A 70,380-nucleotide genomic window follows, 5' to 3' on the forward strand; every position below is an offset into this window, starting at 1 on the left:
TTTATATACGAGTTCAGAAATATTTTGTATATTCATTCTCATAATACATATCCATAATCCTGTAGGGCTTGTTAATTTATGTAGTATCTCTATATTATTTGCTAAGAAGCTTTTAGTTAACACAATTAGAACACTGACAATAGTATTATTATTCCCTGATCTATAATACTAAAATTAATTAATGTAAAGATATATTATTATAAGTTAAATAACTCTATACATTATACTAGATGTGAACCACCCACTTCGCTGGGTAACATCAATTTTAGATACAAAGATTATTGTGTGATAACCTTCACTTCATATGCCGTCACTTATCTCCTTTTGTTCACAATTTCATCAATTTTATTATTTTGTTGCGGAATCCTAATTTTTTTTTAAAACAGCTCATGTTACTCGCTGATAATGAAGAATCGGTTAAGTGCTTAGTTTTTGAGTGAATCTATCTATTATAATGTACCCACAAACTTTCATTTTTCCCCCTTTTCACCACATTAATAGTTAGTTAAATAACAAACAAACAACCTTACTTTCATATTTATAATAATATACAGGGATAGGAGTAGGGGTAGGAAAAAAGCGAGAGTGAATGTGTTTGTTTGTTATGCTTTCACGCAAAAACTACTGAATGGATTTGAATAAAACTTTACAATAATATAGCTCATACATCAGAGTAACACATAGACTATAATTTATGTAGATATTTAGCAGTTACTCGTCTGCCTCGCTGGACGATTTCGAAAACTACTGAATGGATTCTAATGATGCTTTACAATAATATAACCCATTCATCATAATTAAACATAGGCTATAATTTTTAAAGATACTGGCAGTTACCGCTCGATTCGCCGGAAAATTTCTATTTTAAAAGCAAAGGGAATATAGTTTGGATTCATAGTAAAAAGTATTTCGATAGTACCTAATGAAAGGGAGATAAGTTAGGGCAAAGTGAAGTCTATAACGCAGTGGTCTTTACTTTTAAAATGATAATTCTCCAGCGAAGATGACGGGTATCATGCTAGTAATATGATAAATTAAAGAGGATAAATAAATTTGCATAATGCTTAAATCCAATCACTTTATAATATAGCACTATTCGCGTTTATCTCCACTAATTTCTAACTAAAAATACATTTCTATTAAATTTTTATCTGCTCTCTATTATGGATTATGATCAAGCCAATATGTGAACACTGTTTTTAGATTCGCTTCCTGAATATGTAAGTATGTATGTATGTAAGTTCGTGCGTGCATACCTTTCCTGACATTTACCATGGGCAATATCTTACGAATAATAAATTAAATATATTTGATAGAGGTAATAAAAGTGTTGAAAATATATAAATATATAATCATATTATAAGAACATTGAAATCGAAAAGGTAATTCAAACCAAATTCTTAGGAGTATTATAGGTATATTCAAATATTAAATGAAACGCCCAGATCGATTGTGTCTATAAAAAATTTAACTGCCACTACTATTACATTAGGGAGTTTGTCTCCGTACAATATTGTAAAAATTTTTTGAAACGCTAATGCGGTCGCCCTTTGTGCTCAGTTGGTTAAGGCGTAACCAATTCTGTCCGCGGTATGCTTAGGGTAGCGGGTTCGATTCCCGCCGTCGCAACAAAATTATTTTTATTAATAGTTGTGATGTGCTGGTGTAGTACATGGTATGCATGAAGGAGGTGCACTCAGGCACTGAAATAGAGGTGCTGATAAATGAAATTATCAGCGGAAAGGTGGTAAAACACATATATGGTATCACAATGGGCTCTATAGCCTAAGTGTGTCCTTCGTGGACAGCCAATATAACCTAACCTAACGATAATGCGACTATAATATGCTTGTCATCAGTTTCTGCAACTATGTTTATTATTAAAAAAATTTTAGTTTCTTAATATTAATAGAATATTTCAAGGTTTACACCCCCCCTCCCCTCCCCCAATGTACCAATTTCTATGCACTGCTTTTACCACAAATCCGACATTGCCACAAATCCGAAATTTTCTCCAAGATGAAAACTTTTTTGAATCTCAATCACCGATTAATTTTTTATTCTTTCATTAGGAAGGTACTGTGTTAAAAATCACAATTTTAAAAGAAGTTCTAAAATAAAACTTTGTTTATTGTGATCAAAGGACTTTGACCGATCATTTACCGTAAAAACTAGTGAACATTCACCGTACTTCGGCGTAAACAGCCCAACTACTTTAATTGATTCCTAAATATTCAATTCATTCTTTTAATGACCTTTCCTACATATTAGATAATTATTGTTTTAGGTATTATAGGAGGTTTAGGTATATTAAAAATAATCTTTATCTCATATGTCCGATAATTCAGAAATATTTAAATGTTAATTGTTTTTCTCTCCCTTACGCATGACACGGTTTTTATTAAAATTATCATTTGCCACGCATATTGTGTTACATAAGTTCTTACTTCCACGTACAAACTACTCTGTAGAATGTGGAATATATAAATATTGTCTTGAAAATAGTACATATGACTATTTTAACTATTTTATTATTAGTCCAGTAACTTTATACTTTACAGTCTGCGTAATCAGGTAGTTCTGTAATTTTGCAGACCTGAATTTTTTATAGCATACTCATGACATAAAAAGTGAGGTCGAGTTCGTGAATGAGCAACATAGGTCAATTGGGTCTTGGGTCCGTGGGACCCATTTTGTAAACCGTAAGAGATAGAACAAAAGTTTAAATGTCAAATACGTTCCTTATAAAAAAATAAACAACTTTTGTTTGAAAATTTTTTTCGAAAACATCATTGTTTACTCGTGAGAGCGCAAATTAGGTGCAAATTATATAGTTTGAATTATATGGGAATATCAGTTAAGTGTGGTGTAACAGGTTGGCTGATAAGTCCCCGGTCTGACACATAGATGGCGTCGCTAGTATTAAATGCATATTATTTTTATATAGTACCAACCTTCAAATGATTCGTGTCAAAATTTGACGTCTGTAAGTCAATTAGTTTGTGAGATAGAGCGTCTTTTGTGAAGCAACTTTTGTTATTGTGAAAAAAATGGAAAAAATGGAATTTCGTGTTTTGATAAAATACTGTTTTCTGAAGGGAAAAAATACAGAGTCCGGAAACTCATTATCAAGCCAAGTTTTTGCTTCCACTGTATTTTTTCCCTTCAGAAAACAGTATTTTATCAAAACACGAAATTCCATTTTTTCCATTTTTTTCACAATAACAAAAGTTGCTTCACAAACTTACAGACGTCAAATTTTGACACGAATCATTTGAAGGTTGGTACTATATAAAAATAATATGCATTTAATACTAGCGACGCCATCTATGTGTCAGACCGGGGACTTATCAGCCAACCTATTATGTATGTACATTTGGCTATCTTTCCTTATATGACGTAAAAAAACAAACGATTGCATGATCAACACTGTCTTTACATGGTATTTCAACAATTAACTCAGTCAATTGTTTGTTTTCACTTGTTAAATATTTATTATGTAAATGATTGAACGCTTCTACTCATATAAAAGGTCCTAAACTCAGTACGAAAAATCTGTTGATTTAAATTAAACAACCTTAAAATAAGAAATTCATTGAAATTGATATCTTCATACTTTTATATTTTCAATTCGCAGAAACTTAAAAACGGAGAAAACTGTTATGTTTTCTTACAAAATCATGACCTTATTAAAATAAGATGAAAACCTATAAAATCTCAGCTGTTTCGTAGAATTGAAAACAAATGCATTTTGATTCATTCACAAATTTTCTTTCACTTTAGACATATGAGATAAGATAATAAAATTTTATTTCAAACTCGTTGGGGAGATAAATAAACAGTGTGGTCCATTTTAATCTATACACCTAAATATCTCGTTTTGCAGCTAACCAATCAGAAAATAACTTAGACAAAAGTTGCAGAGTTTGATGGAGGACGTCATGTTCTGTCATCAGATTGGACCTACTTCTTCGGGTTTCTTTAATAGCCAATTTAGATCCTTAACGGTAAGAGAGGTCCTTAATGCAATAACACTTTAAATTAGAAAGTTGATCCTCATAAAAAACAAACAATTTTTGTTCAAATAATATTTTCGAAAAACATAAGCTTTCGGAGTAAATTCCACTTAAAAATATGGCATTATTTAATCGAAAGAAACTACGCTTGAAGTTTATCTATAATTGTAGGTCAAAATAATGATGCTAGGAAAAAAATTTTGCCATAGGTGTTCATAAAATCACCTAATTAGTCCATTTCCGGTTGTCCGTCCGTACGTCCGTCCGTCTGTGGACACGATAACTCAAAAACGAAAAAATATATCGAGCTGAAATTTTTACAGCGTACTCAGGACGTAAAAAGTGAAGTTAAGTTCGTAAATGAGCATAATAGGTCAATTGGGTCTTGAGTCCGTAGGACCCATCTTGTAAACCGTTAGAGATAGAACAAAAGTTTAAATGTAAAAAATTTCCTTTTCAAAAATTAAACAACTTTTGTTTGAAACATTTTTTCGTAAACATCACTGTTTACCCGTGAGGGCGCCAATTAGGCGGAAATAGTATAATATGTACTATACTTGATTATCACTTATGTATGTATCACATGTTTGTATGTGTAATGTGATAAAGAAATCAACACTGACTATGCATGGTATTTCAACAATTAACTCAGTCAATTGTTTGTTTTCACTTGTTTTAAATTCCATTTCGTCAAAAAATGTTTTAAGCAAAAATTAGGATCTAAATTGTCTATTAAAGAAATCCGAAGAACTAGGTCAAATCTGGTATCAGAACATAATGTCCTCCATCAATCTCTGCAACTTTTGTTGAAGTAATTTTTTGTTTGGCTAACTACAAAACGAGATATTTAGGCGTATTGATTAAAATGGAACATCCTATATATACACTACACAGGTTACAAAAATTTAGTCCTAAACTCCCACTTGTTTAAAATCGACACTGATTTTGTTTTATTGAGTTTTGCACGTTTTTTCTTGACATGTCTACAAGCTATCACATTTTAAATTTCCTTCTGTAGGTATGATATGGATATCAGATAACACACAATACCGACATATCATGATACCAAAATATTGATATGACACGCCGACACGTCACAAACATTGACATGTTACCACTTAGTTACACAGCATATTCTTTATTTTTCAATTTTTTTTTTTCAAAATTCAATTAAAAATTTTATAAATATTTAGTTAAAATTTTATTTTATTTCTAACAAGCTGTTCTCGCAGTTTCGTTAGTGTGGTTTTACGAACCATTAAATTGATTCAGGGTTGCCAGATCACAAATTTTAATGGTAGATCTCATGCTCTTTTACCCACACGCCTTGTCGCTTTTTTTTTCATATAATCTACCGCTCTTTATGGATTTTCGCTAAGGTTGGCCACTTTTTTTGACTAAGATGATCGACTTGAGCGTCATTGTCATTAATTCGAATTCGGATTATTATAAAACAATAATAGGAAAGTTTTAATCATCAAGATTAATAGTTATCTACTACGGCTTGTAATAGGGTATTATCGTTAATCAAAAATAAATTATGAAATTTGAAAAAAGTTAAAATTTATGTAAAAATATACTTAAATATTCTGATTTCGAGTCATAAAATCACATTTTTCTTTTAAAATATTAAAATTAAAAATCGTAATTTTTAAACTTATTTCACGTGACCTAAAACTCGGGTAATCCCTGCTGTGAGGTCATATCGGTATGAGCCATAGACCTTAGTTGGTTCAGTATAGACAGCTGGGTATAATATATCCATAGATAATAAGTACTTATATTTATTATAATCAGATGTCTATGAATATATATCTGTCAAGCTTATTTGTATTATTTCGTATAATGATACCGATATTACGTCATCAAATTTTATGCCCGCGTTTTTGACAGTTTAAAAAAGGTTTAAAATTTAATTTAAGTTTTTGGCAAGAAAGCGTGTGTACTTTTCCGAAATAAATTTTTGGTGGCTTTTTATTAGCAAAATCAACATTTTGAGGTACTTTTTCAAAAATAATGAAATACCGTATTGTAGTCAATACCGTAGTTATATGTAAATTATGTATGAGTTAATTTGTAAGTAAATTTATATGTTATTAATATGTAAATATCGAAACTAATTAATAATAATTTTATAGTTAATTTAATAAATAGTTAACGATTATTAACTGGTAATTATAATTGGAAATCTGATAATATATATATACAATATTATATATACAGGATGTTACAAAAATTGCACGACTCTACATTTTCGAGTTATATACAATAAAACAATCATTGATTTTATCATTTATCATGGGTTTGTATTCCCAATACTCAACAATTAAAAGAATGGGATTCATATAACCATCAAAAAAGTATAAAAAAAATTATGGTGTGATTCACCAAAAATTATTACTTGATTACAAAACGCTAAAAATGCATATACGAAACACTAAAAAAAGTCAAAGTTCGAAAAATTTGAACATCAAAACGGATTTGAATGCGGTTTTCAAAATTTGATTCGTTAGAGCATCATGAAATTGATTTATAAGAAATTAAAATTATGCAATCATTTTATAATTGCATTTTAAATTAATCGTAAAAATACTAAATTCACAATTCGATTAATAGTGATGAAAATGGTTCCAAACTTGTTACTCAGGGGTTTTTTTGGTCGCTAAACACGAATATCGCGACAGAATCGGGCACCAAGTACCTAGTGCCTTGAGTACTCAGGGTTTCCCCCGCGTAACAAGTTTGGAATCATTTTCATTACTATTAATCGAATTGTGAATTTAGTACATTGACGCTTAATTTAAAATGCAATTATAAAATGCATATTTTTTTGCAATTTTCATATTTTATTTTCTTATAAATCAATTTAGATCACAAAATTTCATGACACTCTAACAAATTGAATGCAGAAAACCGCATTCAAATCCACCTTTCTGTGATTCGTTTGCGCGGCTAATACATTCTAGGTCCCAAGTAAATCTTCCAACACTCATGCTATTATACTATAAATCATGAACAAGCATTTAATATATTACGAAAAAAATTATATTTGAGTAAAATAATTTTAGCATAACTTTTTTCTTAAAATTCTTTAGAATTACTTGTAATTTTCAGAGGAAGGCTGCTCGTTGCTGGGCAACTTGGCAAATATTTTATAAACTTCCTTCAAGAGGCGCCCGTAGTACTCTCATAAATCAGAATGGCAACTGTCTAGGTATGTTAAATATGTGCAGAACTATCATCTGGAGGAAACTTAATCGAAAAAGTCTAAAAATAGCCTTAAAATTTGAGGCATATGCTAGGTATCTGCCAAACTTAAAAAAAGCTAAAATGTATGAAAATGTATTAATTTGATTAATACTTGTATCGTATGTGTTGATATCTCGAAAGCAATTAATTTTTTTGTCTGTAATTACAATAACAATAAGTTTTTTAACACTAATTACAAAAGAAAACGATTTTGATGATTTTGATGCATGACAAAATAATTTGGGTAATTTTTTGTTTTTTTGGATTTTAGATTTTTTGTTCTTTTTCTAGGTTTGTATAAGAATGTGATAATTGAAAAATCTACGATTTAGAAACCAAGTAAGAAAAATATAACAGAAAAACTGATATAGTTAAACATTCAAATAATCTCTTTCTTTAACAAATAAAAATATATTATAAATTAAAACTGCAAATCATTTGCATATGAGCAAAGGAAATTTGAATAATACCTACTTCAAAATAAAAACATCAAATTTATTTTTAATATTTCAACAAGTGTAGCAATTTTTATTCTATTACACCATAATAAAAGAAGCTACAAAAATAAATCACGCAATAATAATAAAAACTATACAGAAAACACACACCACATGAAAACTAGAGCACAAAATATTAAAAAATTACAATTACAATAAGGAATATACATTTTATTTAAAAAAATAATTATAGCAATAAATAACTTTTTATATATTTAAAAACAAAGTAAATACCATTTTTAAAATAATTAATTTTAATAATTAAACAACCACACACAAAAAAATTCAATAATATTTTTCTGCCATAAAAAAAATTTATTAAATATTTAAAAGCGGTACAAATTGTTGCAAGACATGCATTTATCAAAAAAAAAAAAACTTGAACCGAGCTTTAACTAAACATGATAACTTACTGTGTTGGAATTCGAATCATTTTTTTATTTTAGTTTAATTTTTCACAAAAATTTTCAAAAAAGCAACATTTAAAAGTATTAGTATCACAGCGTGTATTTAAAAAATCACTTGAATCGCTTTCAAAAACTTTCAAAAAATCACATTCACTTTTTTCCACCAATCACCTAAACCAAAATTTGTTTTAAACATAAGTTTAAATTTAAAAAATACTAATTTCAATTAAAATTAAATTTTTCTCCATGTTTGAAAGTGTTTCTAAAAAAAACATTTTTATTTAAAAAGTTTATGATCTACTTTAATTTTTTTAGGACAAACTCATCTAAGGTACAAGGATACTAATTAAAGGAAAATTAATTTGCAGTAAAAAATAATACAATTCAAGTGCTTGAAGGGTATAAATTTTATAGTCATATACCTTGGAGGTAAAGGGGTAGTGAGAAGTTCCTTTTCAATATCGCGCATCGCGCCAAGAATTGACATATCACAAACGTCAGAAGTTTCAGACAGTGGTATACCACAAGGAGATGACGTATGAAGATGACGGCCATCGGCAATTCGCCGAGGTCGTGGCGAACCTTTTACTGTGTACAGGATCACGAGACACGTATACAATTTTCTTTTTTTTAAATAAATAACAACAATAAATTTATTTGTTGGATGTAATGAAAAACTTTGTAAGACGTGTTCGTATACAGTAGGTACGACGCGACGCTTTCACACTGACTGTCGAATTATAAAGTTATCCTCATGGCTATGTTGTCAGTATTTGCGCACAACTTACACGTTGCTAGGAAACATGCTGTTTTTACCTGTGATATAATAATGTTTGTAGTTTTTCACTTAATCATACTGTAAATGAACCCTTTATTTTAGGAAATGTCATTCGGTAGTTTACTTACTTATCAATTGTTCACATGCGATCGCGTTCCACATGCTTTATTACTTCTTTCAATTTATTTTAGATATTCGAGAAAATTTCTATTTTAAGAAATCTACAACTTTTTTACGACAAGTACAAGAAATAGAGAACAATAGAGATTTAGCTCAAAAATTTTAGGGACCCGCTGAAAATAATTATAGATAGTTAAAAGGTTATTAAAAAATAAATAAAAATTGCTGTCACTTGGAGCTTTTGAAAAATCAGGAAATTGAAAATTAAAATTAAAAAAACAGTTTTCCTGAAACTATTTGAAAACTATACTTTGGGAAAAAAATTTTAAATGGCATAATTCTGCATATTTTTATTTTATTCAACTTTTTAGCAACAAAATTGGCTGAGTTATGCTACTTTTTACGAGACTACTTTTATGTTATTACAATTAAAAGCTGATATGAGCAAAACACCAAATATTGTCTTTTCGTTCATGTAAAAGTATTACTAAGGCACCACACTTTTTCGATAATATGCTCATATCAGCTTATAATTATAATAACGTCCAAAAACGTACTTATCATCGAAAGTAACATAGCTCAGCCAATTTTGATTATAGAATGTCGTAAAACGATTAAAAATGTGCAGACTTACATCAGTTGCAGCATTAACATTTAACTTTTTAAGTTTTTTTAGAAACTTTTCTTTTCATTTTCCATTTCCCAATTTTCCAAAATATCGACATGAAAAAATACTTAACCTATTATTTTACACCCTTTCAACAATCAAATTTTCAATGCGAATTGTAAAATTTTTAAGCTCAGAAGTTAATCAGTTCTCCATTGCTTGTGCTATAAAGTTATAAAACCAGTTTGACATTTTGTATATGAAGAAAATTAGGAAATGCATTTTTTGATTTCCTCGCAAGTAATGTGAGGTTTTAAAGGGCTCTTGTCAAAAATTTGAACGTCTTAATTTTTTTAATTTTTATAAAACAAAACCATAAAGATATTTTCGGAATTTCTTAAACAGATTCTTCTAGACTTCTTATGAAATCTGTTCTCTTAAACAATTATGTATATTAATAAGACTCATAAAGATGAAGTTTTAAGGTTGACATAATACGCATCCAATATAACCAAATATTGTTAGCTTGTGCTGAAAGCAGAAAAAGCATTGCAACATTGCTTAATAGTCTCGTAATATTCGTCAAAAACTCACAAATTTTTCGAATTCTTAAGTAGTCCCTAAGATACCCAGAATCGAAAGTTACATTTACACTCGAGAAAGGCTGCTAGATGCATACCTTTAGCCTTTTTAATATGTTTGATCTTAATATTCAATACACACGTAAATAATGCTCAAAAATCTTTCGGATTATAATGTATTATAGTTAAACCATGAGCTTAAACTATTATAAGCTCTGGTTACAGCCTTTTATAACCTCTTAAACTAGATATTACAATTTAATCTAGAATGGCTACGGTACTAATAAGTACCGTTTTTTAATCTTTTCAGGATCACGTTAATAATTGATTTTGATATAGGTGTTAAATAAGCTCATATTATTATAGCCTTTTTTAGCCTCTAAAAATCTTTATTACAATTACATTAGTCTTTGTAGAATCACGTTAATAATTGATTTGTATATAGGTTAAATTCAGAAAAAATATCAAAAATATTCAGCCATCTTATATACTACAGTGCAACCTTAATATAACGAACCTCAATATAACGATTTCCTCGATTTAACGAATTTTTCGTAATCCCCTTGAATTGTCCATAAGAGTCAATATAAAATATACCTCTACATTACGAATATTCTTTGCGTACAACCTCTATATAACGAATTTTCAACTATCAAGAAATAGTATAAATACATAGCAAATACATATACATATGTAGTAATTTGATAAAAATGTGTTATCATTTATTAGTATAAGTACGTAATACATATTGAGGTGAATAAAACTATTCTTTTACCTCTTTATAACGAATTTTAGACCAATCTAACCTCAACATAACGAACCTCAGTTCAACGAATTACTTGATATAACGAATATTTACTGGTTTCCTTCAGATTCGTTATATCGAGGTTGCACTGTATTTCTGTATCTAGTTTATCTGTTACTCCGCGAGATCTTCTTTATTCCTTTATCAATTTCCATGATTTATCCCTCATTTTAAAACTTGTCGTGCTGGCTAATAACAAAAACTAGATCCTCGGTCTAAAAATGTACCGCACCGATTTGATTTTTAAGATAAAATTTTGTTCATTATGTAATTTGTATATCATATCTGTAATAAAATTGCCTATACATAATAAAATACTGTGGATATTTTGTGTTACTTATTATTTCTGTAGTCTGTTGTTAGCCACGGGAACCGCACTGCAAAATTCAGCACATTTCGAATAGTTTTACATATTTATTATAAAGACATATTATACAGATAAAAATAAAATAAGTATCTAGCACCCTTTCGAAAAAAATTCGATAGACATGCATTTGTCGGCTCTTTTCGGGCGAATATTACTGGACTATAAATTTCTTATTATACATAAGCATTATTATATATATTATATATTATACAGAAAAAAACTAAAGTTACTAATTCTACAGTCTATTTGATCTACAAAGATTAAAAGCATTAATTTATTTATCAATTAAATTTACTGAATTTACTACGGTTTAGCATCCGGCCATTTTTTTACATTTACAAGAAAAAATTCGTTTACCGGTACAATGTTGTGGAAATGTTAGTTTAACCTGTGTTCATCGGTGGAGCTGTTTTTCAAAAAATTCACTATTTATCGAGTAAGTAAGTTAATTGCTGTTATCTCCATGTATCGAAAAAAATAACATTACCATTTACAAATCGCTACTAAACCTACAGATTGGATGTTCAGGATATAAACAAAAATATGTGAAAATAAACAATTGACTGAGCTAATTGTTAAAATATCCTGTATAGACAATGTTGAATTTATCTTTAATGAATTAGAAAAGTTCAAGAAATCTACAAATTGCGGCCTCACGGCCGCTATTTGTTCTATAGTTTTCGAAAATTTGCAGTATTTTCTAGAAAATATTTTTTGTTTCATCAATATATTTCTAAGCGTTACAACGTTGAAATATATTTATATATACAGGACATAAAAACAAAAACTATTAAAGAGAGAACTGTTTTACAGAAAATGTTTAAAAGGAACATGTTTAAAGTAAACCTGTAGGAATATAAAATAAACCCTTGAGGAATCTGTTTAAAGTATATCATTCGATTATATATACGATTTAATCATTTTTGAAAAAGTTACGAAAACAATTAGAAGACTAAAATGTAAAAAATTAAATAACCATAAAAATCTCAAAATTTCATGAAAAGTCGTACGAGCGCCTCCAAAAATATTTCTTGATTTTCGCTTAATATTGAAACATTTTATATTAAATCATGAATACATTAGTTAACACTTTTAATTTTGTTAATTAGCATTTATTACATAAGTTACATATAATATAAAAAAAATTAATCTACAACGTCTACAACGAATCATAATATTACGAAAATTTACCTTGGAAATTGAAACTTAATTTTCCATACCATCACTAACTAGTAACTACACAAATATTTCCAAAATTATTTTAAATAAATTGTTTTCGTTTCAAAAGAATTTGATTCGAATTATTTGAAAAACTCAACAATTGGATCAAAGGACAATAAATGTTTGAACCATTCTGTAATTGTTTACTCCATCTGTAATTGAATGTTGGAACTAGTTGCGCATAACATTCGCTCAATGGGTTAGTTAGTTTCTTATTTTCTATATTTTGTAAACAATAATTTGACATTTAAATGCCGTATAACCTATGAAAATTGTTTAAAACAGTAATCTTAAATTTAGAAAATATTAAGTTAAAAATTCTTAAGGCACATTAAATTGAGTGGAAATAAGATGAGCTTGCCGACAGATTTTGGTCCAGATTCCGGAGGTCGTATGAAAGTAAGTCAACCCTTTAGGTAGAAAAAATGTTGAAGAAGTGACGAACGAAGCATCAGTAAATAGTAACGATCCGATACGATCCACACTGAAGTAATAAGCCAAACATGTTTATAGTGTGCCAAAAATCGCGTGTATAACTATAAGCTCGGACAGAATTATTGGCCAGATTTCGACCATAAATTATATAACATATATGCGACATTTGTCACTTATAAACATGTTTTGGCCTTTATTGATAAATCCTGTATACTTAATTTCAAAGCTTTTGTCGCTTCGCTACCGAAAGTGCTTTAGTAACATATATAATTTTTAATAGGGAGTGTGTATTGTGAAACCAATTGTTTATGGAAATATAGCTCGATATTTCGGTAAAAAACGGGAGGAAGATGGCCATACCCACAAATGGACAGTTTATGTTAAGCCGTATAACAATGAAGACATGTCAACTTACGTGAAAAAAGTTCATTTTAAATTGCATGAAAGTTACGCTAATCCTAATAGAATCTCTACAAAACCACCATATGAAGTATCGGAAACTGGTTGGGGTGAATTTGAAATTGTCATTAAAATTTATTTTCATGATCCCAATGAAAGACCCGTAAGTGTATAATTCCAATAATTATTTTAAAATTACCAAAATTTATATACTTTCCTTATACTTTCACTGTTGTTTTAGACAACGATGTATCATATTTTGAAACTATTCCATACATCTAACAGAGAAGCTGGTAGCAATGTTCCAATAAACTTGATAGCGGACGCAACGAAAGGTTTAGTGTCTGAATCGTATGATGAAATTGTTTTTCAAGATCCAACACAATTAATGCAACATTTACTGACGAATACAAAGCCTATATCACTAAATCAATGGAAACATGAAAGTAATTGTAAGTAATACATTTTGTAATTATATCCAAGTTCGCTGTTTTGGATACGTTTTCTATGATTTTTACTTTATCGCATTGGGAACTAATTTCGTGAATACAACGGAAACGTGTAACAAGTAAAGATATGATGCTATTTCTTTTTAGTTCAATTTTTGTGTAACAATAAATATTCATCCTTAAAAAATGGCTGCGAAGGAAAATATTTTAATTATTCCAAAAATTTTTAGAACAGATGCGCGTTTGTTAAACTTACGCTACTTAGTTATAGTCACTTATAACATTATCGGGTAACCTAGCAGATAGTAAGCCTTACCAAGATAATATTTGAAATGAGTATAATTTTGAAACTACCTGGCTAAATACTTATTCCCAAAAAAAAAAACTTTTAACAAAAAGAAAACCGACTTCAAAAGATAAATTTTATTGTTATTTTTGGATCAGTGTCAGCCAAGTTAATGTAGCAAACTGTTCTGTCAGAGTTGTTTCCTTGGCTGACACCGACTCCAAAAATAACAATAATTTTAACTACATTATATTATCGTTATTTTTTACTTTTTAGTGCATATTAATTTATTTTGGAAAAATTCATCTTTTGAAGTCGGTTATCTTTTTGTTAAAAGTTTTTTTTATTTTGTGATTTTTAGTGAATCTGAAGTGCACTAATTTATCACTAAAAAAGAATCATCGAAATCGGTTAGCGTGATATTGAGTTATTCGTCCTCTTGTCGCGCATACTTAATGCAAATTTAAGACTTTTATGATTTTCTCATGGACGCCGTTATCAGAACTCGATTAAAATGAAATGGGACCACACGGGAAGCACTACCTTTCAAATAGATAAAGAATCATCAAAATCGGTTCACTCAGTCGAAAGTTCTGAGGTAACAAACAAACAAACAAAAATACAGTCGAATTGATAACCTCCTCCTTTTTTGTTTGAAGTCTATTAAAAATTATATTGACTTTTTTCCCTTATTTCATTGAATATTAAATTTTAAATTATTAAACTATTTATATAATTTGAAATTTTTATCTTTACAGTTGAAGAAAAAAAAGAAACAACTCTGAAGAATATTTTAGAGGCGAAAGGAAAAATAAGGGCTTCGAATGCTCAACTAAAAGAGCGTTTAAAAATATTTAAAGAAACTATATCCAAATTCAAAAGTGAAATTGAAAAAACACAAAATAATCAAGTTGGAGTGCTAACTATTAGTTAAAATATTTTTTAAATAACAAAAACAAAATTTGTTAATTTGATGGATTGAATTGACATTAATAAATTTTTTTATAAATATTTTTATATGGTCTCGTTTTAATCTTGTTTTATATTGATTGTAATTATGAAGAGAAACACAAATAGAATTTCAAAATTTCAGACTTCAAAATTCCATATGCGTGTTGCTACACCAGTAAGAATTATGCCTTTTTTTAATTAAAAGAAATACATTGTCAAGAAGACTGAAACTTGAGACTTGCTTGCCGCGTCTACGATCAAGAAAATTATATAATTTATTGTTAATTTTTTTCTAAATTTACGTTAGGCGTCATAGTTTGTCTCGCCATCAAAAAATGTAACGGTTTGATATCAACCATCTTAGAACGACAATTAACGGCAGAAGTATATCAATTCGATATATTTTCTGTTAGCATATGAAGCACTAATAAATCGTACCCAAACTAACTTCTAACTTGATCAGTGGCAACAATTTGGGAGCAATAGGTAAATTGCACCTATTACAAGGAATAACAAATTTAGGCTCATGTGATATATCGGTAACTATTCACCGAATCGTTAGACGAACACGACTTTTGTATTTTTTAGAAAAATATAAGAAAACATATACACCGCATGCCCACGCCTAAAAAACATTGTGATTACCTCACTGTTGAGACATTGCATATGCGTTGTTTCTGAACTGTTGGAAACTTCTTACATAAGAAAACTCTAGGTAGTAAAACAATAAGAAAATTTCAATTTCCTATTTTTCAACACCGTTTTATTGATATCGGAGAAAATGACTTTTCTATTTGTTATTGGATTACCATCAATTTCAAGCTTGTGAGCGAAATCATAAATTTTTCGAGTACCGTGAAAAAGAACGCCCCGTTACCGAGAATTTCCTTATGAAAAGAACACATATAACACTCAATGAAGAGGTAATTTTCAAACATTTTTAATAATCGACCTCTACTCTTATATCAAAATCTGAAACAAAAAAATTCGGAAGTTCTATTTTTTATTCATTTCCAATGAATATTATTTATATTTTAACTGGTCAAAATAAAATTTCTAGCAAGTTCACTGTTATTCAAAAGGTGTGAAAATTGGAAATTGGTTTGAAGATGAATGCAAATATGAAAAACATCAACATAAACATCGATCAATATATAATGCACATTTTTCTAGGCCAAATATGCAACCGATAGATTACACTGAAATGTATAAACCGAAATTCAAAGCACAGGTTAGTACACCTTGATTAAATTATAATCATATTAAAATTGTATCAACAGGGAGTCAAAATTCAAATTTTTCGTAAGTTTTTAAAAAAATCGCTCCTAAAAAGATTGGCCAGTACGGCTGCAGAATGAAAAGTTACTCATTTTAATGAGAATCAAAGTATCTTCAAAACTTATTAAAATATAATATGGCGAAGAGCCCTACCGATTGCGTGGTGAAAGGAAAGCGCAAACTACTATTTGTACATATTTCCAGCGAAAATAATAAATGAAAATATTATCGGAGTCCATAGTTCTTAGTCTAAAAAATTAATGAGTTCACCGATTATAGTTTTTAATTTATGTAATAAATTATAATCTGTCTCACGACCCTAGCAAAGAGTTAACTTTTTTTCGAAAAGGATGAGTCAAAACGTTTGACGTGTCAATTACAAAAAAAAAACTTTCAAGTACAGTCAAATTGTTACAAAAATCTCCTATTTCAATAATATAGGTCATGAAATGTATTTAACACATGCATGTATTTCCTACATTTCATGGCCTTAGTTTTTCTTTAAGAAATGTTGACATTATAATAACACTGTTTAAGTTCAGATTAGGCGAAATTTCCACAAAAGGTTCTCACAAAAATTCATTATCGTTTTGATAAATGTAACACTGCCACCATATTAAAATTTTTACTGTAATAGTCCGTATTCCCCAAAAAGAAATGTAACGAATTACATTTAAAAAATATTTATAGGGTCTAGGATCACATACTTTAATGTGGAATGGTGAAGAATTTTTACAAAACTTTGCAACCACATATGACCTTACCTACAGACATTTTAAAAAAGGATTAAGCGGACCCATTCCAAAAAGGAAGCGAATTGAACTCACAGAAAATTTTGGAAATATAACTAAATACGATGATGAAATAAGTTCTTCATTTAAACATTGGGAATACAATCAAGATAATCGACATTTCAGTGAATATGGAAATGAGTATCTTCCTCCAAAACCTACCGATTACGTAAAATCACCATTTCGTAGATCGAATAAACTTTTAGGAAATAAATTTTCATTAACTAAAATACAAATGAAACCAATAAAAACACCGATAATTGAATTACCAAAAACTTGTGTTGGTAAATAAAATTTGACCACAACTAACAATCGAATGTAGGTTTGATTTTAAATGAAAACAATGGGAAAGATTTTGAAAACGTAGTTTGTTCAAAATTTAAAAAAATAAGCTGCTAATTTGCTACTAGCAGTTTCGTACATCAAATTATAATAGACGATAAATTTATCGTTTTTCCCTGCAAGTTTGCTAATAAAATATCTTCATGGTATTCTCCTATGAATGGTTAAGTTCAAAAAAACTCGTTGGGAATATTTTGGAAATATTTTGGTTGTAGACAAACTGCGTTTTGAAAGTCTGTCCCTTAGTTAATTGTGTATTGAAACTATCAATATATATTTAAAAAGATTTTTTTTTTGAACACTTGTAGGTTTAATTACAATATTTTTATAAATTTTAAGCAACAATATAAAAAAAATACTTTTTTTTATTACAAAAGTGATTTTAAACTAAATATGAATGTAGAATTTGTTCGAGGTATTTTATACAATAATTTAAAATATAAATGAAATGATTTAAATTCTTTAACTTTATTTAAAAATGATGTAAATTTAATTATTTTGAACAAATGCCAATATTAATTTAAAATACTAAACTTGAGTTAGTTGAGCTCCCTCAATAGATTTATGTATCAATATCAACAAACAATCGAGGTATACTAAAAAAACCATTCTCCTAATTGGCTTGCCCGAGTAAGATATATATATTGCACTTTTTTTTAATTTATGATCATAAAAATTCTACTTCATATGAGAAAAATCGACTTTATTCAATAATTTTGAATTTTCAAATTTTAGGTGGCGATTTAAAACTCGAAAATATTCCTTGATCATTCTTGAAATCTAATACGGCTTGTTCAGCAGAAATAGACACAACTGTTGATCGAATAAAAGCACGCGCAATAAAACCATGCTGAATAAGCAAAACTATTTATGCTGAATAAGTCCATAGTTATGACAAATGACAAAAATACTCTTGGCGGTAATTTTTTATATTGTTTATTCAAAAATTTTTGTTTTTAACTATACCCGTGTTAAAAAAAACATATTAGATTAGATTTAATCCTAATCTAAAAAATCTAATTTAACGTCGTTCCGAAAAAACTAATTCGTATTTAAATCCACTCAAAGCTTTAAATCGAAATGAATGAATTTAAATCGGATTCAATCGGAAATCGAGATTTTGTCATAATGATATTTCTAGTATGCTCGCCACCTTAAATGTTTTTTAGTCCTTATACTTTTAATAATATCAGACCGAGCGCACATCGGTCACATTTTGGTACAAAAACAAACCTAATATAAAATTGTATGATTCTACTATAAGATGCATAATAATACACTAAATTACTACGGAAACCTTCATTTTATAAAAAAAATTAGACAATGAGTTATGTGATATAATAATTAAAATTGAATAAAAACCCAAACAGATATCAAGAAATTTTCGTCCTTTGAATTCTATCACTACTCCAGTAAATATGAAAATTTGCATGTGTAAGGAATTTTCAGATTCCACAGGCTCAATTAAAGTTAGATACAAAAATAGAAAATGTTTTAATATTCTACATAATATAATGCCCCCTTTATTAAAAATAAATATTTTTTAAATTAGGTAATTTAATCTTTTTATTAATTCGAAGAATTGTGAATGACAAACGACAAATGTGCCATTTATCAACCAATTTTTTATAAATAATTGTTTGTAGTCTTTAAAAAGCTCCGCCTCTTAAAAGTAAGCAATTTTTGTTTTATTTTCTTCACAAACTCTAGTCATTTCCTTAATTCTTGTAATTCAAATAAATAGTTATTGCAACACATTGAAACTTTGTCTAAGTCTCTTATGTAAAATACATGCGTTAAAAAGTCTAAATTGAATGTGCGCTGCAGTCTTGTATTATTATTAGCAGTTAACATTTACCCAAAACACGGCGCCACATATTCGCTTATTGACGAATACCAAACACATTTTCACTTATTTATTATTCGCTATTTGCTTTATCCCAAATGTAATTCGCTATATTGACGCGGAATGCCGATTAAAACAAGGCAGGGCTGAGTATATAAATTTTATATAATTTAAAAAATAAATCTAAATTCATTAAGTAAAATTTCAATTCTCAGCACAAGCTTACTATAGGCGGCTAAAACAACGGACTCGTGTATTTGCCTTTTGAAATATTTTTAAGAAAAGTATTTGGCATCTACAATTATATGAGTAGCTTAGTGTTTGTCACCACGCGAATGTATAGCACGGTCTTAGCTGCCAGTTATTTGAATTTTAAAACAAATCAAAAATTATTAAATATAATATTAACAATTATCAAATAACATAAATTTTAATTTAACGTACTAAAATAAAAATAAGCAAAATAAATATTTACAATTCACACAATCTACCATAAACAACGACTCTGTGGAGTGTCCTTTCTTTAGGAACAATATAATTATCACTTGATTTGTTCATAATTATTACTGTGAGTAAATAAATAAAATCGAAAAAAAATCACAGTTTGATTAATTTTTCTGGCAATATTCTGTAGTTTTGGAAGTGATTACTTTTCGTCTTAGTTTCTATATATATACATCACAAGATAACTATTTTTAAAAGGAATTCACAAAGTTTTAAAATGGCAGTGTTTTTAACAGACTTATTACATGGCATAAACAGTGTGGCACAAAAATGAACGATATGATTTTATTTTTTAGAAACTGTTTTTTGAGCCGTCCGCAATTAAAAACAATATTTGCAATGAAATAGACAACAAATCTTTGGGTTCAATTAGTGATTAAAAAATTATCTAGCACCCAGCTGTAACTTCGAATATGACAAAGCTAAAATATTTTTATTTGGGGAAATTCTAAAAAATGCGGCATTTTTTATGGTGGCCACAAGATGACTATTCATGTTTATCTGTTATTTTGTTTAGAAAAATCATTTTATTAATCAAAATAACGATTCTATGTGCCACTCCAAATTTGCAATTTTCGTGGTGGTGGATGCGAATACAGAACAAATGTTCAAAATTTTTTTTCGGTTTAATAATCCTTGCATTTGTTATTCAATTACATTTGTATTAGATCAAAAATAAATATAATTATCGTTTTAATAAAAAGATAAAGTTATTGAAATCGTTCATTTTTATGCCAGCCTGTGCAAAAATATACAATTTTTAAATATTACTATGATACGCTGGTTCTGATCGTACCGATAATCGATCATCATACTGTGGTAAAAAAAATTTCGAATTAACTACAGACGTTCTAAAAGAATTTGTTGATTCTATAAGACTGTTTTGATCAGATTGTGAACTAAACCCACTACTTTGACTTGATGATCGGCTTAATGGTGTTAAGTTTTTAAATAATATTTGATCAGTTCTAAGTTTCGATGTTACAAATTCACACTGATCATGTTTCCAATAACCACCAGCAACCCACGATTCCTGAGAAACTTTTTGAAAACGAGTCGGTGATATCAGTACCGATTTTTTTACAAATATATCAGGAACTTGTTGAACACCATACTCCTTCTGTCGAAAATGTGGATTAACTTTATTATTTAAAATAAAATTTGCATTTGTACTTAATTTTAAATTTTTCAATGAATCACAATAAGTGTCAAGAGTATTTATTTCAACAGTATTTTTTGGTGATATTTTAATTAAATTATCAAATTTTAATGGTTCATTAAATAAGCTCTTAGATTCATTACTTAAAAATAAATTTTCGTTTGGTCGATGTAATAAATTATTCTGATTAAGATTATTAAAAAAGTTTATATTATTTTTATCAATACCATTATTAAATTCGAATGTCTTATTTGTATCTTTTGAAAATAAATTGCGTTTATTAATACGAATTTTTGAACTCTTTGGTGATGTATCTGTAATGTTTAAATTGTAGACTTTCACTTCTTGTTCAGACGTTAGAAGTATTTGAACAGCTAAAAATAATATCAATGTTGAACAAAGAACCTAAAAAACAAATATTTTAGAAATTAAAAACAAATTATAAGCCTTAATTCTTTTTACAAAAGTTGTAAGTTTTTTGAGCTTTTATCAGATTTGCTGACGATTAGTGAATGAACAAAATCACAAGGTTAACCAAAAAGCCAAAAAAATCCGCAGACCCCCTGTTATCTCAACCCCCGTTATAGGTATGGCCAACCCGCGAATCAATGAATGAGCGTAATCATGTTAAATAACCGTTAGATACACGATATTGTCCGAATATCCTTACCGAACATCAAAGGTAATTAATGAGAAGTATTTGAAATAAAATTTCAAAATTTCCTATTACCTAAATCAATTTTTTTTTTTATTATAACTAGTCATCATCAATATGAATTAGCTAATCGTAATTATTCTAAGAGATATGTTATTTGTCTCTAATTGTCACTCTCTAATGCTGCGATGCTGCATGAAAGCAAGTCTCAGTAGTATTTCTATTACTTGTGTCCATTTGAAAGGCTTGAGATACTATTTTTCTTGGTAGGAGAGTGAATTGTTGCTTCCAGGCACGTACATACTCTCAAGTGCCAATGAATCATTAAAATGAGCGAGACTCTTAATTGCTATTTTCATTCAGTCTATTATACATCGAAATTTACATTCAAAAATATTAATACACTTACCCGGCTTAGAATATTATCTTCAACCAAAGCTCTCTGTTCTTGTAGATATAAAGTACATCCCCAAAGTAAACATCCCAATAAATTCCGGAATCTGGCTACTCTTCCGTGAACAGACAAAATCATTTGTGTACAAATACCAAAAATAGGTACTAAATACATTGGTTTTGTAGATACAAACACACAAATAGATGCAAACATTTTTGATATTTGAGAAAATATTCCATCAAAATAGCTAGCCTGTGGAAATATTTCATCAAAATAGCTAGTTAACTTTAAAATATATTTCCAACTTTCCATTCCAGATAAATGATTAGAGATTCGAAGAACATCTTTTGTAATTATAGCAGTAGTTGTATTCATTTGTTGCAATAATGTACTATTCACTGCAATATTTTGTGTATTTAATATTGTTAATGTGAAATTAACGATTGAGATTCCAAATAACATTAATAAAAGTAATTGTTTTAATTGATACATGTTTACTGAACAATCGTTTATTGTTAAACTTATATTTGAAATATTTTCTAAATTATGGCTAATATTAATAGTACCATCCGATTGTAATGAATTTATTGGCACTGCGTCCCTGCAAAAATCAAGTCGTATTTTACTCAAAATATGAACATAAATTGATAACATGTTATCCAGTCAAATTAGTCCATAAAATATAAGTAAAGTTACAAAAATTCCCATAGAGCTAAAAATTGATATGAATGTTCAGAATACTATTGATTATCAATGAATTGTGAAAAGTCCCCATCAATCCCCCTTGTGCAAAAAATTTTATTGAGGGGGGAAGTTTGCAAAAATAGGGTTTTCGCATTTTACAGCAAAACGGTGAGTTTAACAGCAAAAATAGTTCAGACAAAAATTATAGATAATCTGATTCTGTACCAAATTTAATTTTTTCAATTCTTTGACCCGCTATATCATGAAAACGGCAGTACTTATGAAAAAAGGTGCAGAGACACATTTTGTAGCAAATTGAATGATCTAAAATTTTTGTCTAAAATATTTTTGCTGTTAAACTCACCGTTTTGCTGAAAAACGCGAAAAACCTATTTTTGCAAACTTCCCCCCTCAATAAAATTTTTTGCACAAGGGGGATTGATGGGGACTTTTCACAATTCATTTATAATAGTATTCTGAACATTCATACCAATTTTTAGCTCAATGGGAATTTTTGTAACCTTCAAAGTGTAATTTGACTGGATAAGTTATAATTAACATAGAGATACACGAAGTTAGTTAGTTTGAATTAGTTTGGTTTTCCGGATTTTTCTTAAGAAAATAAGACTAACAACCCTTAAATAATTACTAGTTGATTCGGGGTTATGTATTTCATATCAACTTTTTTTGGCGGGGTAATGTTTACTATTAGTATACCAAACATACCTTTTAATACTTTTCTTTACGAACGGTTTCTTGAAAAACATTTCCCAATAAGTTTCGAACAATCTAACATAAAACGGCAATGATTTTTTTCATTTTACGCTAAAAATGAATAATTAAATCGTTTTAAGTTGCACTTGATATTCATAGTATTTTATTATCAAACCTGCAGAAAACATTTGATAAACTCTCTTATAATAATAACTTACATATTAGTGATTAATTTTTCTACAAAACTGTGTTTTTATTTCAAAAATAATGCTTAAAATTTATTTTATTTCTTTCAAAGCATGTTCACTTCGTGGGGTAAGTGTAAGTAGTTGTTATTCTCTTTGAATTTTCAGCAAGATTGACTCACCGGTAAAGCTGTGTTTACATTTCTAAACTTGAAGTATTGAAGTTACTGTTATATTTACCTGTTTGAGTTACATACATTTCTACGAATATGAAACAGAATTTTATGTTGGTACAACTTGTTGTCGGAAGAAAGCATAAAGTATTGTACACAAGAACATAAGGACGTGAAACTCGAGTGAAGAGAGTAACAAGAAAAAAGGCTCCTATCTTGGAGAGGTCTAGTCCTCGGTCGTGGCGTACTTTGTACCGTGCGTCAGGCTGTCTTTTGTTTTCAATCAATTGAAAGTGTTTGAAAACAATTTCAATTTCAATATAGTTTATAGCACCCGTGGCTGAATTTACGGCGTCTATCTGGGTGGAGTCTAAGTGATTGAAATTGTTTTCAAATGTAGTCATATATATATGTACATATACAAAAAAGGATGTAAAGAAACTTCGTTCCCACGGGGGTCCCACGGTTAAAGGGGGTCCCACGATTATAATCGTTTTTTTATTCTTCGGTTTTTATGATGAATAATAACCCGGAATATTATTTTAGAATATTTTATTCTCGTTTTATCAGAAAAACCTCAGCGCTCAGCTGCTTAGTTCCACTGCGACGTAAAACGCTGACATAACATAATTTTTGTTTTTTGCATACACTATATAAACTCGGTAGAGCCTAAATGGGCGAGCGGTCTAAGGCGTTAGACTTTGACCGTTTGATTACTTAGACTTAGGTTGCAGATTCGAATCCAGGCAGCGGCTGTGTGAACAATTATAATTAATGGGAGCAGTGGAATTTATCACATTGTCGTCGTTTGGATAAGAAAGAAGTAACCGATTCCACCCACATCATAAATATAATTGTAAAAATATGGGTATAGTTAAATAAATAAAGATGAACAATGGGTGGTCTCTGTTAAAGGCGTATGTCAGAAAAAAAGAGTTTAAATCCCATTATTATTATTATTTAAACTTGTTGTAAGTGAAAATGATAGTGCTATTAAGTGTTACAAGAATTTTTGCTACTTCTAGTTTTTTAACGTCATTAAATGTCAGTGTTTTACACCGCTTTGCGGAATTCAGTCATAGAATAGTATTTAAACACAACCCTTGATTTACGTAATTGAAAAATGTAAACTAACTAGGTGTATTTGAATTTGAAATCAGAATGTCTAAAATTATTACTTGGCAAATAATCGAAATGATGATCACGTAAACTATTATACTTAAAAATGAATTAACGAAGGGTTTAAGAAGTTAAAATATCTATTTGTATTTACTCCGTAATTATTTTTTACTGATCATGTACCTGCTGTTCCAAATACATTAAATTTTACATATAATTATGATAATTTGTTATGTAAGCTAGTCTGTAGTACACTGTAGTGGTAAAATGTATTTCTGGGTGCTGCTTCACTTTCTACAACTAAACTACTAAACAAGATACTAAAAGATATCTAGGTAAAAATTTAAAAATACTGTCATTTGTTTTGAATCATTATCGTAGCTTAGAAAAAAAATTAACGTACTTTATTCATAATTTAAATTATGATTATAATCACATACTTAAAACGAAATTATGAATTCTAAATTAAAGTATAATATCGAAAATCTATAAATAAAATTATAAAGTTGTCACTTTCTCTTTTTCATAGTTGATTTAATAAGGTCCATATAATTATCAAATTCTTCTACTTCTCTATTCAAATTAATTACAGCTTCAGTGCATGCTTTATACTTCTTTCCAAAAATCTTCCATTTTTCTATTACCATTTGTGTTTTCTGTGAAATGTAATTACATTTTTATTCATAGATATGGCTTATAAAGTTCATAAGTTTACCTGCCCGATTTCTATCATCATAGAAGCTAGTTCTTCATCCATGTTATTGATTTAATATTGAAGTTAAAAGAACAATGATAAAAATTCCAATCAGTTTTGTAATTCTTTAGAATGTGTAGACTGTGAGCTAAGCTAGGCTTATTAGAGTAATGAATAACCAACAAAATCGAAACTTTTCTCATTCCCGCCTTTTGGCATGTTTTGACACTTTATATTATGTTTATATTTATATGACAGTTTAAATGTCAAATTCTGGTATATTTCTTGGGGAAACTTTAACGTACCTATAAATCGAACTTTTGAATGTTAAAATATTTGGATGTGTTTTGTTCTTAATGGAAATTAAAAAAGTATGTTTTTCAATGAATATATTGCACATAATGGTTTTTATAAACTTAAGGTTTATTACTTATAGTATCTAAAGTACAAAATTAGATGTTACACATTAATTTTATAATAATAGTACGTGAAAACAATATTTGACATTATTTATATTTCTTAAGCCACTCGGATTTCGAAATTTGTAAAATAGTTGCTCGTCTTGTTATATCAGGCTCTAATAAGTGCCTAAAACAGTATCTAATGTTAGTTCTTTTTGGAAACATTACCTCTCGATTCTAATATAAAGTTTCTTTGGAACAGGTGAAAAACAATTGACTGAATTAATTGTTGAAATACCCTGTACAGAAAGTATTGAATATCAGTGCTTGCATTATTTTTCCTGCAAATTTTCAATTCTCTATTTGTTATAGTTTTGGAGAAAATGGACACCAAAATTTGTCCTAATTTGCTCCCTCACGGGTAAACAGTGACGTTTACGAAAAGATGTTTCAAACAAAAGTTGTTCATTTTATAAAGAACATTTCTTACATTTAAACTTTTTTTCTATCTCTTACGGTTTATGCCAGTTTGCATGCAATCTCTCTCGAAATAGATAGAGATTGATCAACAACAATTGGCCACGAATGACGATTTTACAGAAATAATAAATAAGAATTAATATTGGGTTTGTTTGGAAGAAATTTAGAGAATCAATGAGTATAAGAAACACTGCTTCGGATAAGTGACAGCCAATGAGTTATGGTTGTATCGGCTAAACAAGCCGTGCAAATAGTATTGCACGGTTTTGCTTGAAGAATAGCGTGTGAGAGTTAGAAATCAACGGAAAAGATTTAGTTGACAAACTTCAATAATAATTTTTTATCTTCAGACCGTTACTGAGATATTTTCAATTAAATAGCCATTAACCATACGATAAGGATCTTATGGCTTTAATGATTAATATCTTGTAGGATAAGTTAGATGAAGAAAAATGTATATTAAGTAAAAGTTGTTATTCAATGGGAGCATCTTACATTGAATCGAAAGCCAAATCTGTTTTGTAATTAATTACTGAAAGAAAATTTCTTTAAGTAAGAAAGTTATTCCGAATAACAAACTAACTTATTTTGTTTGAACCATTTTTTCGTAAAACAAATAGATTTGGCAGAATTTTAAGGCAAAAATAGACCGTATCGTAAAAAATTAAAAGATAATCAAAGGTAAGAAAATGTTTCCAACAAAATTTATCGTTAAACGAATTACATCTACTTATTCTAGTTAAATTAATACAAAAAATCATACATGATCAAATTACGACATGAAGTACTCAATACTTGATCAATTCGATTTGGAAACTCAATCAGATGATGTTTTTGAATGTGAAGCATAGTTGGAATATCTGTATCATCAAAGGGCATCGAAGCACATAACATAATATATAAGACACAACCTAATGACCAAATATCATACATTTTTGGATTATACGGTACACCTTGTAAAACTTCCGGTGCTGCATAAGCTGCGGAACCACAAAATGTATTTGATAACACCCGTGTTCCAGTTTGTGCATCACGACATAGGCGGGCAAACCCAAAATCACCAATTTTTATATTATTCTTACTTGTTAATAATATATTTTCGCATTTTAAATCGCGGTGGGCAATATCTTTCGAATGTAAATATTCCACAGCTGAGACCAATTGCCTTTTAATTTATAAACGGCTAGTTAATTATTTTAAACTATTTAATCATACACCAACAGCCGGATCTGCCAAATTTTATTCGGTAGCTGGGCTTCTTGCTTTAGTCTAAATCCGTGTGATTCAAGACTATTGTATTTTCATTTACCACATTATTTTAAATACAGCTCATGATTTCTTAACATTTCAGGGGCTATAATTTTATGGAGCAAAAACGATTCGACAAAAAATTGATCAAAATCGATTACACACATTATTTTGCACATTATTTCGATATTATCTTAGTAAATTTATATAACTGGGTATCGTGTTTGTGAATTTATTTGTTTTTTCTGTTTTAAAAAATGTGACAACTGTATTTTGAAGACACAAGATGAAACAATCAAACTTGATCTGTAATTTCGTGTAGACCCGGATTATTTTATAGTATACCCGAATATATTTAAAAACGTACTTTTTTCAAGATTGGCCTTTCTAAAAAAGCCCAGGTATAGAGTTTGGCATGTCTGGTTGCCTTTGGAGTGTTTGGAATTAGTATATTGTTACCTAAAATAACGTTTCGTCAGTGATTCTGGTAATGATCCATTTACTTTAACATATTCCAAAAGATCGCCTTTTTCACATAAATCCATAAAAATATAAACTCGATCACTTAATTCAAGAGCATACAATACGCTTACAATATGTGGATGTTTAATTGAACATATAATACTAAATTATATATAAAAAAATTAATGGTATTCTAAAGTAGATGTTCCAAATATTTTGTTTAAAATTTTATATGTCAAGCGTGTACAATATGAACTTTCCTTAAGGCTTTTTTGAGTAATAAGTAATTTTATAGTTTTCATGCTCTTGAAAATTTGTTTCGGGGCCCACTGACAGTGAACCTTTCGTTTATTTGAAAAAAACACGAAAATCAGATTCATTCTGCGAATGAACGACAAGTTTTTGGGATATCAACTGAAATGATAACCCTTCGTATATGATTTTAGGCGACTTCTTAAAAGCAAATCGCCAATTATCCCATTTTTTGCAAGACTCCCCCTTGCCGAAATAGATAATTTCTCAAAATTAATTTTAAGGTATTTCTTTCTAGTTATGAGTTATTCAACTGTGTTATGTATTATTACTTACAATAGTTGATTGCCTTCCTTTTTGGAGGAGGCAATTATTCGATTACCTCTATCTGGATCTTGCCTTGCACGTTGAAGATGAAATTATCATCAACAAGAGAATCATCAAAAATTTAAAAAAATGAAGGAGTATGAAAGAATAAAATATTCACAAATATGTGCAGTAGACTTCCTTTTTCATGGAAACAAGAGTTATTGTGTGGGAGAGAAAGGTTGTAACTGTATAAGATAGGTAGCATAAGTATTTAAAAAATTTTTGTTTTTGCATCCTCCCAACTCCAAACAGTTTATTTCAAACAAGATATTATGGCTAATTATTAAATTAAAAAAATGGCTCACTTTAATTCTCTTGGTAAAAATTTGTCGATGAAATCAGTACTAGCTCGATTTTTATCAATTACTTTACATGCAACTTTTTGCGATAATGATTTATCTTTTCGATCATAACACAACGCAATTTTTACTTTACAATAGGATCCTTCACCAATAGTTTTACCGAGTTTGATACCAAGTTGTCGAAGATAAAAGCCTGGAAGAATCTATAGGAAAAAAATAACTTAAATTGTATTGGTCATGTAAATGGAGTAAGTAAAGAAAAGCTCTTTTACTGCAGTATTAACTTTAATGAGCTGAACGATTGTACGAGATTTAATATAGCAATATCAAATACTAAAGTTAATGGCTGATAAAAAGGGGAAAGACAAAGCGCCCAATTCCTATCTCTCAATCTTTAATTTCAATCACAACACTTACACAGAGGATAAATATTGACCACAAAATAAGATGATCCTTATTCGGAATGGATATATTTTTACTATTGGCGCAGTTCATTTTCATCTAAACAAACGCACGTTTAGTACTAAAATATAAAGCATTGTAGGAGTGATAAATCACAATTGGTTCTACAGCGTGTTTAATGAGGCAAGGTTGTCGAAGGGGAATAATGAAAATTAAGAATATTGAATTTTAATGAATATGAATAAATATGTCAAATATTATGAGTTTTATCACATGGAAGTAGTACATAAATATGAAACCTGTAAATCCTTTTTCGAATGTTTTCCAGATTCTTTTCTTCCAATTTTGCGTGAATTTAAACAAGCCATTGTACAGGCTAAATATTTAACACAAGGGAAACATTCACATTTCATAAAAATAATAAAAATAAAAATATAATTCCCAAAAAATTTCACTGGATTCAATAAATTTGTAAATTAACTGGGTTTATTTGTATATAAATACGGTATATTTCACATTATCCATTAAATAAATCGATCAAAGGTTTCATTTTCTAAAATATATTAATATTTGATATATGACATAATATGGTAATTACTTTTAGTTAATACATTTCTTTTAAAGAAAGGAATTATTTTTAAATTTTAAAATTAATATTATTAAAATTTTTGACAGATTTGTTTCTTAAAATAATAGTAGGCAAGTCTGTATTTTTCTATCCCAGCAACACAACGTTTCACGAAAAATAACAATTTACAATTTAAAAAAAATTTAAAAAGCGCATAAAATATACCGGAAGTACCAGAATAAATGGTCCATAAGCGGTGAGGAGGTACAATGTGTCCGGAAATGCTCCTCCTCAGAGCTCCCGAACAAAGTTGTTGGTTTACTCTATTCTAATGGTTTGTTACATTTAAAGCTATTTTTGCTCTATCTCTAATGGTGTTACATTTAGAGTTTTGCTCTTTCTTCAGTAGTTAATCTTTAACAGTTTTGGTAAATCTCTCACAATTCGTTAGAGATAAAGCGAAAACTTTAAATGGCAAAAATGTTTTTCGTTAAAATTTGTTAAAAACAATTTTTAGCAGCTATGCTAAGATCCCCATATTTATCTCAACTTTCGAAGATTATATCTTCCCCCCAGAGGCAGCCATTTTGCACAAATCTTTCCCGTACATCTTTCGGTAAACGGTTTTTACAAGAGATTTATAATTGTGGTACTCTGGTGATTTTGTTGTTATAACTGGAGATTTATTTATTTATACCATTACTTGAATAGCAAATAATTTATGTGAATCACTACAACCCTGCTTTAAGTGAACATAACACTAGTGTGTAAATTAATGGAGAATAAATAATCTAAAATATGCAGACGATACAGTACTGCTAGCTAGTACTAGCACATCAAGTAAAAGTGATTTACAAACTATCGTGTACAAAATAACCAAAGTAAGTGGAGAATATGGATTAAAATAAATATAAAACAAATGAAAACAAACAACAATTGACTGAGTTAACTGTTGAAATACCATTTATAGATAGTGTTGATTACGCAATCGTTTGACAACCCTGGAATGACGATGACAACCCTGCAGTTGCAAGCCTGTACAAAGATGATAAACTTACATTGTAGGAACATTCAATGGTACACTTGCAATTTTAAACCTTAAACCCGCAGGAGATATGGAAGTGGAGAATAATAGAAATGATTTTTTTTCTAAACAAAACCGTTCGAATTAGCGGTCGATAAAATCTCAAAAATCCGAAAGGTCACATTCATTTCAGATTCATTTTGATAAACGAGAATATATCTATCAAGACAAGTATAGCGTTTCGTTGCACAGCGAATCTTAGATGGACGGCATTTAGCATTTTGGACTCAACGTTAGATATGAAAAAAGGAACTTACCTAGACCAGGAGTCAAACCAAGTTATTTAGTGATTGTGTACAAGTCTTTCATATTTGAATTTCATTCATCTTTACTTTGATTTGTACAAACTTATTATTCATTCCGGCATAAGATTTTGCTCGATTAAATTTATTTATCGAGTTTCAAGCATATGAAAGTAGTTTGCGTATATACATAAAGAAAAAGTTATATGAATCAGAGTGAGGTTTTAATCGAACCTGAAAACTTAGATCGAAAGATGTATGCCTTTGAATCTACGTTTTCGTTTGAAACATTTTCCTCGATTATGTCATTTTAAAAAATTTAAAAATATTATGTATATATTATTATATATTCTTTAAGCCCTAAAGAATTGAAATGATGGAATAAGTTCGAGGAACGGCATTTTAAAGCGAGCTTTACGCACGAAACGGGAGATGATAGTAACTTTATATTAGTTTGTGCTAATTTATATTATTGTTTTCCAGGATGGATTTTGTGATAGGTGCTGTCGCAGCTATGGGAGCTGCTCTGTTTACTAATCCATTGGAAGTTGCAAAAACTCGGATGCAGTTACAAGGAGAATTATTAGCTAAAGGGAATTATACAATACACTATAAAAATGCTGCTCATGCCTTATACATAATAGCCAAAAACGAAGGATTATCAGCTACACAGAAGGGTTTAGCTCCTAGTTTATGGGTACAGTTCTTTCTTAATGGCATAAGGTGAGATAATAAATTTTAAATTTATTCTCTTATATCTAATCGTTTCATTTTAAGATTAGGAACATTTCAATTTGCACATTCACATGGATTTATGAGTGACGAAGAAGGAAAACAAGTATTATGGAAAACAATGAGTATATCTTGTATTGGTTCTGTATTAGGAGGTGCTAGTGCTAGCCCATTTTTTTTAGTCAAAGCTCGATTACAAGCGCAATCAACAAGTGATGTATCTGTTGGCTATCAACATAACGAAACCGGAATGATGAGTTCATTACAAAACATTTACAAAGACCATGGAGTCAAAGGTATGTTTATAATATTTGTCTACCTAAAGTATTTAATTGCATTATAATGATTTAACTGCAGGTTTATTTCGAGGACTTGACGCTAGTATATCCCGCTTAGCTGCTGCAGGCACTGCGCAATTAACCACCTTTACAGTAGTGAGAGATTGGATGGTTTCCGAACAACTTTTAACTAAACATCCAATAGCCCAATCTTTTTGTGCGTCAATGGTTAGTGGGGTTGCTGTATCTGTTGTGATGACACCATTTGATGTTATATCCACAAGAATATATAATCAAGGTGTTGATTCATCGGGTAGAGGGATGTCATACAACGGTTATTTTGACTGCGTTGTGAAAACATGGCGCAAAGAACGCTTATATGGTTTTTTTAAAGGATTAGGAGCAAATTACTTAAGATTAGGACCACATACTGTATTATGTTTAGTATTTTGGGATGAATTAAATAAATTTTATATTAAATTCAATGAAATTAAAAAGTTTGTAGCAATAATTAGTTGATGTTTATTTCTCGTAGGCTCATTGTAATTTTGTATAGTTTATCTTTAGTATTGTTGTTATAAGTAATTTTAAAAAAATTGTATGGAAATTTACACCTTAAGTATTTAAAAAAGTATTTTAATTTAATAAATTTTGTTATTGAAATGAAAATATTTTTCTAGAAAATCGAGTTCTCATTTCAATCTTTTGCCTTTTGCAATTCTTATACCTATCACTCATTAGACAATAATTTTTGGTAAGTTGTTCAGGCGGATACCTCGATAATTTTTGAAAATTCTAATCAAAACTGATAAACTTTTGAAGCAGATAAACCCCCTTTGAAGCAGATGCAAGAAAATGGGGTACCTTGACCTGACATCATCTTAAGGTCTATTAATATAAAATTAAAAAAATGATGTAAATGATGATTTGCATATTAGTATATCTGTTTGTGTTTGCTTTACAGATTATAAATTATAATAATACGTAATATAATAGTTTGTTAGTGGTATGTGTGATATCGTTAATTGTTCTAATGATAGAAAGTAACAATTACGTATTTTTGGAAATAGTAATTACAGATATTAAAAAGGTATCTATTAATTATGATTGTAATTTATTTTAATATTACATCCGAAGAGGTGTACATACACAGTCCGAAGTCATATACAATAATTTTCTATGGTCTTGCAATAATTAAGCCTAAGCTTATATCATAAGTATCTTTAAGGCCTACTAATCGATTTTAAAGTGGTGTTAATCTAACCAGATCATCACTGCAACTATTTGAGATGCAAAAATGATTAACAGCTGTGTATATACAAATCTTCCATATCTTGATCTCATTTATCTTTACTTTGGCTTGTTATCTGCAGTTTAATACGTTACTTGTTATCAGTTTGTTTATGTTAAAAATTTTTTTTGTTAATTATCCATTTTTAATAAATATATAAATTTATTATAAATTTTAATAATTACTTTTAGGATGGATTTTGTAATAGGTGGTGTGGCAGCTGTGGGAGCTGGCCTGTTCACTAATCCTTTAGAAGTTGCAAAAACACGGATGCAACTACAAGGAGAGTTATTAGCTCGTGGAAAATATGCAATACATTATAAAAATGCTCCTCATGCTTTATACATAATAGCAAAAAACGAAGGGATATTAGCTGTACAAAAGGGTTTAGTCCCTGGCTTATGGGTACAGTTGTTTCTTAATGGTTTCAGGTAAGATAATTAATTGTTATTATTTCAGGCTTTTAATGATTGCATTTTAAGATTAGGAACATTTCAATTTGCACATTCACACGGACTTATAAGTGACAAAGATGGGAAACAAGTGTTATGGAAAACAATGAGTGTAGCTTGTGTTGGTGCTGTATTGGGCGCAGCTAGTTCTAGTCCATTTTTTTTAGTAAAAACTCGCTTTCAATCGCAATCTACAAGTGAAGTAGCGGTTGGTTTTCAACATAAGCATACAGGAATGATAAGTGCATTCCAACACATTTACAAAGAATATGGAGTCAAAGGTAAAAGCTATAATATTTTCTGTCTGTGTGGTTTTAATTGTAATACACTGCTTTAATGGCAGGTTTATTTCGAGGGCTCGACGCTAGTATATCCCGTTTAGCTGCTGCAGGCACTGCACAGTTAACTACCTTTACAGTAGTGAAAGATTGGATGGTTTCCGAGCAAATCTTTACCAAACATCCAATAGCTCAATCTTTTTGTGCTTCAATGGTTGGCGGAGTGGCTGTATCTGTTGTGATGACACCGTTTGATGTTATATCTACAAGATTATATAACCAAGGTGTTGATTCATCGGGAAGAGGATTGTCATATGACGGTTATTTTGATTGTGTTATGAAAACATGGCGCAAAGAACATTTATACGGTTTTTTTAAAGGAATAGGAGCAAATTACTTAAGATTAGGACCACATACTGTATTATGTCTAGTATTCTGGGATGAATTAAATAAATTTTATATTACATTCAATGAAATAAAAAAGTCAAAGCAAGTAATTAGTTGATATTAATTTCTCATGCTTTAAGAGTTAGTACCCGGCTGATTGACGATATTTTTACTAAATCCATGCTTTCGTCAATTACTCTCTTATAACTATGTTTTATATGAAATGGGTTCTTTTTCTAGTTGGTGATACCTGTCGAATTACGCTGAAAGGCCTAAATCTTCGACCGAGCTCAATGTTTTAATAATATAGATAACTTTTTATTTCCTACTATTGTAAATGAACAATAACAGTAGCAAGCAGAGTGGCTCTATTTTAGATATTTAATACGATTTCTATTAAATTTTTGCTGTTGTAACATTGTAATGTAACAAATTCCGATAGATGCCACCAGTTAGAAAAATGAAACCTGATTTCATGCACAGAGGTCTTTAAAACAGGGTAGTTCACGAAAGTATAAAATTTGTTAAAATATCGTAAATCTGTCGACCATTGGCTCTTAGACCAACAGGCTCATTGTAATTTTGTATCATAAAAGTTTATCATGAGTATTGTTATACGTAAATAAAAAACATTGTGCAGAACTTAATTAAAATATTAAGTATTTTAATTTATCAACTTTTGTTATCAATATTTGCATCAGACAACTTTTTAACTAAAAGTTCACATTTCATACCATATTTAAAAAAAATGCGTTAAGCTTGGCGGTTCTCTATATAGTGGTATTAGGGAATAGTATCTCTCAAATTGCATAAACCTGTCCTATTTTTTTAATATTGAAAACAGCTATTTGACCTGTATTCTCTTTCAAATTAAAATAAGGAATAGTAGTTCACAGAGACAATAAAATATTCTCTGGTATCTCAGAATCCAATAAAACAACTTTTAATTCAGTCTCATTATTATCAAAGGTTTGTATTATTGTTATTTCTTTATCTATTGTAATAAGGTCAATATTATTGGGACCTCCAACTAAATACGACAACATAAATTATTTTATATGGATTTGGAGTACTGAAACAGTATACGAATATTTTATGTGAGCAGTTTTACAACAAGTGATTAATTTTACAACTATTGTAAAGTGATTTAAAAGTCCATATTCGAAGGATAAAAAGACACATGTACCATACATGTATACTATATTTATTAACTTCTAGACAGTAGATACAGCATGTACCAAAACTAATGCATTAGAAGAGCAGAGTGATAAATTACAATTATAAAAAGAAAGTTCCTTGTACACTTTTTGAATCCGATGTACTATTAACAAGTTCGCTAATTGTCGTTTGTAACTTTGAGAAGTTCTCAATTAAGCAAATTGAAATTTTATTTAATAAGACCTGTTTTAGAAAAAAAAATTTACTATAATTTATCTTCTTGGCATCACTTTTTCTCTTTTACTAAAACTGATTTCTTTTTTTCTCTTAAAGTTCAAAAGTACAAAAAGTAATGTTCTGAAGTACAAAATTCGAAATTTTTAACAATAAATCAAATATTGTATTTTAGAATTTTTAACATATTGCCAAGAATATAAATTGTAATGTGTATTGTTTTCTACAACTTTGGTAATTATAAAAAGTTCAATTGAAACAACATTAATCGATAAACTGTAAGAACTTTCTCCTGAGAATTTAATCTCTATTCTGTATTTTTGGGACACTCCATATATATTACAAAACCTGAAGTTCCTACATATACGTAGTTCATTGTAAACTATATACTAAGCATTACGTTTTTATCATTAAAGTTAAAATGATGTAATTTTGTTCATTTATTAATATCTATTTGAATTTGATAGTTCGTCATATGTGCAATTGTTAATTGTTCTAATGATTAAATAAATAATTACATATTTTAAATATTTAACAGGTATTTATTATTATTGAAATTAATTTTTATATTACCCGCTAAAAAATGACAATGCAGTCGGTCATGCAGTCAGTAATTATACCTAACCTGTCTTTATGCCTGTAATATTATTGATAATTTTAATTATATTCTATAGGCCGACTATCCTTTCGATGGATGCATATTCATTTATGGTATTTAAATACAAGATTTCTTTTCCTTAGCATATAGGAACTGAAATTTCAATTCCTGCATATTTTCAAAAAAATTAAATAATAGATTCCAATTTCGAAAGCCGAATTTCAATTTTATAATATTAGATTCTATAGCTACTATATAATTCTGAAGGAACGTGAAATTAAACTTCATTAGTAAATATTTCACATGGTATGATACACCGACCATGTTTATTTTTCTTTCTGGGTACTTATTTATAAAAAAAATTTGAATGCAACTCAAAATTTTATATGGGTACAAAGAGAAAAATCCAAGAACGCCTCATAATGTAGTGCATTTAAATAACCATTGTTGTTACACGCATTTTCGGCAAATCCAGAAATTAAATAAAGTATTGTAAGATGAGGCCAAGTAGTATAATTATATCATTTCCAAGATAAATGTTTCCTTTTCTTGAATGACTTCATAGACTAATAGACTAATACAAATATTATCCAAGATAGACTCCGAGAAACTATACCAGCGTATAGTTTTTATGTATATATTGTATAGTTGTTTGGAGATTACATTAACATTATTAAATTCGAAGTATTGAAAATGTAAAAATTTGATTTATTTTACTACAATTACTAAATCTGTGTCAAATAATTATTTTCTAGGATGGATTTTATAATAGGTGGGGTGGCAGCTATGGGGGCTGGTTTATTTACTAACCCACTAGAAGTTGCAAAAACTCGAATGCAATTACAAGGAGAGTTATTAGCGCGTGGAAAATATGCAGTGCACTATAAAAATGCTCCTCATGCTTTATATACAATAGCCAAAAACGAAGGAATATTAGCTATACAAAAGGGTTTAGTTCCTGGTTTATGGGTACAATTGTTTCTTAATGGTTTTAGGTAAGATCATTAACATTAAATTTATTTTATACTTTCAATCGTTGCTTTTGAAGATTAGGAACATTCCAATTTGGATATTCTCATGGATTTATGAGTGACAAAGATGGTAAACAAGTATTATGGAAAACAATGAGTGTGTCTTGTGTTGGTGCTGTATTAGGGGCAGTCAGTGCTAGTCCATTATTTTTAGTAAAAACCCGTTTGCAATCGCAGTCGGCAAGTGAAGTAGCTGTTGGTTTTCAACATAAGCATACAGGAATGATAAGCGCATTTCAACACATCTACAAAGAACATGGAGTTAAAGGTATGTGCTGTAAACTTTTGTTGCCTACTTTAAATATATGAATAATTAGCAATATTTTGATTCCAGGTTTATTCCGAGGAGTTGAGGCTACTATTCCTCGTGCAGCTGCTGGAGGCACTGCACAACTAACTACTTTTTCAGTAGTGAAAGATTGGCTGGTTTCAGAACAAATTTTTACAGAGCATCCAATAGCCCAATCTTTTTGTGCTTCAATGGTTGGTGGGGTAGTAGTAGCTATCGTAATGACGCCATTCGATGTTATATCCACAAGATTGTACAATCAAGGTGTTGATTCATCGGGTAGAGGGTTGTTATATGATGGTTATTTTGATTGTGTTATGAAAATATGGCGCAAAGAACGTTTTTATGGATTTTTTAAGGGAATAGGGCCAAGCTACTTAAGATTAGGACCGCATACTGTATTATGTCTAGTATTTTGGGATGAATTAAATAAATTTTATATTAAATTTAATGAAATAAAAAGTTCAGAAACAGTAATTAGTTGATGTTTACTTCTTTTAGGATGATTAATTTTAATTATATACCTATTATAAAAGTTTATCATAATTATGCTTAATGTAAATAATAAATTTTGTTAAGAAATTAATTAAAAGTTTGAATATTTTAATTTAATAAATTTCCTTAGAGTAAATTGGATTCGTTTTTCAAAATTCCGTATCTATGTACGACGCTGATGGTTGGTCTGTAATCAAGAGTCGTCAATCGAAATGTGCAATTACTATTTTAATCGACGCTTTATACATAGAGAAATTAAAATGTAACTCAATATTCTTACATATAGCAACATCATTAAACACTGGCAAAATCATAAATAGCTATCAAGATTCCTATTTTTTGCACAGTACATTCGTTTTACGCGTTTTAAAAAGAATAGAGTGGTCCTAATAATTATATAGAAATTTGGGCTTATTTATACTGATATTTTTTTAAATAAATTTATTCTTTAAACAATTACCATAAAATTATTAACATATTGTACAATAGAAAAATCTAATAAACAGGGCCAGCATCACCATCATCATTTTCTTCGTACATTTCACCATTATCAAAATAATCATGCGCATAATCAGTACCTTCATCCATTTCTTCATCAATATCTTCAATTTCTGCTACTATCAAATCTTCTGCATCTTTATCCTTATTCGCTTTCTTTTCTAATCGTTCTAAACGATCTAATTCAGCATCAGCATTTGTTATGTTCGGTTTCACAACAACAATTTTGGTCTTCGCTTTTGGTTGTAATTCAGTCGGCATATGTGAGTATAAGAAATTTAATTCTTGAACTTTATCATTATTTTCAAAAAGATCGGATGTTAAATCGTTAAAATAATCCAAAACTACACGATCCATTAACAATAAATATTCCATATCAACATCAATCTAAACAAGTGAAAACAAACAATTGACTGAGTTAATTGTTGAAATACCATGCATAGACAGTGTTCATTACTCTATCACATTACACATACATACATGTCACAAATACGTAACTGATATCCCCATCATATACTACATACTATAAAATTTACGCCTAATTTGCGCCCTTACTAGTCAACAGTGACGTTTACGAAAAAATGTTTCAAACAAAAGTTGTTTATTTTTTGATAAGGAAGATTTTTTACATTTAAACTTTTGTTCTATCTCTAACGGTTTACAAGATGGGTCCTGCGGACCCATAGGTCAAGACCCAATTGACCTATGTCATTCATGCTCATTAACGAACTTGACCTAACTTTTTACGTCTTGAGTACGCTGTAAAAATTTCAGCTTGATATCTTTTTTTTTCGTTTTTGAGTTATCGTGTTGGGAGACAGACGAACAGACAACCGAAAATGGACTAATTAGGTGATTTTATAAACAACTATACCAAAATTTTGTTCATAGCATTAATATTTTTAAGCGTTACAAACTTGGGGCTAAACTTAGTATACCTTGAATTTTACATATATGCATGGTATAAAAAAGACATGATGATTGTAGTACAGACTAACAATGGAAGCTCAAATCTAAAATCTAATGATTTTCGTCAAGTAATGCTTATACTTTTATCGGCAAAAGTGTTTTAAACTAAATTTTTGTTTTAAAGACGCGACTCCACAAATGTAATCTGTCTGATTCGACAAAAATAAAAATTGTATAACGCGAGTTCTTAGTCTGTTTCAAAAGAAGATCATACCTCAGTTTCTACAGGCTTTTTATCAGTGGGAGGGTATAGCGGTGGAGGTTGCAATAAAGGACCTATTGACTGATCACCCAAAGCTGAAAATGATGGTCCGATATTTTGACGATTACCATAACCACCTCGTCCTCCACGATTTGCCATTTTAATTTTTTAAAGCTTCAACTTTTACTTTAACTTCTGATTTTTCTTCTTCTTCTTCTTCTTCTAAAGATTCTAAGAAGCTTTCCTAGATAAATAAAATAGTATATTAGTGTTAATTAAATGGGGTATCAAATAAAAATTGCATCATTTTTATGTGGCTTAAAAGTAAAAATTAAGATATCTATCTAAAACTGTAAAACTAATATTCGATTAGATCAAAGTTTTTAAATAATCCTGTAATTTTTAATTATTTAAAAAAAATTAATATTATCGCTCCAAAAATTCGAATACAGTATACTTATTTCAATTGGCAAAGGAATGTACTACAGTGGCTATTAAAAATAAAAGTTAAAGATAATTACATCACAAATAATTTTTATAATCAAAGAACAGCTTGGGCACGTGGCAACTTCTTCCCCAGCTACTAGTTCTTCCTAGAAACAAAAAAATAATTACGATAAAACTTATTAGATTTTTATAAGAATATTCAAATATTTACTTTAGTAATTTGAAAACGATCTCCACATGGACATGGGTAGTAGTAAGTTTTGGTTTCAGGATCATATTCAAAATCTTGAATTTCTACTTCGTCGTGATATACTGACATACCCTTTTACTTTGGAAGCACGTTAATAAAAGAACATGATAAATTGCACGAGGAAAATGTTACTAATAGTTGCAACAATTGTTGATGTTAATTATAACCTACAAGTGTTACAAGGTACACGTGAAACGTGTTCTGTCATAAATTGCCACAGACTTATACCAAATGCAGACTATCAAAATATATCTCATTTAAGCTTGGAAATTAACATCTTTTTTGGCAAAATAGCATAATTTAAGCACCTGACACACATTCAACTTGGTTCATTAGTTGACAACAATGGTGGCAAGCGGTTATTTAACCAATTAAATTTTGTATACCCAAACACAAAACGCTTTCTGATTTAATAATAAAAAAACTACGTTCAATCCGAGGGGTAATCATAGTAAATGTTACGGTAGCCTACGAGAAGGAAGGAGGGGGCTTCAAAATGATTTAAATTGAATCACTTAGTTTATGGACACTTGTTTAACGAAGTCACTTACAAAATTCAAAGGAGATTGCTATTTCTAGAGAATATATTGGTCTATTTCTATGTGTTATCTATTTCAAGCATAAGTCTGTGCTATTATTTTCTCTGATCAACAACTAGCGCCTCTATCAATTGTAAGTGTAGTTTTGAACATGTGAAAATTTCGAATAATAAATTTCGATTCGAGAAAATTCAAATTAAAATAAACATGATAACGTATAATATTTAATTAGTTTTAAAAAGTATGATATACCATATAAAGGGTTTATAATAAAATAATAATGATAAGAGAAAACTTCAGCTGACACAACATTTTACGTAATTTTTTTAAATTTCCGTTTTACAAGTAAATAACTTATTTACGTCACTTTAGACTTTGACTCTAATTATTCTCAAACACCTTTTAATTATTTTACTCATCTGACAAAATGTAATACACATAAACAAGGTTACTGCATAAACAAATGGAAAGTTTTTGTCAGTTTTCAACAATGCAGCTTAATCAATTACGTTATTTGATAAAATAAGAGGCCCCTAAATAAAATTTGTTTAAACAATTGAAGTTTCTGGTGGCATGTTTATAAAAAATCTATTTTTAAATATATATAACTAAACAGTAGTCTTTATGAATCCAATAACCTACTTAGAGATAATTAGCAAATTTTAACAATATATACAAGTTCTTACGCTTCTATCCTTGAGATTAGTTATAGTTTTAAACTTTATCATTTCATAAAAATAATTATCTCTTACGTCACTTATTAATGAAAACGAATAATGCCTTGATAATGATATTTGCTTAATTCAATTAAATCTTTTAATTTGAAAAAAAAGATTTTTTGTTGCGCGTGAAATTTTATTTGCATGTATAACAATTAATTACGTTTAAGCCTGTAAGGCACGTTTAGAATTGTTTCGAGTTTTAAGAGCTAATCGTATTTTATTTTTTTGTGAATAGATAATTGGAAGAAAGCTTTTCGACTTCCAAATTTAATGATTTCACAGCAACTAGGACGTACCTTGGGACCATGAAAAACCAGATATGCAAAATTTCAATGACTGAATATTTTGAACATACCATAGTTTTGTAGTATTGATTAATAATACGTTTGAAACAATCTAAAATTAAGATGGAATTTCTTATTGGTGGTGCCGCAACAATGGCAGCTTCTGTTTTTACAAATCCCCTTGAAGTAGCCAAAACTCGTATGCAACTACAAGGAGAATTGAAAGCAAAAGGGCAATACACTGTTCATTATAAAAATCCTCTTCATGCGGTGTATACCATAGCCAGAGTAGACGGAATTGCAGCTTTACAAAATGGTCTGGTTCCCGCTTTATGGCAACAATTATTTCGAAATGGTATACGGTAAGAATTTAGTTTGTTAACTTTATTATCTTAGTTTCACCCCGTGTAGGTATACTGCATTCTATAGACGAACGTAGTAAACGTGCCTGATAACACTTAAGTTTACTTTTTATTTTATTCATTAAAATGTTTATATTTGAAAACATTTTCTTCTAGATTATAGTTTCAAATAGTGAAAATGATTTTTATATTTAAATATTACAGGGCGGATCATAAAAATATTTTGATTGAAAAAGGCCTCTTTTCAAAATTGGAGTTCAGTAACATGGCTGGTTTTAGTTAATCGGATCTTGAACCGATGCTTGATTTAGCTAATAACCTATTTAAAAGTAGAAGCTAAGGTTACCTTAAGCGGTAGGGTCAGATTATAAAATCAATCTTAACACCAAGCCCTTCAATTTTTTATGTAAATTACAACCCTTAAATTCCAATAATAGTTGCCGAAGAAATAATATATTTTTCCGGAATATATATTGTTTGTCATACGCTGTATATAATTTTTAGATTGGGAATTTATCAAACTCTATATACGCATGGTCTAACAACCGATGAAAATGGTAAAAAAATATTTTGGAAAACAATGGCAGCTTCATGTTTTGGGGCTGTTTGTGGTGCATCTATTTCTAGTCCGTTTTTTATGATTAAAACTCGCATCCAAGCTCAATCTTCCCATATAGCTGTAGGCTATCAACATAAGCATGCAGGAATGATGAGTGCACTCTATGAAGTTTTTAAACAAAATGGAATCAAAGGTACTTTGATCTCGTTTTTATGTTTTAATAAAAATACAATAAAGCTTTGAAGTTACAAGTTCAAAGGAAACGCCTTAGAGTTTTTAATAGACAAACGAATTAGGTTAGTGATATTTAACATTTGTTTATCTGTATGTAGGCTTATACCAAGGTGTGGGAGCTGCTATTCCCCGTGCAGCATTTGGTGGTACAGCGCAAGTAACAACTTTTGCAATGACTAAGGATTGGATGAATGAGAAAAATTTGTATGCAAAGCATCCTTTATTTCAAAGTTTCCTTGCTTCCATGTTAAGTGGAATTATTGTTTGTTTGGTAATGCAACCGTTCGATGTTGTATCAACAAGATTGTACAATCAAGGTAATACAGAAAAAATGGTACCCATAGTATCTCGAATAATCTGAAAGCATATTATTTTGAAGCGTTAAGTATTATAAGTAAATTTGTATATACGCTATGTATATTCCATTAATGTGGTTTAAATCGAGTGTAATTTAAACCTCGTGACAACATCGCGCAAATATCATACTATATTATTAAATTATATTATCGTCGTTTACCATTCCCCTACACCGTTGAAATATTGTCCATTGATTGGGAGAATTCTCAGTGTTTATTTCGCGTGACCATAGTGTTTCGGATTCCTTCAGAGGTAATAAAAACCCGTATAATTTTGATAAGTTTATTAGTAGAATTCATAAAAATTTTATCAATTTTAACTAAAAAATTATTTTAAAACTTCAATGATAAGAATATTTTTTATCAAAATTCATCAAAGCAATTTTCAGTTAAATCTGTTCAATCACACATAAAATGAATTTGATATTATATTCAGATAGAGTTTTTTTTATGGATAATCGAATTAGAGATACTTTGCGACGATATTTCGCAACAATTTTCTAAAATTTTTTAAAAATTTGATTATTCAGGTGTGGACGCTCATGGCAGAGGTTTGTTGTATATAAATTTTTTTGATTGCTGTAAGAAAATTTGGAAAAGCGAAGGACTAAATGGTTTTTATAAAGGTACAGGATTAAGTTATTTCAGATTAGCGCCTCACACAGTATTATGTTTAGTATTTTGGGATGAACTCAATAAGTTGCATGAAAAATATAAAACGAAAAATTTAAACATTATTTAGTAGGTACTAATTTATTGTATGAGTTGTTGTAAAATGATGTATATAAACCAGAACTGGAAAAAAGTTATTTAATAATATCTATACAAAATATGTATCTAGATAAAAATACAGATATATTATCTGTAGTATAAGTAAATATTTGTAAAATATAAAATTATATTTATGCGACTAAGCGTATGTTTTTATAGTACTAAATTTTTGTATTATTATAATATAAGTGAGGTAGAAAAATTAGCCGCAGACGTTGAAAGTTGCAATAAAGACAAGACGTATAATCGTATCATCATATTTTGTTCAGAAATTCGAAAAAAATTCATCCCTATTCCCCATTGTATCTAAATATTTTAAGTAATAATATAGTATAAATGTATAAATTATTTTTGTTATCTAATATATTAATTTTATTTTCAACAAGTGTTAATTTAATTGTAGAATGTTTTAAAACTAACTCATTGCTAGCTAGTTGTCGAGCTATATGTAAAATTGAACTTTATTTAAAGTGATCCAAAAAGTGCAATTTCTTGTATGTATCCGGTGACACAAAACATTTGAAGAAAGAATATGTCTAAATAAATCTTTGAAACTGTAAAAGAATTTCTCAAAGTTTTTGAACTCTCTGAATTAGACAGTCCGCGTTGAGAAATTCAGAGTTATTCATAGATCTTCAGACATTTTTTAGAGTTTTTAAGATTTATTAATTAAGAATTATTCTTCATTAAATGTCAGTATCAAATGTCGCAAAAGTAGTCCAATGTTTATGCTAAGGTACTGGAGCTTTAAATATTTGGGTACGACCGTTTGCCATCTTTATGCTAATGTCAAATCTCTCAAAAAAATATCATTTATTGTCAAAAAAAATGTTTCAATTTTTGTATATCGTTGGTTTAACAAATAAATTATTAATAAAAAAAACTTACGTTAATTTAAAAATAGTTTTTGAGAACATTTTGTCTATTTAACATTAGCATAAAATTGGCAAACAATCTTACACACATATATATAGAGCCCTATAAAAAACCATTCCTGAATCATCCCTGCCTTGAAAATATAACCTCAACGTGATATTGCTGAAATTGACCTAACTATATTTTTCCAATATTTCGATGAAAGGCAAAAATATTAATAAACAGCGTATTTATGTTTCAATAAAAATTTATATTCTTAAAAATTTGATACATTAATTCAAATATAATTTTGATAATATATTCGTAGAGAACTAGCATATTTCTTACATTTTTTAAGTGTGATAGATGAAATATTTTAAATAAACAACCATTTATCCGCAAACACTTCTTGAACAACCTCAACACTCTACAGGCACAAATTTTTTTTAGTTTCATCTATGTTTAATATTTGCAAGTTCTCCATAGACCTGTAGGACACTTTTATTTGGGTAATTTTCCAACTTCATGGAAATATGTTGCCATCACCTTTGTCTGAAAATAAAATATATTTCAAAATTAATTGCTAAAAATATATATGTATTGACTATTGGAATGGTAAGACCATTAACAGACCATTAGCGCCAACTGAATCAATTTATTAAATAACTTACTCCTTCAATATAATTCCGTATATTAAGTTTTTCATTTTGAGAATGGGCTCCATCATCTCCAGCTCCCATAGGAAGTAGCACAACAGTTTTTCCAGTCACTTCACTTAAAGTTAATGTAACAGGAATTGAACCTCCTTCCCGGATAAGATCGGGTTCGACATTAAAAACATGTTTCATTGCGTTACGAGCTGCTACATAAAATTGATTATTCGGATCTTCAATAAAAGTTTTGCCACCTTCTCTCATAAAAATCTTTAAAAAAAATTTATTTTTACCAATTACTGTTTTTTTTTTTTTTTAAAATATGTATGGAATTTATTATACCTTCATTTTATTTGGGCTTCCATATTCCTTCCACTTTTTCTCAATATAATCAACTACGTACTTTTCAATCTTTTTAGGTTCTTGGTTAGCCACGATACGAATAGAAAATTTACCCGTTACTTTACAAGGAATCACAGTTTTTGATCCAGGATCACTAAAAGCACCTTCGATTCCATGAATTGACAAACATGGATGACGCCATCGATGCATTAAAAGTTTAACTTTATCTTCACTGTGTAAAAGTTTGTCTGCACCAACATCACTACGAAATTCATCCACACTAAAATGGATTTTATCGTAAATGTCTGTTTCATTTTCAATTAAAGGTGCAACTTCATTGTAGATTCCATCAATTAGAATTTTACCGTCTCTATCCACTAGAGTGTTTAAAAGATAAATTAAATCAGTCATTGCTTCGTGTCTAAAATTTCCAAAAAGTTTAATTAGCTTTAAATTTTAGTTTTGGAATCATCTCATGTAAAAAAAAAAAATATCACCGAATCCTTCTTATGTAAAACAATATGACTTTTAATTTTGAATTCATTTTATATTAGATAATTGTTTGGAGGGGAGGGTTAGAAACCAATAAAACATTAATGTGGACGGAAAATGTAAATTTTCAAAAGAAAAAAAGGTTCGCCACAACTTAAGCAAATGGCTCAAAGTAATCCCGTAGCTGAAATTTTTTTGAATAAAGATAAATTTTATTCATTGAACCGCGGTGGAAAGAGGAACACGAATTGTCGCTTATTTCTCTTGAACCCCACCCTTCTCAACCCTTTTGCATTTTTTATATCCTGTATATATGAAAGTCCCAAGTTTGTAACACTTAGAAATAATGATGATAAACCGTTTGTTCGTCTGCCCGTTCGTCATCACGATGACTCATAAACGAAAAGAGATAAAAAGCTGAAATTATTATAGCGTGCTCAAGACGTAAAAAGTCAGTTTGAGTTCGTTAATAAGCAACAGAGGGCAAATGGGGCTTACGACTGTAGTAAGCCGTAAGAGATCGAACAAATATTAAAATATAAAAAATGTTCCTTATAAAAAAATAAACAACTTTTGTTTGAGACATTTTTTTTCGTAAATATCAGTGTTTTCGCGTGAAGGGGCAAATTAGGACTCATTCTTCTTAACAATTTCTAAGTATTAAATGATCTAAAAATTAATCCATGTGTTCTGATTTGTGACATTTCTTTATTTTACGAAGAAATATTTGATAATAAAATGTTACATACACTGTTCCTCCATAGATACCACTATGCAAATCTTTTTTTGCACATTCTACTTCTAAAAAGAAATAACAAATTCCTCTTAATCCGTAACCAATACAAGGTTTTTCAGTACCTAACCAATAAGTATCAGAAATACAGACATGATCCGTATTTGCAAGAAACTTATCTTTTTCAGACCATAATAAAGCATCTAAACCTTGTGAACCAGATTCTTCCATTCCTTCAAAACAAAATTTAAGATTCACTGGAAGTGATATCTTTAATGCTTGATAAGTTTGTATGGCATGAACCCATCCTAAAACTGGACCTTTATCATCACTTGAACCTCGTCCATATAATTTTCCATTTTTTTCTGTTAATTCGAAAGGATTTGTATCCCATCCATCTTCGACCAACGCAGGTTGTACGTCTAAATGTCCATATAAAAGGATAGTTTGCTTATTTTTATCATCTCCCAAAGAGCCCAATAACACCGGAGGTAACGGAATTGTTGATCCATTTGGCAATTTTTCAGTACCAATATCACGAAGTTCTACTTTTGCACCTAAATTTTTTAGAGTTTCACCAACATGTGTAACCATTTTAACTACATCGTCGCGAGTATGTGGCCATGCTGAGACCGATTTTATTGCAACTGCATCTCTTAGATTATCGATAAATGTTTTCTGATTTTCGTCTATATATCTAAAAGTAAAATTAACTGTTGTAATAGAATTAATGTTTTATTGAGTTAGGGTGAACACATGCTTTATTTTCCAAAGAGCAGAGACTGAATTAAGTTTTGGGCGTCTTTAGGCTAATAAGAATTCTACTCATTTATTTTTAGCCATTGTAGTAACAATAAAAACAAATACAATTGGTTTTTACATATTTTTTATCTATTGTCTATTGTTACCTAAAAAGGTCGCCTGCTTACTTTTTGGAGGGAACAATTTAGCCGATTGCACCCCTCCGTGTTCGCACTACGAAATTTTATTAAATGTTATAAAAATAGGCAACACGCATGTGTATAGGTGTCGGGTATGTGCCGGGATAACCTGGATTAACAAAATGATTACCAATATTTAAGTTTAAACAACCTAACTTATAAAAGAGTAAACAAGTAAATAAAAATGTAACTATCCTTCAATTAATTTTGAATGAATTATAATATTTATTTTCGCAAATCAATTAAATTTTTTAACTAATTTTTTATCAAACTTACTTGAACAACGCTTGCAGTGTATCACTCATTTTTCAGCAAATATACTAAATTTCTTCTTTCAATCTTACTTGCCTAGTGAAAATAATTACAAAAGAAATTAATAATTATTTTTTAAAGTTCGAAATTAATAATATCAATATACTTACCTCAAAATTTCCACATAAAAAACTAAATTTACGTAGTTCAGTACTTTTTCCTAATCGAAATACGTATGTAAATGATTCGTTTAATATCCTTAATTATAAATGTACAATAAACCTAATTATTTAATACATAAAAAATTAAATCATACAACTGATGGAGTGTTTAGTTTATTATTAAATTGATTAATAAATTATGATGATAAATTAAATGTTAACAAACAGAAAATACGAGTAGTCAGCACTCGGCATTTCATAGAGCTACAAAATATCTAATAATATTTTGATTAAACTTTTGTTTTACTTCACACGGAAAAGTAGCCCAATCCTCTGTTGTAAAAAATAAATAATGATATTCATTTAATCAAAAATGTTATTATAATCAAGAATCAAATAATAAACTAGAAAAAATGAAAAACGATCCTTTTCCTTGATTCTTTTGAATAATTTTATCTGCTGAACCACGGAGAAAAGAGGAACGTTTAAGATTTTTAAATTTAAGGTTTCGGTTTTTTGTCCTAGCCACAAGACTTATTTCTCTTGAATCCTACCCTCCCCAACCTTTTTATATTTTGAATACTTCTCAATACTTTCTTATACGATAATTTTGGCCACAATGGTAATCAGCTTTTTCTTTAAAAAAAAACGCAACGGATGCAAAATTTATATTATCCGAAATATTATCCGCTTTGTAGTAGCGTGGGGCGTGGGGTACGATAACCACGGCCATTGCATAAAAAATATTGTTTCGTCTTTACTAACATATTGTATGTCTACGATAGCCCATGATCTCATATACATATTTAACATGAATTCTTTTACACACAGTTTTGAAGTTGGTTACAGTTTATACAAACTTGTTTTAAGGTGTCAACTGTTTTATTTTTAGAAAAAATATTTTATTTCATTTGTTTATTTTAAATGTTAACAAGCAAAACAATTGAATAGTGATTAAAATTATTGATTCAAAATCTATTATTTATAAATAAAAGTATAAAATGGAAGATATATTTCATTGGTGTCGAGAAGGAAATGTCATTCAAGTTCGAGTTTGGTTAGATGATACCGAACATGATATGAATCAAGGGTTTGTACCTTTTTTTTAATAAACAATAAATTAATTAAATCAAGTTCTTATCAATAAATAATATAATTAATATAGTAAGTACAAATAAGTGATACACCTATACATCCTATTTCGTAATAAGTAGCATAATTTATGACGTCACACTTCAAAGTGTTACCCAAATGTGGGTTTGAAATGATTTTATAAATACCTTGAATATTTGTAGTAAATATATCTGTTCTGTTTTGTAATACACCAACGTTACTGATCCGTATAAATGATTTACCAAAATCATTGTTTACAGTTGTATTCGGGTATTTTTAAATACTTCCAATCTTATCAACAATTGACTTATTATCATTATTCATTTAATACAAATATTATACAACAAATGACAATTGTACAGGGTGCAATGACGGAGTGGCGAGCGATGTAAGAAACATTAAAACTTTGAATTGAACTAGAGAAATCGGAGAGATTACTGTTTTGGGGACACCGAGACTTGTCAAGAAATTGTAACATACTTTTTTGTTTATTACGGTTTCTGGGTCGATATCTGAAAAAACGTTAAAAAGGCCTATCCAAAAGCTATATTTAAACAACAACAAATGCTAACTAAATATAAAAATAATAAAATTTTCGTTTGTTGATATTTCGAAATCTAGCGAATCAAGAGGTTTTCATCTCAACCCTTAGTTAATTGGATTGATTTTCTTACTTTTCTTAATTGGTGATACCAAGCCTTAAAATATCATTTTAATGCTAAGTTTTCCTAACTCAGGGAGTATATATATTAAAATTTTTATGAAATTGAATCTTTTACCACTTGCCAGCAGATTATGTAGAGCTGCATAACCGCAAGACTTGATTAAACAAAACAAAAAACCCAATATACAAGCTAATTATAAATAACGCGTTATAATTAAGTGTGTGTAAGTTCTACCCTCGAATCAATTTTTTATGTACCTTATTAAATGTTGAAACTGGAATGTTTCGTTTTATAAAATGAAAAAGTAAATTAAATTCTCTAATGTTATTACACTCTGTAAAATAAAAACACCCACTTAATTAAAATAGATATGAAGTTTTTAATATATTTCAAGCTATAAAGTTCTATTAAATTTGATGAATTGAAAATATAATTACTTTCATCATTTTTCGGGACTTAACTGATTCACTTCTAAATATTAATAAAATGGCATAATTCAAGGTCAACCCATTTTATAGATTTTAATAAAAAGATAGAAATGTGTATTATCGAAAGCTCAAAACCAGAAAAATTTTTGTTGCAGGCAATATGTATTATTTATAAGCATTTTTTGAGTAATTGATACCTGATTTTATACTTTTAATGCTTATACTTTTTATTTTGTTTCTTCGTTGCCTACCGCACCGAAAATTGTATTTATTAATTGAATAAAAAAATCTAGTTTATTTGCCATTCAATCATCAAAGAGTCCTGATTTTTATTATTTTGGGTTATAAATATTTTGGAAAAGGTTTTTTTTAATCCAAATCGGGTACAACATAAGTTCTCCCAATTTTATATTCCATTCTGTACTATATCTGTAGTTCTATCAAACCAAAGTGGCACTGAGCAAGAGAGAGTGTAGCTATGAGTGAACGTACATATATATCTCTTGTTGAGTGCTACTTTGGATTGATAGAACTCTGTAGATAAGGCCTGCAAGTTATTTTAAAATGTCGACTTTGGATCCGGAGTTGAATACTTAACTAGTCTCGAGTTTAATCAAATATAAAAAATGCCAAATCTTGGGCAGATTTGGATAATTTGTTGTTGTTGAAATTTGACAGAAAAAAATAATGTAAAATTTTGGTTTATATATTATATTTCAAAAATATTATTAGGAAATTTAGGAATATATTGAAAGTCAACAAAATTTCGAGTAGAAATATTGAGAAATATTATTGTCTTTTAAAAAATTGTATTAGCCTAGTTTAAGACGAATGCATCTAACGGCATCTGGCTATTTAAAAAGAACCCTAAAATGATATCGGTAGAGTCCCAAGAAAGGTTACTTTGTAACTTATCGGTAAATCCACATTCAAAACTAAATCAAAATTATTTCAGATTTAAAAGTACTTGAATTTTATTTTTATAGAGACGATCATGGATTTAGTCCGTTACATTGGGCTTCCAAAGAAGGCCATTTAAAAATTGTGGAGTTATTGATACAACGTGGAGCTCGAATAAATGCTACAAATCGTGGAGATGATATTCCTCTACATTTAGCTGCTGCCCATGGTCATCGAGATGTTGTACATTTGGTAAATATTATAGTTTAATATTCGGAATGATATATGTACAGGGTGAGTCGTGAGGAATGCGAACTCCAGGAGTGCCCTCTACACATGAAAACAATGTAAAACACCTAAATGCCGTTATACGATTTTTATTTGATTTCAAGTTATAGTGTAGTTAGTAAAAAAAAATTCGATACGTAAAGAACCCGTCAAGCAGAGATACTTCGAAAACCTTCACAGATTCGATGAAATAACTTAAGTTAGCTGTACTGCACAAAATTTCCTTTAATAAATTACGAGGTGTACTTCAAATAAAATCAATTCAAATAAAAAAATCAAAATAAAATCGGATAACAACCTTTTTTTTTCCATTATTTTCATGTGTAGAAGACTCTCCTGGAGTTCGGTGCATTCCTCACGACTCATCCTGTAAAAGAAATTGATAAACCACTATTGAGTCATTACTTAATTAAAATGAGTTAATGATACTAATAATTTTTGAAGTAAGTATGACTTATGAATAGCTAAGTTTTCGACTCCATAGGAGATGCCCCGCATATCTATCTCAAACGGACCAACTAATATTAATGAAAATTCCTAATTAGTGGTAATCGAAACAAATATTACTTTTACCCACTTAGAATTTGTTTACTGCCTCGCTGTATTCATTCTAGACCATTTTATGAATTATTACCTCATCTTTTTCAGCTATTACGAAATCGCGCTGACGTGAATTTTGTTAACGAACATGGTAATACACCATTACATTACGCATGCTTTTGGGGCTATCAACAAATTGCTGAAGATTTAGTAACAAATGGTGCTCTGATTTCAATAGCAAATAAAGATGACCATACACCGTTAGATAAAACGCGTGGCGCATTAGCGCAACGTTTACATGATCTAGCCGTTGAACAAGGGCAAGATTTAAAGAGAATTCATTTTAAAGATCAAAGCATGCAAGGTTTTAAAACAAGATCCCGTGATGCAACTTTATCCAGGTACAAAGGAATTAACATAAAAGATTTAACATTGATAACGAAAATTGCATCAACACCATCCGGCGAAACCTTTAGAGGTCGTTGGCAAAAGAATGACATCGCTGCAAAAATTCTCCGAATTCGAGAATTTACTTCACGTATTTCACGGGATTTTAATGAAGAATTTCCTAAACTACGAATATTTTCACATCCAAATATTTTACCAGTTGTTGGATGTTGTAACTCTCCACCTGATTTAATCGTTATCAATCAGTTTATGAGCTGGGGTTCATTGTACACATTACTACATGAAGGTACGGGTGTGGTTGTCGATACTTCAAAAGCATTAAAGTTTGCTTTAGACATTGCCAGGGGAATGGCATTCTTACATAGTTTAGAAAGAATTATTCCCCAATATCAATTGAACAGTCGCCACGTAATGATCGACGAAGATTTGACTGCTAGAATAAATATGGCTGATGCAAAATTCTCATTTCAAGAAAAAGGACGTGTATATTACCCAGCTTGGATGTCACCAGAGGCATTAACAAAGAAACCAGCTGATAGAAATCTGGAAGCTTGTGACATGTGGAGTTTTGCAGTTTTATTATGGGAATTGGCAACAAGAGAAGTTCCCTTCGCTGATTTATCACCAATGGAAACTGGAATGAAAATTGCTTTAGAAGGATTACGTTTATCTATACCACCGGGTATTTCACCACATCTTTCGAAATTGATAAAAATTTGTATGAACGAAGATCCTGGTAAACGACCAACATTTGATATGATTATACCCATACTCGAAAAAATGAAACGATAATTTATTTATATTATTGTTTTCTATTTCAAAGTAAAGCTTTATTAATTCTTCTAAAGATATTTACACTATTAAACCAGTAAATCACATGACTTTATTACTCATGACAAAGTCTTCACGATTAGAATCTAATTATGCTGTAGACGATTGATGTTAAAAGTTGTGTTTAGAAGGAATATTTTTTATGTTGTGTTCATTAATTATGTTCCGTAATTATTTTGACGTAATCATTAAAGTTTTTAGTATAATGGGTGATCTAACTTTAGTTTCTGAACTTTCTCCAAACGAAAAACACAAATAGATGTTAGCCATTACTTATTTATGAAAAAAATGTCGATTTAAAGGATGCCTCTTGACCTTCTGCTTTAACGGCGAAATAAATCTCGATTACAATTTTCTTTTAAAAAAATTAACGTTTTACCTACATAATTTGTGGCTTCAATTTCGATCCAAAATAATCGAGTCAGTGCGCCTTAAGAGATTTTCGTTGACTATTCATCAATGTCCTTTGATCTCAATGTATTTTTTTTTTTGGGGATGTGCAAGTGCTTTGTGAGTCAACTAGCTATTTGTTTATGAACATATTCTCAACTTTCGTTGAAAAAATCAACGTCAACTTCCTATTACTCCAATATTTAATTTGCGCTTGGTTTTCCACTCAGGAACCTCAAGTTAGATCACCCTTTATTAAACATAATTAATGTTTGTTTACTAATAGTATTCATACTAATTTGAATGTTTATAAACTAATTTCAAATTGTTATTTAAAAAATGTTAATACTGTTGGTAATCGATTAATGTTAACGAATATAAACGGTTAGGTTTAATTAAAATATGAAATATAAATAATTGGTTTTTTTTCCGTTAAATTGTATAATAATTTAAAACAAAATCGGAAATGTGTTAATATATTTCATATTATTTTCTCAATAATCATTACTGTTATTAATATTTCTTTAGAATTGATCACAATTGGAAACGCTTCGATCATATTTATTTTAACTATTTTTCACATCTTGAATTTCCTTAAGTTTAAAGATGTTTTGTGTCGCGAATTAAATTTCAATAAAAAAAAAAAAAAAAATCGGTGTTAATACATTAATTTTTAAATTCCGTTTATTGTAATGGATATTGATATTGGTGTCAGATAAAAGATACTTTTCAAATTTTCATTGTTTTCTTAGAAACAGAAACGTTACTGAGAATTTGTCTAAAAATATAAACAGATATATGAAAAAATGTTTCTAGATACATACAAAAGTAGTTATTGGACAATATGAATTTCATTAATATTCATTTAGTCCAGCCAAACAATCAGTACTTGATGGTCTTAAAGTTGATAGTCTTCCTTTTTGAAATTCAACTAAAACTACTATTAGTTGAATCTAATCGAGTGTGCTAGAAGAATTAAACAACTTTAGTATCCAATCGCTCCTGTTATTGTGCGTTAATCTTAACCTTTCCATTCTCGAAACAGTTGCAATAAGAGTTTCCGTGCATTGGATAGTCTAGTGTAGCAACCAGTCCGGTAGTTACTTCCGCACCCATTAATTCTTGGCTATTTAGTGTGTGGCCTACTACTAATTATCTTATGCTAGATTTTCTAGCACACATTCGATCTATGGTAATTTTAAATAAAATACGACACGAATTTTAAGCAAATATAATATACTAAATCTATTTTTTGAAACATATTTAAACTATTATCTCCCATACCGCAAATGGCCTTAAATGTAAAATATAAATTTTTTTAAATTGTGTATTATTATTTTTTACTATATATTACAATCTTGAAGTATTATTTTTAAACTGTTTTTTTTTCTTCTTATTAAAACGAACGTTGTATAAAAAATGTAATTTTGATGTTTAAAAAAAATTAACTTACTAGTCTTATTTATAATTTTTTTACTATTTATATACATATAAAAAAAATCGTGCTTTGATAATTTTGAACTGCAAAAATAATGTTTGTTACGTATACATTTAGTGCATTCATTTTTATAGTCTTTCGTGAAAAACTTATTTGAGCAAGATTTTAGTTGTAACGCATTACAGATATTTTTCACGTAACTAAAATTAATTATGGATAACACTAAAATGGAATACGTAAATTTTAGTAATATGCTTGATTATCTAAACGAATTAGAGTGGATTTATTTGAAATAAGCCCTATTATACTCGTTAGTCAAAATGCAAAACTTAAACCATTTTAAGCGTTACTTCTGTAATATTACAAGTGATTTACATGTAATGTTATAGTTATGACACTTAGAATGGTATAACACGTGCAGTTTTTTGTGACACAGAGTGAATTTTTTGAGGGAAAAGTCTCATTTCAATATAATTTAGATCCAATAATAGATATTTCAAATTTTACTTTTATAAAAATGCAAAAGATGGCGCTAACAAATGAAAAACAATAAATGAGTATATTGTCTAGGATTATACATGAGGTTGTACTCATGTACTCTTATAAAATTTATTTATACTCTCAATTCCACAGAACCGACGTTCTATTACTTATAAATCAAGCTAATAAAACGTCGACTCTGGGTGTCCATGAAAACAAATGAACCTATTTCCTGAAAAACAAAAAATTGGCCACTAGAGGCGCTATCAGTGATGGATAAAAAATGATACTGTGATTTAATTAAAGCCAAAGTCAGTTTTAAAAAAATAATAAATTTAGTTGACTATTACGAAATTTAAAATTAAAATTGATTCAAATCCTTTTGATATTTCCTTTTTTTTTTTTTTTTTTACAAAATTTTAAAACAAAATTTATAAATTTATAACGTTTTTTAGTTAAAATAAAGTTTTTAAGTACATTTCATAAAAGTAATGCCTATAAACAATCCAAATTTTTCAATTTTAAAAATGTACTTAAGAGAATAGTTTATTTGTCCCCATCGTCTAGTAATTAATTAGCAGTAACTCTCTCAGGAAGTTGGTTCATTATAAATTTTTCGTAAGCACAAGCAACAATTGTCCAAATCTTATATGTGGCCAAAATTTAAACATGGTTAAATTGCTTATTCGAACAAAAAAGGGTCGTTAAAAGATTTCTAAATTCATTCAATATACTTAAAATATGATTTAAAATCTCTTGCCACATTTTTAATGGCTTTACTGTAAATTTCGCTGTAATGTACAATTAAGTGCCTTTTACTGCCATGATAACTTAATATAAATAAATATTGTATTTTATATTTATAATGATTTTATTGAAAATATATACTAATATTTGTTACTTAATAAGCGTTATTTTTCTGATATTTCCTTTCTGTTACTTTTCACTCTTTTTTATTCTGAAAAATCTACTGGAACATCAAGGAGTTTCGATAGGCGTTTGTCCTAAATTTGGAAAATTGATTTATACGTTACATTAAAAATAATTTTGTGTTTTGTTATCTACATATCATGAATAATCATTAGAACAAAATTAATTATTAGTGGACAAAATCCTTTTATTTTATATAAATGGATTAAAAATTTGAGGATTTTTGAATAGTTTTCATCATCAAACATACTTATAAAAAAATTGTAAATCTATATAAAAGCACTTCTAAACACTATAATAATTCTGAAGCTAGTATACTTTTAGTGAGACTATTTGTAACGTGTCAAAAATTTGTGTACATGCGAATCTTCTGAAATAAATCGAAACAAATCAAAGAAGCTTAATATCGAATAAATAACCGACTTTTGTCAAGTACATGGCTTGTTTTTTAAGAAATAATGTTTAAATGTACTATTTTTTTTATTATGATTCAATTTCGCAGTGGAAAAATCAGAAGTAAAATTACGCGCTACGGGCTACATTTTTAAATCCAATTTATCAAGTTTTGTTCCTGTTTGTAAACCATTCGAACGGAATTCTATCGATTTTTATCATGACCGGAATAACAGTTTAATATTTATGAACAATTTTCAGGTATGGTATATTTTTGTTGGTGTTGGCGCAGGGTAAGTGAAGTTTATTTGAAGTGTAAGCGCAGCATTAATTTTATGAGCGATTTAAATTTTGATCATTATTTTAAATTTAGGCAAAAACGAAAAGTTTAATATGATAGTAAAAATTTTAGCTGTTTTAACATTGATGAATAATAAATTTTATAATTTATAGGTAACTTTAATATTTTTGTCGATAGGTGGTATTACTTATAAAATTGGGATATTGAATTAATTTCAAGTTTTGATATTATTTTTCCTACGGATGCCTAATATATTTAAATTATTTGTCTAAATAATTTATCTTAAACAATATAACAAAAAAAATTCGCCAGTTCGAACAATAATGAGACCAAAAATATATAAAAATACAATTATTTATTTCAGAAATATATTTGATTGAATAACTATTATTCGAAAAGTTAAGGAATTCAATAAAAAGTTTAATGTAAAGCACGAATGCTTTTTAGGGGTATAATAAAAGCATGCGCATTTCTATATATTGGGCCACCCTAAAACAGTGTTATAGTATATCTAGTCTAGTGAATAAGGGATGTGATAATAAAGTATTTTTTAATTTAATATAATGATTTAAATGTTGTTACGAAAATGTAGTGATGAGAATGTGGACACAAAAGCATATTGTGATATTCTTAAAGATATGGAGCCAACCAGTTCAGCACCAAGTCCTTTGAATAATGTAGATTCAACATTTTCCAGGTAAATTTCAGGTGACAACTGAGTTTTGACAGTAGGTTACTGTGTTTACATGTTTTTGTAGGGAACGTTATTTGTAGGTCAATGATAATTTTTCGATATATCCTTGATTTTTTATTTGTAATAAAACAGTATTTTAAGGTTGTAACTATTTGATTAATTTTTTTAGTTTCCTAAAGATAATTTTATTGAATTCTTCTTTTAGATTAAATATATTTTGAAAATTTAATAACTCTTTTAAATAAAATTCGTAATCATTTTCAAATAAAAAATAATTTAATTTTTGAATTTTTTTGCATTTAAAAAAAATTTATTTTTTGAATTTATTATATTGAACATAATAAAATTTACAACAATGTTCAATCATTAATACATAGATTCTCCGTGAGAGGACTTTCAGGAAGTCATTACTTTTCAACTAAATAACCATAATTTAAATTTCATCAACAATAAAATTGACAAAATATTTATATTTTAAAATTACGTTTTGTGAAATAAGATAAAACGTAAAACATCAATCAATTTTGAGATTGTTTTTTAAAAAAAGGTATCTAAAAATTTATATAATAATAATAATAATATTAAAAGATAATGCGGTTTTGTTTTGGGAAAGTTTTTCTTTTGAAGTCGGTTTTCTTTTTGTTAAAAGTTTTGTGATTTTTAGTGAATCTGAAGTACACTAACTAATTTTTCACTAAAAAAAGAATTCGCTTGGCGTGATATTGAGTTATTCGTCCTCTTATCGTGAATACTTAATGCAAATTTAAGACTTTTATGGTTTTCTCATGGATGTCGTTGTCAGAACTAAACCAAAATAGAATGGGACCACACGGGAAGCACTAGCTTTCAAATAGATGAAGAATTATCAAAATCGGTTCACCCAGTCGAAAGTTCTGCGGTAACAAACATAAAAAAAAATACAGTGGAATTGATAACCTCCTCCTTTTTTGTTTGAAGTCGGTTAAAAATAAGTGGAACCGTAGGCACTCCTACTGCATATTTACCTAATATTTCCGAAAAATATATTTAAAAAAAATACGCATAAAATAAAAGGCAAAATTGTTTTACAGTGTTAAACAGGAACCGGGATCCAATCCTGCTAGTCCGTTAGAAGCATCTAGTCCAGAAACACTAGGAAATTCACGAAATGGTAAGTTTGTAACAATTTTAATTTGTTAATTATTATTTTAGGTTAATTAATAAACAATTTTTATCCTTATATGAAAGTATTAACCTCCCATTTTATCAATATAAACTATACCAAAAAAGGGACTCTTGGTTCGGTAAACACTATATGAAATATGACAACTGAGAGAAGACGGTCATCGTTAAATTTTTTTCTTACAGTGTTAAAAGTTATGGGTTGTATAGAGAGGATTTCGTCATAAGTTATCTCTAACCTTTGTAATTCGTTAATTTGGATAAAGTTGACCCCAATATGTTTAGGGTAACAAAAAATTATGTATTGCACTATACACTGTAATAGAAAATTTGATGTTCATGTTGTCTTGTTTTGAATTATATGAAAATTTTCCATTTCCCGGAAGTTTAAAGACTTTCGCTTAGATTTTCACGTAAAATTCAAACCCACTACCGATACCCTGTATTTTTCTCAAAATTTTACATTCAGATTTAAATTTAATACCTTTCGAAATAACGATTAATGGATAATTTTCACAAACATTTTTAAAGGTTTCCAAACTAATTAATTTGAAAAAATTAAAATATATAGGGTGTCTTTTTTAAATTGACATATGCGTGAAACTCGAAAAATAAGTTTAACCGAAAATACTTCATACGAAAAATGTTAATTTCAAAGGCACAAATCTAATACGGGTATTGAATTCAATCAAAGTTTTCCGGTTCAATTAAAACCTTCCTCTAATTCATAACTGGCAAAAATTAGATGAACATTTAGAAATAAATCAAATTAGAAATAAATCGAATCGTTTAGACAGTAATTGATAGCAAAAATACTTATCAAGCCCTAACAGAAACTGCTTTTTGCGCGTTTCTTCATTCAATTTGAACAAAATTGGTCTTTAAAGAAAAACAAACCACTTTTATTGCAAAATTTTTTTCGAAGAGTGTCTAGATTTCACAGGAGACTTAGAAAAAATAATTTTTAGGGAAACTTTTTAGGAAAATTTTTGGGGAAAAAAACAATTTTCAGTCCGTTTTTGCCTGTATGGTCTTTTTTTCATCTTTATTGACGGACCCCTAAAAACAAAGATTATCTATGTATGTATTTATAAATGGGCTGCTTGCCTGTTTGACTCCCTAAAATTTGCAGTTTATGAAATGTGAATTTTAGTTTTATGTAACGTATTCTTCCCTGATTTATTAGTTCAAAAAATGATAAAAAGTCGATAAAATTTTACAAAATTCAACGTTGACTTTTTGTCTATCTTAAACCAATCGTTTTAACAAATATGGTGGAAGCGCAAATAAATGCTACAAGATATAATTATTTCAATACTAAAATAATTTATCTGCATTTCCACCAGTTAAGTTCGTAGAATAAATGTTATCATTAGGGTTGACTTTTATAAGCAATGCCAGGTTAGGTTGAGATGATGACGATACCCAATCATTGTTATCCAAATATTTAATTGAGAAAAGTCGCAAAATACCTGAACATACAGGGCCATCTAAATATCTCGTTTTGTAGGTAACCAGTCAAAAAATAACTTAAACAAGAGTTGCAGAGTTTGATGGGGAACATCATGTTCTGCCATCAGATTGGACCGACACGCCTTATATTAAATTCATTTCCTTAACCCCAGCTTTGCTTTCGATCAAGTGGGGCAGGAATTTTTTGTCTAAAGGGAGGAAAATCAGAAAAACAAAGTCTATATTATTAATATATACTTAGTCAACTAAATTAATGACAAATGCAGGTCCATGGGAGGGCAGTTGCTCTGACCTGCACATCTCCCCGTAAGCCCTATGCTTAAGTGTGTCATTGTGCTTTCGGATCTCTTACATAAATCATAAGATTAGAAAATATCTGTTAAAAAATGTAAAGAAATAATAAATGAATGAATAATTCGAATAATAAATTTATAATAACTTGATTTAAATGATTTTTTAATAATTTTTGTTGTTGATTATATCATAGATTTCCAAGTAATAAAATTTATAAAATTATATTCATGAATTGAATAAAATTAAAATTATACAATAAGTTTTATTAACTGAACATCCTTTTTCAATATGTGAAAATTTACCATATATACATGGTGTATTATTATTATTGGAAAAAAGAATTAATGTGATCCTTGCTCAAAAATAAGAAAATTTTCATGCATACACATAGTAGAAAACTTTTGTTTTTTGAGCGGTTCAATTTGTACTATTTTATTATTTTATCAAAGATATAATTTATGAAAACCCTACGAATTTGAAATAAAATTCATCTCAATGAATAGATCAATAGAATTTTCTAATTATAAAAGACTATGAGCCCATAATAAAGCCTAATTTCCATGATTTTTTAGTCTTCTTTTTTTGTCTTCTTTAAAAACTATAAGATGATCAAATTTAGATTACACGAGTTTTGTTTAAAATAAAGACAAACCTGTGTGAGATATCAATACGAGTTTTTAGAAATTTAAATTTTTTAGATATTGTATCAAAGCGTTTTTATTTGAAAAATGATTTAATGTAAATGAAATATCTATTCGTGGTAATAGCAATGCTATTTGTTTTTTCAAAAAATATGGCCTATTTACACTTTCATACTAAAAAAACCACAAAATTGTTAATTTTTGTGCTTGTAAATATGATTTAAGAACAGCATTCTTAAATCTAAAGCAGAAATTAGGTTCATTAACGAATTCATTTAATCAAAAATAATCTTCATTGATTCTTTCATGAAATGATGGTTCTGCTTAAGACGGTTCTGCGTTTCTGAGAAATTAATTATTAAAATCTCTTTTTACATGGTTGGTATATGGAAAATTCGGAAATAAATATTTTTAGCCATAAATAAAAAACTAATAATTTAAATAAAAAACTTTTTTCAATATTTCTCAAGCTTTTAAGCTTTATAATCATACCAAAATTAAGACCTTTCCCAGTCTCATTATTTAATAATTTCAATAAAATTGTGCATAAAAATGAAAAACCGATATATACTTAATCAAAAATAAATGCAAAACTTAAACCGTTCCAGTATTATTACATGTGATTCACATAGGTATATAATGTTAAAGTTATAACACTTAGAATGGCAAAAAACGTGTATGAAAATGAAAAAAGTTTATATTTAATTAATTAATTAATCATCCTTTTATACGTCTTTTGTAAAAAATTCACGTAGGTATATAATGTTAAAGTTATAACACTTAGAATGGTAAAACGCGTGCATGAAAATTAACTTTTGTTTGAAGCTTTATTTCGTAAGCATCACTGTTTACTCGCGAGGGTGCAAATTAGGGGAAAATTTTTTAGTATGTATTATATGGGAATAGCAGTTGTGTGTGTGATAGTGTGATAGAGAGGATATCTTTCTATATTTGCATGAGGTAAAAAAAACAAACTATTGGGTCATCAACACTCTCTATACATGGTATTTCAACCATTAACTCAGTCAATTGTTTGTTTTCACTTGTTTCATTATGTTATTAGTCATTGAAATATATCTTGGTACATTATGGCTGGCTATTTGTTACGTATTGTTTTGTCGGAGTAAATTTAATCATGGAATCGAAAAAAAATCGTATAATGGCTATGTTGTTTTAAGTATAAATTTTGAGTATACACCTGTACTATAATACATTCAATTTAAACAACATCAAAATACATTTATATTATTATTATTTATTATAATATAAAAAAAATATGTAATATATGCACATATTACAACTTTGTTGCGGTTGATGTTATAGTGAATTATAATTAATCCAACCATTTAATACACTTCCTAGTGGCGTTCTTGATTGGCTGCCTGGGACATATGTATATCATATATACATACATAACTATACACCTATACACATACCTAACTATATTCTATAGTTTTATAATGCTGTATTCGGTTGATGTACATTATTTTATTGCATTGGTGTCAATTCATGGGGGATATTGTTTGATGTTCTATAAATGTTATTCAATAAATTTTTAGTCATGTTATCAGTATGTATCAAGCGTGATACAAATAAACGAGTATCGTAATGGATTATATAAGCGAGTATAATTCCCAAAGGTAACCAAGAATTTACGTCAATGTAAACCTAATACCGATATTATAGTTATATTCCAGGAAATTGATAGAATCAAATTACAATAGAGTATTCTACTATGTTTGAAAAGAGAATTCTACTTCAACATGTTGATTTTCCTAATAAAAAGCCACAATAAATTGTATTCTGGCAAAATTAACACGCTTTCTTGACACAAAATTAAATTACCCTATCAATTTTACTCTGAAAGTACCCTATTCAATTTTAACGCTATAAGATGTCAGCGCCACGAGTAAAAACAAAATTTAAGCCTTTCTTTAAACACTCAGCTGATTTTTGCATTGAATAAAAAGACTAAAGATGACTACTTCATTATGTGCTGTGCCATATTTGCTCTCCGATAGTTTTTATACTTTTTTATTTAAACTTTGTAGTTTGTTTTGTTATATAAATTTTTTTTAAGTTTGTTTTGTTTATAAAAGCTGAAATTAGAAAATTTATGAAAAATTATATGGCGATTTACTTTTTTAAACCACATAATGACCCAAATTAAAGTAAAAACAATTATTTTAATGTTTTATTTAATTTTTTAACGAAATTTGTGTTGTAAAACTTGTTACATTAACCTCTGTTATATGTTTACAAGATTTTAACATTTCTGTTAAATATTATGTATCTATGTGCGTTGCAAACTATAGATTTTTTTATTATTGCTAGATAGAGTTTTTCTTGATACATATTAAAATCCAATGAGGAGTTATGAAGAGCAAGGTACCGGCTCAGAGACAAACAAGCTGTAGGTTTGGCGCACTACTGCATTATGATTATTAAACGATCTGCTACAATGAAGAAGATATATGATGTTTTGTTATGATAATATTGACTCACTTGGATAATAGTAATTTTTAACTTCTTAAGCTCTTATAATGGGTTCGAAATCGATATTGATATTTCAAATACATCTTCCCACGTTCAGGGAAATGTTCAGGAAAAAAAGTTTCATGTTTCAGTGTATTTACACTACATCTGTATGCGTTCGTTCGTCCGCATTTTTTCGTAAACGATTTCTTGTAAATATGTATAATGGGAAACTGGAAATTTTGATAATTGGTTGTGGGGCATCAATTCCATTTGTACCAAGACTTCTTGTATATAAAACGCGTGTTTAGTGTGTGATGTTTGAATTGTCTACCAAAATAGTACTGACACAGTCTTGATTAATGACCATTCTGTCTCTATTTTGGCAATTATTGACTCTATGACAAATATGAACATGGAATCATTTAGTCTCTTACAAGAAAAGTGCTGACCAGGAGATATTTGATTTGATTTCTTCCGAGGAAAAAAGTAGAACAAGATAAATTATCGTTTACAATTTTTTTTTACATTGAGTTAATTTTTTAAGCGAATGTAAAGAATTTATTTTATAATTAAAGAAAAGCTTCGCACACTATTTGGAATTTTTCTGAGAAGCTACGAGAATGCTCATTCTCGCTAATGACTTGAAGTGTTTCAAAGATTCAATTATTCAAATTTTATTCTTATTTTGGTTATTCAAATTTCTGAATGAAGGGGTTAAATTTCTTGTGTTTCACAGATTCAATATAAATAATACCTTTTATCACAGTTTACTATGTTAATGATACATGTATAATTCATATAGTTATAGATGAAATCCCTTTTTGAAATTTGTTGAGTATTGACATATAAATTATGAAAGCATATTTCGTTTGACTGTCACTAAAAGTGTCTGCTTCATTCATTTTTTTTTATTAGGGTTACTAAATTTTATATTAAGGTTGTTTACAAAATAAACCAATAATAATTTCTCGTTTGAGATAGGTTTTTACCCTTTTATTAATTATATTATCAGAGCTTTAGTTAATAACATATAATCAAGGGTAATGTTTAATTGACTGTATTTATATTGAAATATTATTTGAAGGTTAATCAATAATAGTTCGTATTATTAACTATTCCAAAAAAAATTTTCCTGTCGTAATATTCGAAATTATTTTTTAGAATTTATTCTGGAGCTTTTTTCAAACAAAGAATATATTCGTATAAAATTACACAGGAAATTAATGCTTTTTAAAATAATTTCGTTTTCAAGATAAACAGGGTAAATCTTGTTAGTAAAAGGATTATTACATGAACTAGATACTCTGGGAAACACGTACTTAACAATCAAAAATCAACAATAAAAATGTATTCTTCTAGGACATCGCATATTGATGATTATAATGTCCATAAAAATTTTCTTGGAAAACTAAGCCCATTAACATAATTGTATATGTACCTAGAACATAACTTTAGCATTGAATTCCAAATATCTAAGCACCAAAACGCTAAATATAATATTTACAAACAAAATTTCTTTAAAATTACGATATACGTTCTAAGTAACTCCTTCCCAGAAAATTGTAAAACTAGTTTCTTTAATCTTAATACAACTATCTTCTAGGATAGGAAAATTCATCGTCGTTTTCTAAAAAAAATTTGCTGTTTTTAGCCACGGGTAGCCACGGGATACGGTAACTACGGGGGTTTTCGAACTAGTATGGAATATACAAAGCAAATCTCACCCCTTGCAAGAAAAAAGATAACTCATCTACATTGCCCATTGAATGGTGCCACTCTTTTAACGGGAATGCAAAACAGGAAGAAATTTACAAAACCACTTATTCTAAAAAATTTCATATACACAATATATTTATTTTTCTTCAAAATAAAAATTTGTGTCGCAAAGAGTTAAAATGGTTTTACAATCAGAAATTTTTGCAGATTCGCACATAAGAAACGCAGTAAATTCAAACGCTTGTAAGTACCAGAAGTAGTTCATCTCTATCTTATTTCAACAAAATAAGCCAAAATTATGGTGCTTTGAATTTAACTTCCTACCTCTTGCACCAGCATATGTGTGTATGTATATTTAGAATAGTACTCACCCACCATTGACTTTAGAGTTACATAGACTGAGCTTAAAACAATTTTAAGCGTGCCAACATCTGAGGTAATTGCTTAGATCAAATCCATTGTAGATTCGTAAGAAAAAATGTAAAGTGAAACGTAATAAGTATTTTTTTAGTAAAAAAGCGAAAAACTTCAGTGAAAACACGATGCTTTATGTAAAACATGGTGTGAAATGAAAATTTGACATTTAATGTATGTTTTTTTGATAAATGTCCCTATATTCAATGTATTTTTTTTTGATAAGTGTTTCTGTATTCTTTTGATAAATGTATTTTTTGATAAATGTCTCTAGCTGATCTTACCAATTACCTCAGATGTTTGCACGCCTCTCACTGTATGGAAAGATAGGCGATCTTAGTCTATGTACTCTAAAATGTAAATGATATTCACTGAGGATGAGTATTTGCCCATGTATTAAACTTATATCACGTTAAATACGTTGTTAAAATAATTTATATGCAAAATATAACCCAAAAATAATTCCCATTGTAACACCTATGATTTATTTCTTTATAAACATACACATATACATAAGCACAATATATATTTGTGCATTTCTTTTTATGAATGCGCTGGCATCACTCGCGGGCCTCAGTAGAGGTGAACGGCTCCGGTTATTCCTCTCAGTGTCCACTCTCCATCTCACCGTGTACACGTAATACTATCGCCTCAGGTACTTACACCTAATGACAGGGTTTGAACAAATACTTATTATTTTATTTAATTAATTAATTATAAAATATCATATGCTTGCACCAAACTATAATTTTCTGGAAATTAGTTTTCTTCTTAGACGCTATCTTTCCTCAACGTAGTTCATAATGCAAACTATGAAAACAAATATTACTATACTAGCTTGATACCCGCCCGCTTCACTGGATTTAAAAAAAAAAACCTCCGCTTTAAAGCTTCCACCTCTTTTGATCTCATTTATCCTTCTTCCATAACATTCAAAGGGATTGTTTTCCACAACTAAAATATAAGCACAATTTTCAGTTTTTTAAAGTGTAAAATAGTCATAATTCATTGAGTATTTCAGAAAAGATGGTTATGAATTATTTTACATTTACTATTTTAAATTTGTACATAAATCTTTAATTTATGGTTCAAAATCATGATCATAGATAGAGCAGTAAAATGTTATAATAAATTTAATTTATTTATTTATTTATTTTTTTTTTTAAATATATTTATAAACATATAGATCATGTTCTATTCTGACGTATGAGCTATAATGCTGTAAAGTTTCAATCAAATTCATTCGTTAGTTTTTGCGTGAAAGCGTAACAAAAAAAAAAAAACAAACAAACATTCTTACTTTCACATTTATAATATATAGGGATAGGAATAGGGATACATATAATATCGTTAAATCATTCATTCATATGATTATTTGAAGAGCAAAAAATTTGTGTTAGAGACGGCAACCTTTTATCCATCTGTTATTAAAGTCATTAACGACTTTGTGTTGATGTGTTGTAGCTTTCGAGAATTAATTATTTATTTGTAAAACACAGAATTTTCATATTAAAGAATTTCTCAAATGATGCTAGAAATATTTTACCATTAAATTTTCAAATACCGGAATTTTAGGACTCAGGTTCGAATTCCGGCTTCTGTGTAATTTTTTCTTTTCTTTCCATTTGTTCAAATGAGAATACTTAATGTGCGTTGGCATAATGTGTCGAGATAGAAATAGCTATTAAAAGCTTAATATTAAAATACTAAATTACTAAGATTTTTATATAAAATACGAGTTTTTCAAAACTAATACCAATTTTAAAATACCGCATAAACTATTCGAAATAATTATCGAAAATCGGGATCCAAGCACTATTTATACAGTCGAATTTCAGACTATGAATTCTTTTTTTTGGAAAATTGTTCAATGATTTGTTTATTTTATTATATTAATAATGCATGTAAAACCCTGATTTATTTAATAAACTTATTAGTTGTGAACAATTTAAATGTTTTATAATTTTATTTTTTAAATATTTATTTTTTTTAAATGTATTTATCCATACAACAGTACCAAGGAGTTTTCGATGAACACAACGGCGCTCTACTCAATGATTTTGTAATAAGATTTCATGTGTGAGAAGAAAATTGGTTGATTTAAAAATTAAAAAAAAAATTAATTAATTACTTCCAGTGTTAAATCTGCTGTCTCATTAAGAGATTTTTTTTTTTTTAATTTATATTAAGACATCTTTTTATTATAACTTAAATTGAATGACACCTCAATCACAATATATTTCGTTCAATATGACCTATAATATTGTTTTTATATTACCTATACGCACCGTGCGTGAGCTTTATTTGAGGCGTTTCCATGGTCATTGGATGCATGCTCTTAGATGCATGCCAAGCGCCCATTTTAACTGGGTCATATTTCGAGTGTTTCTTAAAATTTAAACTGCCAGTAACTTTTGAAAACTGATCTTAAATTGTATGTTCTATTAAAAATTGATTCAGGTAACTATTACTCCACATATGTCCTCTGTTCTCAGTCCTCTCAAACTTAAAATGTCTCAAAGTTTAATGACTAAAGAATAATTAATTTTTTATATAAATAAATCTGATTTCAAAAATTTAAAATGTTCTATGGAAATAGATTTGCAAGTCTCGAGTACCTATGGCTCGTTGAATTCTTTTTATTTATGTCAATGTTTTAAATTTGGTCTTGTTAATATCTCAACGGGTTATCGATCTCGAAAATTTATAATTGTTTAAAATATTTAATAAAACTAATTAAAAGTATTTTTTTTTAATAACGTGAACATTAAAAATAATATCTATTAAACAAAATTATTACCTATTATAAAAAGATAGCTAAAAACTAAAAAAAATTGTTTAGACTTTTTTATATTATAGAATATAGATAATAAAAATATTTGGTGTGGTGCACTCATTATACCTCTATACATTAATATTTCACATCATTTAGATATTCCATTGGCTTAAAATATTTCAACCCTTCAAAAATATGAAATCTAACTTTACTTTTGTAGAAATCGTTTTCAACGTTAAAAAACGATATTTTTTTAGACTAAAACTA

The 70,380-nt window shown here is 28.7% G+C and overlaps 10 protein-coding genes across 17 annotated transcripts; 6 read left to right on the plus strand and 4 right to left on the minus strand.

The window, feature by feature from the left end:
* The first annotated feature begins 12,896 nt into the window (after positions 1 to 12,896).
* Positions 12,897 to 17,531, plus strand: LOC123296035 (YEATS domain-containing protein 4). The gene is made up of 6 exons (XM_044877497.1): positions 12,897 to 13,047; positions 13,364 to 13,645; positions 13,724 to 13,934; positions 14,976 to 15,127; positions 16,229 to 16,399; positions 17,137 to 17,531. Exons 1-6 carry the CDS (start codon positions 13,000 to 13,002, stop codon positions 17,527 to 17,529), a joined length of 1,257 nt encoding a protein of 418 aa, XP_044733432.1. The 5' UTR covers positions 12,897 to 12,999; the 3' UTR covers positions 17,530 to 17,531.
* A 1,570-nt stretch (positions 17,532 to 19,101) lies between these two features.
* Positions 19,102 to 23,878, minus strand: LOC123294973. The gene is made up of 4 exons (XM_044876163.1): positions 23,754 to 23,878; positions 23,548 to 23,646; positions 22,153 to 22,738; positions 19,102 to 21,493 (listed from the first exon to the last, which is right to left on the minus strand). The coding sequence occupies exons 2-4, from the start codon at positions 23,586 to 23,588 to the stop codon at positions 20,690 to 20,692; spliced, it is 1,431 nt and encodes a 476-aa protein (XP_044732098.1). The 5' UTR covers positions 23,589 to 23,646; positions 23,754 to 23,878; the 3' UTR covers positions 19,102 to 20,689.
* A 1,384-nt stretch (positions 23,879 to 25,262) lies between these two features.
* LOC123295276 (solute carrier family 25 member 35-like) lies at positions 25,263 to 33,116 on the plus strand. Of its 2 annotated transcripts, none has more exons than XM_044876556.1 (4): positions 25,263 to 25,347; positions 32,000 to 32,239; positions 32,294 to 32,544; positions 32,606 to 33,116. In XM_044876556.1, exons 2-4 carry the CDS (start codon positions 32,001 to 32,003, stop codon positions 33,043 to 33,045), a joined length of 930 nt encoding a protein of 309 aa, XP_044732491.1. In that variant the 5' UTR covers positions 25,263 to 25,347; position 32,000; the 3' UTR covers positions 33,046 to 33,116. The 2 variants fall into 2 exon arrangements, with proteins under 2 accessions (XP_044732491.1, XP_044732492.1); XM_044876557.1 differs by lacking the exon at positions 25,263 to 25,347 and adding an exon at positions 26,000 to 26,077.
* On the minus strand, positions 26,234 to 30,016 carry LOC123295277 (testis-specific serine/threonine-protein kinase 2-like; the record flags this gene model as incomplete). The annotated part of the gene is made up of 5 exons (XM_044876558.1): positions 29,922 to 30,016; positions 29,224 to 29,423; positions 28,295 to 28,459; positions 27,351 to 27,752; positions 26,234 to 26,294 (listed from the first exon to the last, which is right to left on the minus strand). Coding segments are annotated over exons 1-5 (897 nt in total), but the record flags the coding sequence as incomplete, so codon positions are not given.
* Positions 33,117 to 33,518: 402 nt separating the features above from the next.
* Positions 33,519 to 35,596, plus strand: LOC123295521 (solute carrier family 25 member 35-like). Its single transcript, XM_044876900.1, has 4 exons — positions 33,519 to 33,616; positions 34,009 to 34,248; positions 34,300 to 34,550; positions 34,613 to 35,596. Exons 2-4 carry the CDS (start codon positions 34,010 to 34,012, stop codon positions 35,050 to 35,052), a joined length of 930 nt encoding a protein of 309 aa, XP_044732835.1. The 5' UTR covers positions 33,519 to 33,616; position 34,009; the 3' UTR covers positions 35,053 to 35,596.
* Positions 35,597 to 36,763: 1,167 nt separating this feature from the next.
* On the plus strand, positions 36,764 to 38,760 carry LOC123295629 (solute carrier family 25 member 35-like). 3 transcript variants are annotated; one of them, XM_044877045.1, is made up of 4 exons: positions 36,764 to 36,864; positions 37,680 to 37,919; positions 37,973 to 38,223; positions 38,290 to 38,760. In XM_044877045.1, the coding sequence occupies exons 2-4, from the start codon at positions 37,681 to 37,683 to the stop codon at positions 38,727 to 38,729; spliced, it is 930 nt and encodes a 309-aa protein (XP_044732980.1). In that variant the 5' UTR covers positions 36,764 to 36,864; position 37,680; the 3' UTR covers positions 38,730 to 38,760. The 3 variants fall into 3 exon arrangements, with proteins under 3 accessions (XP_044732980.1, XP_044732978.1, XP_044732977.1); XM_044877043.1 differs by lacking the exon at positions 36,764 to 36,864 and adding an exon at positions 37,003 to 37,037; XM_044877042.1 differs by lacking the exon at positions 36,764 to 36,864 and adding an exon at positions 37,505 to 37,608.
* A 410-nt stretch (positions 38,761 to 39,170) lies between these two features.
* LOC123295654 (DNA-directed RNA polymerase III subunit RPC7-like) lies at positions 39,171 to 40,995 on the minus strand. The gene is made up of 3 exons (XM_044877074.1): positions 40,930 to 40,995; positions 40,421 to 40,652; positions 39,171 to 39,624 (listed from the first exon to the last, which is right to left on the minus strand). Exons 2-3 carry the CDS (start codon positions 40,565 to 40,567, stop codon positions 39,235 to 39,237), a joined length of 537 nt encoding a protein of 178 aa, XP_044733009.1. The 5' UTR covers positions 40,568 to 40,652; positions 40,930 to 40,995; the 3' UTR covers positions 39,171 to 39,234.
* Positions 40,996 to 41,832: 837 nt separating this feature from the next.
* On the plus strand, positions 41,833 to 45,183 carry LOC123295232 (solute carrier family 25 member 35-like). 3 transcript variants are annotated; one of them, XM_044876493.1, is made up of 5 exons: positions 41,833 to 41,989; positions 42,602 to 43,012; positions 43,517 to 43,764; positions 43,904 to 44,122; positions 44,692 to 45,183. In XM_044876493.1, exons 2-5 carry the CDS (start codon positions 42,774 to 42,776, stop codon positions 44,901 to 44,903), a joined length of 918 nt encoding a protein of 305 aa, XP_044732428.1. In that variant the 5' UTR covers positions 41,833 to 41,989; positions 42,602 to 42,773; the 3' UTR covers positions 44,904 to 45,183. The 3 variants fall into 3 exon arrangements, with proteins under 3 accessions (XP_044732428.1, XP_044732426.1, XP_044732427.1); XM_044876491.1 differs by having other exon boundaries at positions 41,833 to 41,961; XM_044876492.1 differs by lacking the exon at positions 41,833 to 41,989 and adding an exon at positions 42,467 to 42,536.
* Positions 45,184 to 46,118: 935 nt separating this feature from the next.
* On the minus strand, positions 46,119 to 54,220 carry LOC123296921 (cytosolic non-specific dipeptidase). Of its 3 annotated transcripts, none has more exons than XM_044878626.1 (6): positions 50,642 to 50,751; positions 49,225 to 49,296; positions 48,024 to 48,704; positions 46,783 to 47,203; positions 46,459 to 46,710; positions 46,120 to 46,339 (listed from the first exon to the last, which is right to left on the minus strand). In XM_044878626.1, the coding sequence occupies exons 2-6, from the start codon at positions 49,251 to 49,253 to the stop codon at positions 46,289 to 46,291; spliced, it is 1,434 nt and encodes a 477-aa protein (XP_044734561.1). In that variant the 5' UTR covers positions 49,254 to 49,296; positions 50,642 to 50,751; the 3' UTR covers positions 46,120 to 46,288. The 3 variants fall into 3 exon arrangements, with proteins under 3 accessions (XP_044734563.1, XP_044734561.1, XP_044734562.1); XM_044878627.1 differs by lacking the exon at positions 50,642 to 50,751 and adding an exon at positions 49,367 to 49,492; XM_044878628.1 differs by lacking the exons at positions 49,225 to 49,296; positions 50,642 to 50,751 and adding an exon at positions 54,196 to 54,220 and having other exon boundaries at positions 46,119 to 46,339; positions 48,024 to 48,720.
* On the plus strand, positions 50,188 to 55,341 carry LOC123296922 (integrin-linked protein kinase). Its single transcript, XM_044878630.1, has 3 exons — positions 50,188 to 50,451; positions 52,554 to 52,719; positions 53,404 to 55,341. The coding sequence occupies exons 1-3, from the start codon at positions 50,363 to 50,365 to the stop codon at positions 54,493 to 54,495; spliced, it is 1,347 nt and encodes a 448-aa protein (XP_044734565.1). The 5' UTR covers positions 50,188 to 50,362; the 3' UTR covers positions 54,496 to 55,341.
* The last annotated feature ends 15,039 nt before the right edge of the window (positions 55,342 to 70,380 follow it).

Source organism: Chrysoperla carnea, chromosome 3 (genome assembly GCF_905475395.1).
Source record: "Chrysoperla carnea chromosome 3, inChrCarn1.1, whole genome shotgun sequence".
NCBI lineage: Eukaryota > Metazoa > Arthropoda > Insecta > Neuroptera > Chrysopidae > Chrysoperla > Chrysoperla carnea.

Bases quoted from the DNA above. Each gene is read 5' to 3' on its own strand.
- LOC123295654 (XM_044877074.1), bottom strand. From the start codon at position 40,567: ATGGCAAATCGTGGAGGACGAGGTGGTTATGGTAATCGTCAAAATATC. The intron at 39,625-40,420 runs GTATGATCTTCT...TCACTTGTTTAG, and splicing joins AAAAGCCTGTAGAAACTGAG to ATTGATGTTGATATGGAATA.
- LOC123296922 (XM_044878630.1), top strand. From the start codon at position 50,363: ATGGAAGATATATTTCATTGGTGTCGAGAAGGAAATGTCATTCAAGTT. The intron at 50,452-52,553 runs GTTTGTACCTTT...TTATTTTTATAG, and splicing joins GAACATGATATGAATCAAGG to AGACGATCATGGATTTAGTC. The intron at 52,720-53,403 runs GTAAATATTATA...CATCTTTTTCAG, and splicing joins ATCGAGATGTTGTACATTTG to CTATTACGAAATCGCGCTGA.
- LOC123295232 (XM_044876493.1), top strand. From the start codon at position 42,774: ATGGAATTTCTTATTGGTGGTGCCGCAACAATGGCAGCTTCTGTTTTT. The intron at 43,765-43,903 runs GTACTTTGATCT...ATCTGTATGTAG, and splicing joins TAAACAAAATGGAATCAAAG to GCTTATACCAAGGTGTGGGA. The intron at 44,123-44,691 runs GTAATACAGAAA...TTGATTATTCAG, and splicing joins AACAAGATTGTACAATCAAG to GTGTGGACGCTCATGGCAGA.
- LOC123296035 (XM_044877497.1), top strand. From the start codon at position 13,000: ATGAGCTTGCCGACAGATTTTGGTCCAGATTCCGGAGGTCGTATGAAA. The intron at 13,646-13,723 runs GTAAGTGTATAA...CTGTTGTTTTAG, and splicing joins ATGATCCCAATGAAAGACCC to ACAACGATGTATCATATTTT. The intron at 16,400-17,136 runs GTTAGTACACCT...AAATATTTATAG, and splicing joins AACCGAAATTCAAAGCACAG to GGTCTAGGATCACATACTTT.
- LOC123294973 (XM_044876163.1), bottom strand. From the start codon at position 23,588: ATGTTTTTCAAGAAACCGTTCGTAAAGAAAAGTATTAAAAG. The intron at 22,739-23,547 runs GTATGTTTGGTA...TGATTTTTGCAG, and splicing joins GTAAAGAAAAGTATTAAAAG to GGACGCAGTGCCAATAAATT. The intron at 21,494-22,152 runs GTAAGTGTATTA...TTTGTTTTTTAG, and splicing joins AAGATAATATTCTAAGCCGG to GTTCTTTGTTCAACATTGAT.
- LOC123296921 (XM_044878628.1), bottom strand. From the start codon at position 54,220: ATGCCTCTGGTGACATCCAAGCTGG. The intron at 48,721-54,195 runs GTAATATACACG...CTATTACAACAG, and splicing joins TCTGGTGACATCCAAGCTGG to TTAATTTTACTTTTAGATAT. The intron at 46,711-46,782 runs GTATAATAAATT...TTTTTTTTAAAG, and splicing joins GAAGCCCAAATAAAATGAAG to ATTTTTATGAGAGAAGGTGG.
- LOC123295629 (XM_044877042.1), top strand. From the start codon at position 37,556: ATGTATATATTGTATAGTTGTTTGGAGATTACATTAACATTATTAAAT. The intron at 37,920-37,972 runs GTAAGATCATTA...TTGCTTTTGAAG, and splicing joins TTGTTTCTTAATGGTTTTAG to ATTAGGAACATTCCAATTTG. The intron at 38,224-38,289 runs GTATGTGCTGTA...TTTTGATTCCAG, and splicing joins CAAAGAACATGGAGTTAAAG to GTTTATTCCGAGGAGTTGAG.
- LOC123295521 (XM_044876900.1), top strand. From the start codon at position 34,010: ATGGATTTTGTAATAGGTGGTGTGGCAGCTGTGGGAGCTGGCCTGTTC. The intron at 34,249-34,299 runs GTAAGATAATTA...TTGCATTTTAAG, and splicing joins TTGTTTCTTAATGGTTTCAG to ATTAGGAACATTTCAATTTG. The intron at 34,551-34,612 runs GTAAAAGCTATA...CTTTAATGGCAG, and splicing joins CAAAGAATATGGAGTCAAAG to GTTTATTTCGAGGGCTCGAC.
- LOC123295276 (XM_044876556.1), top strand. From the start codon at position 32,001: ATGGATTTTGTGATAGGTGCTGTCGCAGCTATGGGAGCTGCTCTGTTT. The intron at 32,240-32,293 runs GTGAGATAATAA...TTTCATTTTAAG, and splicing joins TTCTTTCTTAATGGCATAAG to ATTAGGAACATTTCAATTTG. The intron at 32,545-32,605 runs GTATGTTTATAA...ATTTAACTGCAG, and splicing joins CAAAGACCATGGAGTCAAAG to GTTTATTTCGAGGACTTGAC.